Below are 72,089 nucleotides of genomic sequence, written 5' to 3' on the forward strand. Positions count from 1 at the left end.
AATACGAGGGCAGTTCAATAGGTAATGCAACACATTTTTTTTCTGAAACAGGGGTTGTTTTATTCAGCATTGAAATACACCAGGTTATTCCCCAATCTTTTAGCTACACAACACTATTTTTCAACGTAATCTCCATTCAATGCTACGGCCTTACGCCACCTTGAAATGAGGGCCTGTATGCCTGCACGGTACCATTCCACTAGTCGATGTCGGAGCCAACGTCATACTGCATCAATAACTTCTTCATCATCCGCGTAGTGCCTCCCACGGATTGCGTCCTTCATTGGGCCAAACATACGGAAATCCGACGGTGCGAGATCGGGGCTGTAGGGTGCATGAGGAAGAACAGTCCACTGAAGTTTTGTGAGCTCCTCTCGGGTGTGAAGACTTGTGTGAGGTCTTGTGTTGTCATGAAGAAGGAGAAGTTCGTTCAGATTTTTGTGCCTACGAACACGCTGAAGTCGTTTCTTCAATTTCTGAAGAGTAGCACAATACATTTCAGAGTTGATCGTTTGACCATGGGGAAGGACATCGAACAGAATAACCCCTTCAGCGTCCCAGAAGACTGTAACCATGACTTTACCGGCTGAGGGTATGGCTTTAAACTTTTTCTTGGTAGGGGAGTGGGTGTGGCGCCACTCCATTGATTGCCGTTTTGTTTCAGGTTCGAAGTGATGAACCCATGTTTCATCGCCTGTAACAATCTTTGACAAGAAATTGTCACCCTCAGCCACATGACGAGCAAGCAATTCCGCACAGATGGTTCTCCTTTGCTCTTTAATGGTGTTCGGTTAGACAACGAGGGACCCAGCGGGAACAAATCTTTGAATATCCCAACTGGTGAACAATTGTGACAGCACTACCAACAGAGATGTCAAGTTGAGCACTGAGTTGTTTGATGGTGATCCGTCGATCATCTCGAACGAGTGTGTTCGCACGCTCCGCCATTGCAGGAGTCACAGCTGTGCATGGCCGGCCCGCACGCGGGAGATCAGACAGTCTTGCTTGACCTTGCGGCGATGATGACACACGCTTTGCCCAACGACTCACCGTGCTTTTGTCCACTGCCAGATCACCGTAGACATTCTGCAAGTGCCTATGAATATCTGAGATGCCCTGGTTTTCCGCCAAAAGAAACTCGATCACTGCCCGTTGTTTGCAACGCACATCCGTTACAGACGCCATTTTAACAGCTCCGTACAGCGCTGCCAACTGTCGGAAGTCAATGAAACTATACGAGATGAAGCGGGAATGTTTGAAAATATTCCACAAGAAATTTCCGGTTTTTTTAACCAAAATTGGCCGAGAAAAAAAATGTGTTGCATTACTTATTGAACTGCCATCGTATAACAGTAGCCTGCAATTTTTTGTCTAATGAATTAAGCACATTTTCACTGTAAGTGTAGATAGCCTTCTCTATATCAGAACCTTTTAGAAATCCAAACTGTGACTTTGACAGTATGTTATTTGAGATAAGATGGTTATAAAGCCAACTGTACATTACTTTTTCGAAAATTTTTGAGAATGCTGGCAACAGTGAAATTGTACAGAAATTTGATGCTATTTCTTTATGTCCCTTCTTAAACAGTGGCTTACCTTCAGCATATTTCAGCCATTCAGGAAATATTTCACTGATAAACGACTGGTTACACAGATAGCTTAATATGTTACTTAGCTCAGAATCACATTCTTTAATTAACTTTGTTGATATTTCATCATACCCACTAGATGTTTTTGATTTTAAAAATTTTATGATGGACATTATTTCTGTCGGGGTAGTGAGGGTCAAATTCATATTATGGAAGTTACCTGAAATGTCTGGTCTGAGGTATTCCATAGCAGCATCTACCGAACCTGACAACCCCTTTTTTTCAATAACAACTATACATATCTGTCACCAACGTAGCATTTACTCTTAATGCTATTTGTTCCTCTTCATGTCTGGTTCTACCGGTCTCCTCCTTCACTATATCCCATATTGTCTTTATTTTGTTATCTGATATGACTATCTTTCCCTTGTAATATATTTGCTTTGACATCCGTATTACAGTCTTTAATATTTTGCAGTATTTCTTGTAATGTGCTATAGCATCAACAATGGAACTGTTTCGGATTGACAGATACAGTTTTCTTTTTGTTTTACAAGATACCCCTGTTCCTCGAGTAATCCATGGCTTCTTTGTAGACTTTGGTCTAACCTTGGTAAGTTTTGGGGGAAAACAGTGTTCGAATAAGGTAAGCACTTTATTAGCAAAAGTGTTATATTTTTCATTCATGCCATGAGCACTGTAAACATCAGTCCAGTGAATTTCTCAGAGGAGTGTCCTAAAATAACCAATTTTTGGCTTATTGATTACCCTCTTGAGCTCAGATTTAACAGATTTTATATCCTGTTCAGTATTAACATTTAACAGAAGGAACTGCATGTCATGGTCTGAGAGGCCATTGACTATTGGTTTTGTAATATAATTTTGTTCATTGGACTTTTCTATAAAGATATTATCAATGGCTGTTTGTGAGCAAGTGGCTACCCTAGTGGGGAACTTAACAGTGGGAATTAAGTTGAATGATAGTGTTACTAACTCAAATAAGTTCTTATTGGGAGAGTCTTTAAGGTAATCTACATTGAAATCACCAGCAACCAGTATTTCTTTGTTTTTGGTTGTTAAATGGGCCAGTACAGCTTCAAGGTGGTTTACAAACAGATTAAAGTTACCTGCAGGTGCTCGATATACGCTTAATATTATGAAGGATTTTTTGTGAAATTCTAATTCTGTTGCACATGCTTCCATATGCTGTTCTAGGCAAAATTTATGAATGTCTATGTTCTTAAATTTATGACAGTTCCTGATGAATGTGACAACTCGGCAACTCCTCCTTTCTCCATTTCTGATCTACAAAAGTGAGATGCTAACCTAAACCCTGTAAGACTTAAAAGTTCTATACCAGTGGTCACATGATGTTCAGAGAGGCAGATTATGTCAGCTGGGTTTGAAGACTCTAATTCATCTATGCAGACAGTTAATTCATTAATTTTATTTCTCAGTCCTCGAATATTTTGATGCAATAAAGATAGCTGACATTTCACATTGACTAAGTTAAAATTGGGCAGAGTTAAAATATTTTCTGACTGTTGAAAATTCTTAACCAATAGCTGTTTCTGCTGATGTAATAAGCTGGAATTATATTTTTTGATTTCTTTCTCAAACTGAAGGTTTGTCTCAGTTCTAACCTCTCTTAAAATTTGCTTTCTATCTGTCCTCCCTACACTAAAAAAAGGTCTTTTCTGAACCCTATAACCACTGGTATTTTACCACTCATGACAGTGCCTCACCCCTTTAACTTTCCAGCTATTTCTCCAGCCAATTTACCCTTCCCCTTCCTTTTGAGGTGAAGGCCATGCCTAGTATAATCCCACCTACTGAGAGAATCAACAGGAACCACACCAATGTGTGACCCTGCACCCGACATAAGCAGCCGTTCCAGCTCCAAATTAACTCTCTTGACAGAAGAGTTCAAATGAGGTCGGTCATGGTGCCCAAGAACAGATACAAACTCAACACCAGTATGCTTCGATGCTGATGCAATCTTCGCCAGGTCACACTATATACTGTACCCAGGATCTCTGTTGACATGTGATGGTTGATATGGTCCTGCATCCATGTCTAATAGAACTAAAGCACTGTCTCTTATGATATCAGAGTAAATATGTTGTTGAATCATTTGCATTTATAAACAATCTGGACTCTGAAACCCACCATGCACTACGTGCACCAGGGTATATAATGCAGCAATTGTTGCAGTGTTGTGGCTACCACGGGCCACCACCATGTAGCCACAGTGACCACAGTTATCAGCTGGTGCCACATTCTGCCATCACTGCTGGCCTTGACACATTGTTATGACCACTTGGTTAGCAGTCAGGTGTGTTACCAAAATCCACAATGCTCCTGTAACACTGTCGGGGGAGTAATGCAGTGTCTGGTGTACCTTCATGTCAACACACCTGACTCTGGCGGGTACAAGTTGTGGCCATACAACCTGCAAGAGGCATCAAACTGGTGGCTGCTGCATAGCGGGCAACTGTCATGTGGCCCAGAGAAGCATCACTGCTCTACCACCGTCCGCTGGTGCAGCTTTCATCATTTGCCATCCATTGGGGCTGCCCTCCATATGGACCAACATCAGCTCTGATGGGCAAAAAAATCAAACAAGGACCCTTCTAGCCACCGACCTGCTCAGCGTCTACCATTGCTAGGTGCAGCTAGCCAGACATTGGGCCAGGGTTTGCTTCCTGGATGCTACAGGTCTTCTCACCAATAGCTGCTTCATGCAAGTGGCATTTCTGTGCTGGCCTGCAATGTCAGCACCTTACTTAGCTCTACCACTGGTCAGGAATGTGTACCTCACAAGGTAATTCTGATTTTGGGCCATTCTGAGCCAAGCTGGCTGCCAGTGAGGATATTACACGCTGCCACTAAGGACCACGGGTACAACATCCACCCTGTCTGGGAATTAATTGGCTCTCTGATCTCCGCTGTACCTGAGAAATAAACCTGACAGTGACTCAATGTGCTTGGCTCCCACCAAAGAACACACTTGCTTGGGGTGAATGGGTCATAACCGCTGCCCTGACAAGTCTACTCCTGTTCACTATTATGCACCACCGGGATCGATGCTACCCAGCACTGTTGACAGCATTACACAATGTAAGTTTCTGTGTCCTGTTCCAGTCATGGGTGATACATGGGTATAAACCTAACTTCTCTCATTTCAGGATCATGGTCTCATTTTCTGTATAGAAGAAATAAATTTAATAACAATATCAAATAAGGTAAATGCAATCTTAATTCCAATACCTCATTTGACATGGTGGTCAGTACTACACCTTCCTCACAAAAATGACACATCTATTTATACATACAAATTCTGTTTCACCATTAGCCCTTCATTCTGACACAGAACACTTGACACTGGTGAAAGTAGAGGAGTAAACTGAAAGAAATTAAGGGCTACCATAAATAAAGCAATGACCACAATAAATAAAAATAATTTCTTGGTATTCTGAACTTTCATTTTTATCATGTATGGAAAGCAAATAATGAATTGTTAAAGTGACAATAATCACTTTAAAGATAAAGTTGCGTGTTAGTTCAATCTGTAAGATTTCTTGTTACATTTCATGTAAAGCTACAGACATGCAGATATTTAGTAAATATCACATTTTATTTTCAGCTCCTCTTTAATGAAAGAATTGTCAGTCTTGCAATTATCACAGGAAAATTACAAATATTTTGTTTTAATGGTACATTAACATTGACAACACATTTCTGTTAATGTAGAAGTTGAAAAAGAGATACAAGGACAAACAATTTTACCGTTATTTTAATTTCTTCAAAGTAGTACAATAATATAAATATTCGTGTACTGGGTATCTCTATTTTTCTGATATAGGTAGTACTTTGACTTCTACCAAAGAAGTCAATAAAATGAAATGCAACTTTCCAGTCATATAATAACTTCTGTCCATCTCTCAGAGAGGGTTAAAATATGTTTGATAATCACAACTGAAGACACACTAAGGATATGCACCATAAGCACTATATGGCACCTGAAAATAAAATAACTTAATTATAAAGCATGTGTGCCCATAAAGTAAGTACATATAGAGTTATTCAGGTGATTATAATTGTAAAAGGCTCTCAAAAGTATTTTCTAAGTCAATTAAACTAACCAGCATTCTACTGAATTACATTAAAATGCAAAAATATACCTGTTGAAGTGCTATCCAAACCAATGGTTTCCCATACACTCTCTTGACCATGGAGTTTGGCAGATCCAGCACCAGTGGAAGCCACAATTTGGCCTGGTGCAAACCATGTGCATGCAGCCTCCTAAAACATAGTTTTGAAATGAATCTTTCTGAAACTGACCCCAGTAAAATCACTAACAAAATGTGAACATGTCAGATATATGATCAACATCCTTAGGTAATTTCAATTACTTAATTAAACACGAACGAACTCATACTTAAGTTGGAAATTATCATTTCCCTCTCTCTTTTTTGAGAAAATGCCAAATAACTATCTCTTATGTACAGTGCAGGACATCTATTAAAATGTTTTAATTTCTTGGAAATGATGAATCAATGCAAAGACTTACATGTCACAAATGAACAAACATATTTATATAACAATATATTTAATTTAAAAATTAAAAATACCATGGCTAAAATAAGACAAAAAGAGTACATACCATCTCTCTCAGTAGGTGTACGACATTTTGGGCATGGTTTTGTTGACACTTTTATAACAACTTTGCTTGCTTCATCCCACCTTGCCTGTGAACAGCATGCTCATGTTAATGCATTGAAATACTTAAGATAGTTTACAGAAAGCATTTTTAAAAAGAAACTGTTTGGATTGTTATCATTTCAAGTCAACTAGTCCTTGGTCAGTGCATAGCACATTACCTCAGTCCGACTCCACTGAAAAATACCAAGCCCTGGTAACTAACTATAAGAGGCCAGGTAACTAACTATAAGAGACCAGGTAACTAACTATAAGAGACCAGGTAACTAACTATAAGAGGCCACATCAATCAATCGCCCTGACTATTTCACTGCAACTACTTTTTTTAAATGGCTGCTCCCCCGTATTGAGGCACTATATCTTAGTCTGGCCTTTAATATCTTAATCTGGCCTTTAAAAAGATACCCCTCCAATGGGGTTGCATCTATTGTACACAAATCTGTATCATTTATGCATGCAAACATTGCTACCATGGGTATAACCATGGTTCTTCTTACAATACATGTATCTAGTCAGTGACTATATTAAGCACTGTAATTCTTTCTACACTGCATTTCACTGACTCTTTCCATCCACTAGCTCATCTAGCTGAAAGTAAAAGGAAGCTACAGCTTTTACATTTCCTGGAGGCATGCAATTCTACTGTATGGGCATCATTCTGGATAAACTACTCCAGAGGTAAAATAATTCCCTATTCAAATCTCTGAGTGGGTTTTATTCTGAATGATATTGACATCAGAAAAAAACCACATTGGGTGTTCTAAGGGTTGGTAGGATGGAATATTGCTTACATTAATCTTGTAGGTATGTTACATAACTTGAAAATATAAATAAATTGACTGATGTTAGATGATGTGGGAATTAGTGAACGGGACTGGCAGGAAGATTTTTGGTCAGGTGAGTACAGGGGTATCAACACAAAATCCAATAAAGGTAATGCAGAGGCATGTTTAATAATACTCAAGAAAATAGAAACGAGGGAAAGTAATTATGAACAGCATACTGTAAGAAGAAAATAGGGATGAGGGTAATCAATTATGAACAGCATACTGTAAGATGAGTCAAGGCAGGCACAGTAGCACAAGTATATATGCCCTCACTCTGAAAATAAGATACATGATTCAGTGTGTTAACTGAGGTGAAAATTCAGTTGTGACTGGGGACTGGAATTCAATACTAGGACAAGGAAGAGAAGTAAAAATAGCAAGAGAACATGAACAAGGTGAAAGGAATGGGGAAGCTGCATGACAGAATTTTGCACTGTGCAGAATTTAATCATTGCTAACATTTGGTTTAAGAATCATGAAATAATCTTGTACAAATGGAAGACACCTAAAGACATTTGAAGGTTTCAGACAGATTACATTATCACCAGAGAGATATTTAGATGAAGAGTTTGCCAATAATATATTGTTGATGAACTGCATATCAAAGCTGAAGAAATTGCACAGAAGTAGGGGAATGCATAAGTTGATACAACCAGATGTTATTGAGAATTTCAAAGGCAGCATTACGCAATGACTGACTGAATCAAGTGAACGTAAAACATTGACAGACGAATCAGTGAAGGCAGCAGTGGACAATCTAGAAAGAAAGAGACATTAACAGTGAACGTAAATTTCAGAAGTCTTTACTGGAAATTTTTTGTCTGGAGTCTAGAGTTATATGGAAGGAAAACATCTAAGTTAAATCATACAGATAAGAAGTTCATACAAGTTACTAAAATATGGTGCTACAGAAGAATTCTTACAATCAGATGGGTAGATTGGATAGCTAATGAAGATGTTCTGAAAGAAATCACAGATGGTTGGGTTGTTTTGGGAAGGAGAGACCAGACAGTGAGGTCATCAGTCTCATTGGATTAGGGAAGGACAGGGAAGGAAGTCGGCCGTGCCCTTTCAAAGGAACCATCCCGGCATTTGCCTGAAGCAATTTAGGGAAATCATGGAAAACCTAAATCAGGATGGCCAGATGTAGGATTGAACCGTCGTCCTCCCAAATGCGAGTCCCCTCCTCACTCAGTGAGAAATCACAGCGTAAGGAAATTTACGCACAATTTTATTAAGTGTATGCAGGTTCATTAGTTATGGAAATAAGAAAACAACTGCACAGAATAGACTAGCTTGAAGATGATGTTCAGTTTGTGAGTGCTTAACTGCGCGCTCATCAGCGCCCCTAGCTTGAAGAGCTGTATACAACAGTTTTTTTAGAATTAAGCTGACAACAAAAATAACAACAATTTTAAATGTGAATAATTTAGTTCAGGCTTTAGTGTGACTGTTATTGATATTGAATGAAACAACGAGTTTACTGTTACTGGTCACTGTTTAGTTATATCCACAATGCATTTCAATGGTTTAAAACTGTGTCATTAGGTGGATTTATGTGTGTTAGTACGATGTGTGTGTCTGAAACTAACAAAGGAGCATGTGACAATAGCAGGGGAGGGGGGAGGAGAGGGAGGGGGGGGGGGAGAAAGAAAGAAATATCACTCATAAGCAGTGTTCTGCAACACACCATAATACGAGGATGTGTAGAACAGTGGAACCATAATAAGTGATTAAAATGGCATGGAGGTGGTTTGCACATGGGCCCAACAGCACCCTCTTTTGTGTGACTAGACAGGTCAGTGTTATGCAACATACTGTTAGTGCAGAGCTATCATATGAAATGGAAATGTGTAACCAAGTGCAACCATACCTCACTGTCACCAAAGGGTGAAACATTGACATGTGAAAGCATTCAAATGGGGCAGAATGACTGGCCTCCGGTAGGCAGGTCTGTCATTCCATGACACTGGGGATTGTACAGGGAATGCTGCTTCAACTGTGAGACATACATGGAACCATTGCAGAAAGAGGGCTGTACACAGTGCTGACACCACAATGTGACTGCAGTGCGAGATGACTGCCATCGTGTCTGCTTGGCCCTAATGGACAGAACAACTTCATCCCCAGCATTGGCGCGATGCTGGAGCATCGCAATGGGTGTGGAAGTGTCTGTATCAATGGTTTGAAGCTGTCTTCTGCAGGCAGCCCTGGTGGCACACATGCCATTATGTCGGCTTCCATTAACCAAAACCCACTAATGTTACAGAGTGCAATGGGCATGTGAACATGCTGAGTGGCAAGAGGTAGTATTTTCAGATGAATCCCACTTCAACTTGCTCTACAGTGATTGGCGCACATGTGTTTGAAACCGAAATGGTGAATGCCATCAGGCAAACTGTATTGTTGAGCCGCATTGTTGACAAATGCTAAGTGTGATGGTTTGGGGCATCATGCCTGTAACACGTGATCTTGTCTCCTATGTCTTAAGGTAATCTAAACACAGGGTATACATGGACAAAGAAAAAAAAATTCTTAGATTTTCCCCGGTTATAAATACACTTACTCCCGGCTGAAAATACACTTTTTCCTTGTTAAGTGACAGTACACTTTCCTCCGGAATAATCCTTTGAATGGCTGTGGTTTTATACATTGGTGTAGATTTTTCCCGCACTTTAGAAAATGAAATCGGGGGCGGGGGAAAAAAAAGTTTTGGAAAGATCTTTGATGTGCAGCAACAAGTACGCTGCATATTTTTGTATTACGAAAGTATAAATGTGAATTTCACCGAACACCACCTTTTGCTTAACGAAGCATTGAAATCGATTTAGTTTGAGCTATGTTCTTCTTTTGAAATGAGCTCTAAAACACTAAAAATGATAAACTGAAAATTTATTTTTTTAAAAAAGTAGTTACAAGTATTGCAGAGAAACAATTATTGTCTACCACTTGTAAAATAGTTAAAAACATTTTTAGTTGTTTGGATAATTGACTTGTCATGACATTCTTGTCTAAGTGTGTGTGTGTGTGTGTGTGTGTGTGTGTGTGTGTGTGTGTGTGTGTGTGTGTGTGTGTGTGGAGTGGGGGGGGGGGGTTAAGAGGGGTAGCACATCACTTTGAAGAAAGTGATGTGTTATCCCCCTCCCTCTCCAGCATAAGGTAGTTGTGACCTTGAGCAAGCATTTCTATTTTAGTAAGTACGTGTTTGTTTTGGCCTGTATATTGTGCACGAATTTTTGTTTATTTTGTGCATGCCATTAGAGTGAAAGTGGAGGCAGCATATCTGCAAGGCAGAGGCAATGGGCACTTGGATTCCTGCACTTGGAGATACTTGCTCACCGGGACAGTCATTCTATGAAAAAGCCGCCTCATCTCGGAGATTCGCTGTGGACCACAGTACCTCACTGCACAAGATAATGGTCAAGTAGTCAGTTTTCAAGGGAGACTCGGAGAAGACAAACAGAGCTAAATGACAAAGGCATATATGTATTGTGAGCTTTGTTCAAGTCATATGCTATATTAAAATCTAACATGGAATGTATATAAAGGAGGTAAAATACATATGCGATAGAGAAGCAGAACATGAATTTACTTCTTAGTGACTGGTGTTTTGAGATTTTCAGCTGGCATCGACCTGACACCTTTGAGAACAGAGTCTGCCAGCAGCAACCACAAAAATTGTAGCCTACATAGTCCACAATAATACGACACCAAAACAACAGAATGTGCATTAACATTACACTGTCCAAGATAATACTAGGCATGAGATCAAGTGGTTTTTTTCTCATATAATTATAGTTTGTAATTATTACAGGCAGTGAATATGATAATAAACAGTGCTGCAGTAATTTTCTTTCACAACTCCAAAATACAGAATATCATGTACCTGAGCAGCTCTATTTGGATCCACACTATACTGACAATCACCACTGTTGCCTGCATTTCCACTCTCGCCATCTATGACACACTCACCAATATGGTAACCTTGCAGACACTGACGGCAGAAGACAAACTGGAAAAGAGGCATTATGTTAACATCAACAAAATGTCATTGAATCACATAGTGTAATATTATATTTAAACTGTGCAACACACAAATTTGTAACATTTGTAAGAGGGCACTTTAGTGCTTCAAAAGGAGACTAATATCACTGAGTGATAACTGTAATGACTTGATGTTTTAGCTTTTGCATGTGTTCATTCCTTGCTGGTAGGTATTTCTGAAACATGTGAAGTCTTATCAATTTGAAACACATATCTGAGAGCTTTAATTATATAATGTTGATATTTCAACTTTAAAATGTATTAATTCTTTACTAGGAGGTATTTCAGGAAAATATGAAGTTTGTTCAAAAGTGCAAAACTACATTCATTCACTAAGAAGACGGAAACTCATGTCTTTCAAAACATGTTCTTTGTTAACATACACACAGTTTTCCCAGAAATTTCAATACTGTTTTAAACACTTTTGGAAAAATTTTCATTTGGGCCATCATATTCTGCATGGGATACAAAACAGGACATAATTCCACATGTGCGAAGGTATTCTATAACTGCATATGTGATTTCAAGCTGCAGTCTCTCACATTCCAACCTGGTAAGGTTGTATCAACAGTACTGTAACCCTACAGTTTACCAAGATACAACATCATCCAGTGTTAGGCGCTGTGTACAGCATGAACACAAAGTGCTTAGCATATATTTATTTTATATGCTCTTATTTTAGTTTTGTTACCTTTCTACACATATCACACATCTGCCAATTTATGTCTTAAGTCTTAAATGAACATGTAATACTTTGAGAGAACTCTACGTCTCATGCATATATCGCATATATTGAACACTTTGTAATATTTTGAACAGTCCCACAATACATTTCTTCTATGGTTAAACTGTCAGCAATCAATGTCACTTCAACAGTAGCAATAAAAAATATGACAACGGGAAGAAAATGATCACCTCTATCTTTTACCAAATCTGACTTTGGGCTATGAAAGACGTGAAGGACAAACCTATATAAATCAATGATAATCTAGTCCGAAATATAAACTGCCTGGCAGACAGGTGTTTTTTTTTGCCAGAACCTCAACTCTAGTCACAAATCCACTTCGTTTGGGTCTCCTCAGTTCAATGAGCTACTATCCTGGATGTTGATTTTTAACTTCTGGAATTTCACAAAATCCTCTGTTGATATGAAACAGTCCCTCAAATTTGTTAACTGGCACACACTCCATGCCAAATGTCCCTACCTTGGAATAGTGGTACCCAGGTGGGATAGGAAACAGAAATTACCTCAATATGCTAACAACATTTCTGTGGTCTTTACAGATGGACAGTATCTCCTCAAACCAGTCCAAAAAGAGTTTTCCCATGCTATTTCTTCCAGTGACACTAACAAACCCGTGACACTGCAAAGCAACATCTTTTCAAATCAGTAACTTACACTGATCAACCACAACATTATGATCACTGCCTACCAAGACGTTGGATGCTGCCTGGCGGCATTGCGGGCACATGAGGTAACAAAAGTATGTACACAGAACAGACACAGATGGGGGATCACCTAGCAAAGATATGGGCTGCAAATGTGGAAATCCATTGATATAAGTGACTTTGACAAAATGCAAATTATTATTACCAGAGCCTGTGAATGAATATCTCAAAAATGGTGAAGCCGGTCGCATGTTCATGTGCTACTGTCATGACCATCTACGGAAAAAGGTAGAAGGACAGTGAAACTACCACTAGGCACTAAATGGTTGGCATCCACAACTGCTGGCAGAATGTGAGGTTCAAATGTTTGTCTGCTCTGTAAAGGAGGATAGATGGTGATCGGTGGCATCTCTACCAAAAGAGCACAATGCCGGTGCACGCACGAGTGCTTCGAAGCACACCATTCACCGTACATTGCTGAACATGGAGCTCTGCAGCAGACCACCCCTCCGTGTTCACATGTTGACCCAAGGACATCATAAATTATGGATGGATGGAGATGTTTGTATGGGTGAAAGACAGGAAGGTCTTCAGCATCCATGTGAAAACTGATTGAGACAAGTGTCAGTAAAATACACAAAACAGGAAGACAAAACAGCATGTAAAACACAGGTAACAAAAGTTGGAAAACTATGTGTGTACCCGCACAGAAGCAAGGACCGAAGTATAGCGTTAGCATCAAAACATTAGACAGAAAGAAACTGGTATAAGGAGCTAAAATAATATGGCAGATGGATGTGGCTGGCTGACTTCAAGATTAAGAAAGGAGGAGCCAGCCACTCTGCAACACACTAAAACCTTCAGCCTAAAGGTTTAGGCCAGAGTCCAGACACATAAAAAAACTTTAAGGCCGTAGTCACACTTGTCTCGCCATCAGCTAAAACAGAGGGCAGATCCCCACCAATAGTTGCTTCTGCCCCTGCATCACGGTATAAAATGCACTCTGTTAAAATACGGCGGATAGAGATGTGCGTGCCACAAGCATCACAAAACGGGGGATCTCTTGCCAGAGTAAAAAGCTGTGTGTGAAAGGGCAGTGCCCAATTCTAAGACAAATGAGGGTCACTTCATCCCGCCCGAGCAAATGGCAGGTGTTGACCTCACCAACCGCAGCTTATTGGCCATCACTGCCAGCCATTCCTCATCCCACAACTGCATACACTTCTTGTGTAGTGCAGAAATGACAGCCTGCAATGAAATAGGACACTGTGCCACATTCTGTCTTCTGTAGGCCTCCTTTGCAGTCCAATTAGACTGTTCATTTCCCTGTATCCCTACTTGACCTGTCACCTGCTTACTACGCTGTTGCAGCAAGTATAGTTGGTCATATAACAGCTGGACCAACTCCTCAGCAGGGTACAGGTTGCGTAAGGATTGTAAGGCACTAAGGGAACAGGAGCAGATGAGAAACCGGTTGCCCCGAATATGACGCATCAGCTCCAATGCCTTCAGGATTGTGTGGAGCTCCATTGTGAAAATGGTATACTCTTCAGGAAGGCAAAACTTGTGACATGGTCAGGGAACCCTGCACAGCAGCCAGGGGAATTCTCTTGTTTGGAGCCATCAGTTTTAAACTACTGTGAAATTTTGATGCTTATCTAAAACATCAAACAACAGAGATTGGTATGTAAAATCCAGCATACTATCTTTCTTAAAATTAGTAAAATCTAAAATAAGTCTGTGTTTCTGGAGGAGCCAAGGTGGAAATCTGTTCCAACCTCGATATAAAACATTAAGACGAGCCACACCCATTTCTAAAAGGCAATCCTGTGCGCGAATCCCATAGCGCCTCATTGCTCGTTGCCAGTTATGAAAAAGCCCTGCCAGTAGAAGCCGAGAATAGGAATGGTATGCAGGTGTGTATGGTATGGACAGTGTTTTATATACTTGGCACGAGTAGCCGTCACCTGACTTGAAGTAGTGGTTCACCAGCCTTTGCACAGATACTTGATATGGGGCTTGTTCTGAATGCCCCAGTGGCCAACCGAATCCCTTCATGGTGCACCATGCCATCGCAGACCAATACACCATGCACCCATAATCAAGCTGAGATTGCACAAATGCCCTGTAAAACTGGAGCAGACAAGTCCTATCGGCTCCACATGTATTGTGGCTAAGACATTTTAAAATACAGAGAGCCTTAAGTGACTGTTTCTTTAGGCCAACCATGTTTACAGTCAAATATGAGACCCAGAAACCTCACTGTGTCTTTAAAATTAAGAACAGTGTCCTTCATCCACAACTCAGAAAAGTTTAGAATGGAATGAGAACAGTTAAAAAGAACGCACACAGACTTCTTGGTCGAAAACTTAAATCCAGTCTTCTGCACCCCTCCATCCAAACATTGAAGAGTTGGTTGCAACTTACGTGTTGTCCTTGCAAGGCTGGAAGAAGAGCAAAACAGAGAGAAGTCATCCACAAACAACGAACAATGAACAGGACTTTGCACTACTAACGTAATACTATTAATAGCTATGGCAAAGACATTCACACTTAAAACACTACCATGAGGGACACCATTATCCTACTCACAGCGATCAGACAGGACATCATCGACTCGGTATCAAACATACCACAGCAAGATAAAGGACCAAATAAAAATGGGAAGATAACCCCAAAAACCTCATTCATAAAGTTGCTCTAGGACAAAATGCTGTAATATTGTAGGCCTTCTTGATGTCAAAAAATATACCTAGGTGATGCTGGTGCAGGAAAGCCTGTAGTATAGCCACCTCCAGGAGGGCCAGGTTTTCAAAAGTGGAGCGACACCTCCTAAACCCACAGGGTGAAAGTGTCTACGGAGTTGCCTGGATTCTAAGATCCAGACAAGGTGGCGGTTGACCATCTGCTCCAAGGCCTTTCCCTTGCAGCTAGTGAGAGCAACACTACGATAATTACTCGGACATGTTTGGTCTTTCCCAGGTTTTAAAAGAGGAATCAAAATGGCCTCACACCACGAGTCGGGAAAGTGACTTGATGCCCAAATGGCATTGAAAAGTAAGAGCAGGATATCTTTGTGTCATCTGGTGAGGTGCTGCACCATACTGTAATGGATTCTGTCATGACCAGGGGATGTGTCACGAGCTGCAGACAATGCAGAATCCAGCTCCCACACAGAAAATGTGCAGTTGTAATCTTCATCAGAGGTGGACGAGAAATCCAAATGGTTCCTCTCAGCAACCACTCTATGGTGCTGAAAACCTGGATCCTGACTGGTGGTTGCAGCAACTGTAGCAAAATAGGCCACCACCGTCTGGGCAATGTCTCGTGGATTGGTTTGGAAAGTGCCATTCCCCACAACAGCAGCCAAGGAGCACCTACCTCCTCTCCTAGAAATTCTCCTGATGGTCTCCCATACAACTGAACTCTTTGTGGGATGATTCATAGTGTTCAGGAACCATTGCCATGACCTCTTTGTGCGCTCTTGAATAATCTGGCACCAGTTTGCCCTCACCACCTAAATGGCCCCAATATTCTCTACAGTTGGCTGACACTTGAACTTATGCAGAGCTGCACACCTAGTCTGATTGCCGAGCGGCATTTGTCACTACACCAAGGGACAGGTTGCCTCTTCTGTTGTCCCATGAACTGTGGAATGGATGCTGCAGCAGCATGGTGGATCATTTTGGTAAAATGTTCCACCTATGCTTCGACTTTGGCAGAATGTTAGAACTGGGCTAGATGCCTGTAAAGTGTCCGTAAAAGATCCAAATTTACCCATATGTTGATGTTAATGAAACATGTTAGAAATGATAGCAGGTGGTTATAATTAAAGTGCAGCTACTAACAGAGGTTCAGTATGGGCTGTAATTATCATACAGCAGCAAAACTTGATACATACTTTAATGCATTAATGTGGAAGCTATTTATGCTTCTGGAAAAAACTTAGTTCAAATTTTGGCCACCAGGTGCAAATCTGGGGCTGTGAATGCAACAAAGATGTATACACTGATCAGCCCGAACATTATGACTACCTACCTAAAATCGGTATGTCCATGTTTGCAAAGATAACAGCAGCAATGCATTGTAGCATGGAAGCAATGAGGCCTTGGTAGGTTGGAGGGTATTGGCACCACATCTGCACACACGAGTCACCTAATCCCCGTAAATTCCAGGGAGGGGGCGATGAGCTCTGACGCCATGTCCAATAACATCCCAGATGTGACAGATCAGGTTCAGATCTGGCAAGTTGAGGGGACCAGCACATTGGAACTCGCCACTGTTTTCCTTGAACCACTCTATCACAATCTTGGTCTTATGACACAGCACATTATTTTGCTGAAAAATGCCACTGCCATCGGAAAACATGATTGTCAAGAAGGGGTATACGTAATCTGCAAGCACCAGAGTACGATAGTCCTTGGCCATCAAGGTGCCTCGCACGAACTCCACTGCACCCATGGATGCCCATGTGAATGTTCCCCAGAACATAATCGACCCACCGCCAGCTTGCTGTCTCACAGTACAGGTGTCAAGGAGCTTTCCCTGTAATACGACAGATTCGCACCCTGCCATTGGAATGATAATGAAGGTATCAAGGTTCATCAGACCATGTAACGTTCTGCCACTGCGTCAATGTCCAATGCCGATGGTCCCGTGCCAATTTCAGTCGTAGTTGCAGATCTCGTGGTATTAACATTGGCACATGCACAGTCGTCAGTTGTGGAGGCCTACCATTATGAGTGTTCCGTGCAGTGTTTGTGTTCAGACACATTTGTACGCTGTCCAGGAGTAAAGTCTGATGTTAGCGTCTTGACAGTTCACCACCTGTCCCGTTTTACCTGTCTGCCCAGCCTACGACATCCAACATCTGTAACAAGGGGTAGCTGCCCAACCCACAACATCTAGATATTGCTGCTAACACAGTTAGTTCAATATGAGCACCAGAGGTGTCGACAAGAATCTCTACAGTGCCAGATTTGCATCCGGTGGTCAAAATTTGAACTAATTTTCTTCCAGTGTAAATTGGTTTCACATTAAACTGTTAGCATATCTACTAAGCTTAACTGCCATATGATAATTACAGCCCACACTGGATCTTCCTGAGTCACCACACTGTAATTACAACCACCTGGAACATGTCATATATTCTGTATCACAATATTTATCATAAATAAGATGCAAGGAACCAATAAACAATTCTCCAATCCACAATGCATTAACAGCACGACTGATTAGGAAGGAATTTGAATTTTGCAGTATCAATTACCTGCAACAATAAATCCATGTTCCAAATCTTTAGCAAGTTCCCAAAGTGGTATCAAATTGAGTTTTGGATTGGGTGGGTAACTACATCCCTTTTATTTATTTGACAAGTTTTTAGATGCATATTTCTGGGATACATTTCATTTTCACTCATGATTTAGTTATTGTTATCAATTATGAAGGTCCCAATTCTTGTAGTTCAAATTCTTAAAATGTTTTACAATATTTATCATGTCTGTCCTGCTTCTATGTCTTCATGGAGTACACCGAGTTCCCTCTCTGTTTCTGCTTTCAGAAAACTATATTTTTTGTTTATTTTATCTTGTCATTATAGCTCATTCCCTGGTTTTGTATAGAAAGAAATGGACAGAGTGACGATAAAAATATTGTATAAAATTAAGGAACACACCCCACAACCACCGGTGCATGTTATACGTCTGCAGTCAGGATCAGCCAATATGCCCATACCACAACCTGGCTGGGGGCACAAGATACCGCCTGCTTGCAGCACATACTCTTCAGCAGCAAAGCGCTGATACTGTGCATACTGAAAAAAACATAAGTACACAGGAATTTAGAACACAGAACTGATTACCTACATATTCAGGTTCCTGAAGCACATTAATCAGAAAACGAAAAATTAAAATTCGCTAAATTTACTGAGCAGCCCTACTTTGTGTTATGCATATTTGATTGCACAAGATCACTGCTGTGAAGTTCAAAAAAGCTGCAACACGAACTTATAATTACGGTTAAGTGATGACAAAATTTTGTATTGTCAGTGTTGGCACTACAGAGCTATTTATCCATTACTAAATATTTGTTATTTGTTACTTTCATTACTAATCACATCTGACAAAAGACACGTCATTACCACTGTGCTGAGATAAGCTAATGTAGTACAAATTGTATACATGGCATACTTCATATCAATATTCTGAAGGTGAGATGCTGTTTTTGGTGATTTTTGTATTATAAACTGTGTACAACAAAAATTATGTTTGTGGCCTCAATGAATTAAAGTTCTACCACAATAAAATGGCAGTATATTAACTGCTCTTTTCTGGAATCTCAAAGAATGGACTGTGAGTACAGTTGACTCCCAGTATGCGGTATACTTCAGAATTTATGATATGAATACAATAGGGAAACATTCCACGCGGGAAAAATATATTTAAAAACAACGATGATGTGACTTACCATACGAAAGCACTGGCAGGTCGAAAGAAACACAAACAAACACATACATACACGCAAAATTCTAGCTTTCGCAACCAATGGTTTCTTCGTCAGGAAAGAGGGAAGGAGAGGGAAAGACGAAAGGATGTGGGTTTTAAGGGAGAGGGTAAGGAGTCATTCCAATCCCGGGAGCGGAAAGACTTACCTTAGGAGGAAAAGGACAGGTATACACTCGCACACACACACATATCCATCCGCACATACACAGATACCACCGTATGATGTCTGTGTATGTGCAGATGGATATGTGTGTTTGTGTGCGAGTGTATACCTGTCCTTTTCCCCCTAAGGTAAGTCTTTCCGCTCCCGGGATTGGAATGACTCCTTACCCTCTCCCTTAAAAACCACATCCTTTCGTCTTTTCCTCTCCTTCCCTCTTTCCTGACGAAGCAACCATTGGTTGCGAAAGCTAGAATTTTGTGTGTTTGTTTGTGTTTCTTTCGACCTGCCAGCACTTTCGTATGGTAAGTCACATCATCTTTGTTTTTAAATATACTTCAGAATTTGATATACCAGTACAATTATTACTGTAGTTATTATTTCATATAAGGTGTCTAGTATGATCTCACTATCGAGAGAAGCTGCAAGGGAAAATTAGTTCCAAAAACATATGAGATACTGTCAGTTCCCAATAAAAAGTGAAATTTTTGCAGGAGTAGGTTTGTGAGTCTGAACTCATATGCAGTGCTGTTACCGTAGGCATAATTCAGAGCTTGATTTCTACTGCTGCTAACTTGCTGGGAGAAGTGTAGACAGTGCAAAACAAGTAACTGAGATAATGTGCAAGAATCTGAGAATAATTTTCAATATGGTAATAAAGATATAAAAGTGGTTTTAAAAACCGTTCAATTCCGGAGAAATTTTTTCAGTTGCAGATGGGTGTAACATTCTTTCTGTCTAGTCCAAGGAGCTTCCTTGGTGTTGTGTGAAGTAACATCTGTAGCCACAGGCAGAATTGACATATTCTTGATGATGTGTGGCACGTGAGGCAAATTATATGTGACATATTGCTCCATAGACTTCCTTAAAAACATTTCACCCAAATTAATTCTGTGCATTTTTACACATATAACAAAGTTAAAATCGTTACTCCTACTTAGCTAGACAATGCAGCTTAGCAATCCAGCTACTTTGAAAAGGTTCTCAGACCTAACCACTGAATTGGAAAACAAGCACCGCAAACCCTCTTTACTCCATCTTCAACCACTTTCTAGCATCTCCTCCGTAAAACAACACAGGATGACACCCTACAGTCAAAAAGGAAAAAAACAAAAGAATGTACAACTGAAGTTCCCAATGGAACAAAAGCATTTACTATAATCTATTGGACCTCGTCAAGTTCGCCTCGTTGTCACAGAAGACTACATGCCGCTACTGATGTCTCCATATTCTGATATGAGACTTCTGTCCACTAAGCAAGTGTTCATTCATTAAACACAAAAACAAAAAACAGTGAACTTGTCACATCCACACATAGGAACCGCACTTGCCAACTCTTTCAGTTGTCCATAACAGTATAACATCTTTACTAACCACTGAAAGATCCAACTTAATACATGGAACACTTTTAAAATCACAGTACCACCTGCCATGGCCTAAGATCCTGTCCTGCCCTTGCATGGGCTGCTGACTGAATCCCTATTTCGTAAGTGCAAAACTGTTACACAAAATAATTTTGACAGTAGATCTTTTGGCCAATAAGCCTCCTCAGCAGAATGTATAAAATCCAAATGGTCACCTCCTGCCAACGCTAATAACACTTGCTGTGAGTTGCTTCTTCCTGCCAACTGATATGTTAACACTTCTTAGCACTAAAGACTGTACCTACCATTGCCAGGAAGTGGCTCCTGTTTTAAGTGCCTGTGCTAATTATTTGCTACATATATCAAGCACAGTCACAGTTCCCTAATCACAGTCCAGGTTATGCACGAGACAAGTCACAGGAAAGTTTCATCCCAGATTTCTCTCATCATCTGTATATGCTCTGTATATTATGTGCTGAAGTAAACAGATAAATTAAGGCCCCTAATTAAATGAAAATACACCACAATTATTATAACAACACTGTTTCTGTAGGTCTACCAGGCTCTCTCGGTGAGGCTTTGTCAACTTGGAAAATCGGGTTTTCTGCCAGTAATCTGCATTTTACTTGCATGATATTTCGATCGTGTAACTTGCAGTCTTCATAAGGTGTTCCCTGAGACCGAATCCAGTGTGTAACGGATTCAATATTTATGCCTATGTGGGGCTAGGCACTCTGTCATTGGTCTGCACCACACCAACTGCTCTGTATGAGGTACGTGTGGTCAGTAGCAGCAACCTTCTAGACGTAGCTGTTATGACTGCTGTGTGCGTACTTTTTGGCTGCTGCTGGTTCGTAATTTTGTAATCTGTCATTCTGTTCCCTCTCAAGTTAGGACTGGATGTATAGTCTTCTGATTGCCATCATTTAGACTTTCCAGTTGACTGCTGTTCTATTACTGTAGCCGGCCATGTCAGGTGATTATTCCGAGGTCTGTGCTCACTAGGTGTAGCTGTCACATTATTTTCTGGCACTGGTGTCAAACTGCCGTTCGTTCTTGAAATGACTGTCCTGCTGTATTTGGTTTGCTGTCTGAAGGATCACCAGCTGTGCACCATGTTTTGGTTGTGCTGGGTTATTTGCTCTGTCACCATTTCCTAAGTTATTTCCTCCAGAGTTTGGCTGTTGCCTCCAATCAAATCTTTAGGAGATTGAGTGTTGCATTCCAGGGACAGCTAAGATGATATCCCATGTCATGACTGATAAGATTCTGTGTGACCTTTATTTAAATGGATCTTTAATAACACAACCCAGTATCTAGGTGTCTGTATCTTCACATCATCTTAATACATAAAATGATTTAGTTCCAAACAATGTTTGGCTATAGCTGACTTGGAAGCCTGTTTGAGTCTGGCATAGTGTGTCAATGATCCTGTTGGTCTGATCGATATATGTAATACCACATTGATATTCACAATGCACTGCACCCTGCTTCTCTGCCAGATGGTCAGAAGTACACGAAGAAGCAAAGAAGGTTGCTTTTTTGCCACATGCTGGACTGGTATCTGATAAAATCAGCAGAATTCTTCTCAAATATAATGTCTCAGTATTTTCTGCTCATCAACCAAGATTAAGGCTCTGTTAGGGAGTGTAATGGAGGATCTGTGCCAACAGAAACTGGGCATTTATCACATACCACGTCAATGTGGTATGTCATATATTGGCCACACTATTGGGACCATTGCATTGACATCAGGTGTAAGATGCACTAACAGTATACCAGACCCAAATAGGCTTCCAAGTCAGTTATAACCGTACATTGCTTGGAACTAAATCATTCAATGAATTATGATGGTCAAGATTAAGACACAGACACCCAGCTACTGGGACAGTGTTATTAAAGAATCCATTAAAATAAAAGCCACACCGAATCAGAACCAGAGGTTGTAGAGAGCTTCAGGAAAAGCATTAGGGAACAATTGACAAGAATGGGAGAAAGAAATACAGTAGAAGACGAATGGGTAGCTTTGAGAGACAAAACAGTGAAGGTAGAAGAGGATCAAGTAGGTAAAAAGACGAGGGCTAATAGAAATCCTTGGGTAACACAAGAGATACTGAATTTAACTGATGAAAGGAGAAAATATAAAAACGCAGTAAATGAAGCAGGCAAAACGGAATACAAATGTCTCAAAAATGAGATCGACATGAAGTGCAAAATCGCTAAGCAGGGATGGCTTGAGGAAAAATGTAAGGATGTAGATGCGCATGTCACTAGGGGTAAGATAGATACTGCCTACAGGAAAATTAAGAGACCTTTGGAGGAAAGAGAACCACTTGCATGAATATCAAGAGCTCAGATGAAAACCCAGTTCTAAGCAAAGAAGGGAAAGCAGAAAGGTTGAAGGAGTATATAGATGGTCTATACAAGGGCAATGTTCTTGAGGACAATATTATGAAATGGAAGAGGATGTAGATGACGCCAAAATGGGAGATATGATACTGCGCGAAGAGTTTGACAGAGCACTGAAAGACCTGAGTCAAAACAAGGCCCCAGGAGTAGACAACATTCCATTAGAACTACTGACAGCCTTGGGAAAGCCAGTCCTGACAAAACTCTACCATCTGGTGAGCAAGATGTATGAGACAGGTGAAATACCCTCAGACTTCAAGAAGAATATAATAATTCCAATCCCAAAGAAGGCAAGTGTTGACAGATCTGAAAATTATCGAACTATCAGTTTAATAAGCCACGGCTGCAAAATACTAACACAAATTCTTTACAGATGAATGGAAAAACTGGTAGAAGCCGACCTCGGGGAAGATCAGTTTGGATTCCGTAGAAATGTTGGAACACATGAAGCAATACTGACCCTACGACTTATCTTAGAAAATAGATTAAGGAAAGGCAAACCTACATTTCTAGCATTTGTAGACTTAGAGAAATCTCCTGACAATGTTGACTGGAATACTCTCTTTCAAATTCTGAAGGTGGCAGGGGTAAAATACAGAGAGCGAAAGGCTATTTACAATTTGTACAGAAACCAGATGGCAGTTATAAGAGTCAAGGGGCATGAAAGGGAAGCAGTGGTTGGGAAGGGAGTGAGACAGGGTTGTAGCCTATCCCTGATGTTATTCAATCTCTATATTGAGCAAGCAGTAGAGGAAACAAAAGAAAAGTTTGGAGTAGGTATTAAAATCCAGGGAGAAGAAATAAAAACTTTGAGGTTCGCCGATGACATTGTAATTCTGTCAGAGACAGCAAAGGACCTAGAAGAGCAGCTGAATGGAATGGATAGTGTCTTGAAAGGAATATATAAGATGAACATCAACAAAAGCAAAACAAGGACAATGGAATGTAGTTGAATTAAATCAGGTGATGCTGCAGGAATTAGATTAGGCAATGATACACTTAAAGTAGTAAATGAGTTTTGCTACTTGGGGAGCAAAATAACTGATGATGGTCAAAGTAGAGAGGATATAAAATGCAGACTGGCAATGGCAAGGAAAGCATTTCTGAAGAAGAGAAATTTGTTAACATCAAGTATAGATTTAAGTGTCAGGAAATCGTTTCTGAAAGTATTTGTATGGAGTGTAGCCGTGTATGGAAGTGAAACGTGGACGATAAATAGTTTAGACAAAAAGAGAATAGAAGCTTTCGAAAAGTGGTGCAACACAAGAATGCTGAAGATTAGATGGGTAGATCGCATAACTAATGAGGAAGTATTGAATAGAATTGGAGAGAAGAGAAATTTGTGGCACAACTTGACTAGAAGAAGGGATCGGTTGGGAGGGCGGTTGGTAGGGCATGTTCTGAGGCATCAAGGGGTCACCAATTTAGTATTGGAGGGCAGCATGGAGGGTGAAAATCGTAGATGGAGACCAAAACATAAATACGCTAAACAGATTCAGAAGGATGAAGGTTGCAGTAGGAACTGGGAATTGAAGAACCTTGCACAGGATAGAGTAGCATGGAGAGCTGCATCAAACCAGTATCTGGACTGCAGACCACAACAACAACAACAGAATCTTATCAACCATGACATGGAAATAAGCTTTGCTCTGCCTGGAATTCAGCACTCAATTTCCTAAAGACACTAAGGAAGCAACATTCAAACTCTGGAGGAAATAACTTTGGAAACGATGACAGAGCAAATAACCCACCACAACACGTGGTGCACATATGGTGATACTTCAGACAGCAAATCAAGTACTGAAGGACAGTCATTTCGAGAATGAATGGCAATTTGAACACCAATGTCCACAAAATAATCTGACAACCGCCCCTACTGGGTGCAGACCTCAGACGGAGGACCTGAGGTGGCTGGCTACAGTAATAGAATAGCACAGTGTGCAGGAAAGCTTAAATGATGGCAATCAAAAGAGTGAGCACATAGTACAACTTGGAGGTGGAACAGAATGTCACATGACAAAATTAGTAACTGGTAACATCCAAAAAGTACATGCACAGCAGTCAGAACTGCTACAGCTAGCAAATACAATGGTTGCTGCTACTGACAGGCATGTATCTCAGACGGAGTACCTGGCATGGAGTGGACCGATGAGGGAACACTTAACTCCGCACAGGCATAAATACTGGACCCATTTCACACTGGATTCAGAGAGAGGGAGCACCGGATACAGATTGCTAGTTACGTGATCAAGATGTCGTGCAAGCAGAATGTGAATTACCAAGAGAAAACCCAATTTTTTCCAGAACATCCTGAGCAGCAAAGATTATTATATAAGTAAATGTGTTTACTTTCCATTAAGAATGTAGAAACATTTATGTCAATGTTGCTAAATGTTAGTGAGTTGTTTCAGTTGTTTCCTAACCTTGAAATGAGTTAGTTTTCTGTTTTGTTCATTGAAAGAACATAATAACAACAGTGTATTTAAGTGAAACCACATAGTAACAAGAATTTACCTGTGGTATGACATTAATAAAAGCAGATTATTTGACACATTTATACAGTTTCTGTTAACATTATTACCATCATTTTTCCAAAATTAAATTCTCTACAACTTCTGTTGAAAACTTTGTGCAGTTGTTTGGAATTTAAAAAACAAATTGGACGAAGTACTTAATAAAATAAAATTTTTACAGAATTACGTCTTTGCTTCTGTGGATGTTCTGGAAACTACTACAGATACATATCTGGGACATGTTTTATTAGATTCACCAGATCAAGAATAACAAAATAAATGGAAATCATGCTTTGCTTTAACCTCATACAGTTTTTCGATTGATTAATATTAGCGAAGTTGCTAAATTTCAGGCAAAATCTTTTATTAGCCGTAACTCCATAACTAAACATTTGCGGACCTATGTTTATGTGAACTTTTTTGTTTAGTTTTACTTGTGGAATAACATATTAAAATATTTTCAAATCTTCGCGAATCACCCTGTATATGCTGCAGAATATATGATGCAGCAACGCCCTCAAACAGAAACTTTTTGATCGCCTCTTACAGAACTACCTTCCTCCAACATGAAATTGGCTTTCTGCAGGAGGACTTGGTTTAAAGGTAGTATCTGAACTTAACATAAAACTATTTTCAGTCTGTACCACAAAACACTATGATTTAACAGACAAAGCCCAACTGGAGGAAGTTATGTCCTTGCCTCCCTCTGACCTGACCACTTCATTAATAATGGAGTGCAGTGGGGGGATTTTTAGTTTTTTTGAGCCATAATACATCCCAAGAAAAAGAAGAATATTGCAAGCACTGCACAGTAACTCTCCTTGATTAATGCTTTCACAAAATACTTCCAGGAAACCTTACATCTGCCTAACAAGTATGGTATTTCTGTTACGAAGATATTATTTTACTCCATGCAGCAGCTTTCGAAATGGTATTGCAATTTTAATTACACATGTACATCAAAGTAGGAGGAAATTGATAACCAAATCCTCATTATCAATAGACAGTATCAGCATACACATAAAGTAGCTCCACAAAGTATGATGTGGATGTTTTGCTCAGAGAATGGGAACAAATGAATTTTGACAGAGTTGTGAATATACAGACTTAACAGAATACTAAATACTCAATACTAAACATATTCTCCTCCCAGGATTTGATTATACTGAGAGTGAAACCTTGCTATTTTTCTACAGGTAGCTTCAGGATGGCAGTCTTGAAAACTTAAAATGTAGCTCATCAGTACGAACATTACGCTAAATGCTGCTGTTGACCAAAGCACGATCAGTTGTTTGAAGTAATGTTGCTTGAATAACATACGACGTAATGTAAACAAATGCATCTGACAGTTTCTGAAAAATTAGTGGTATATCAGAAGAAATGAAGGGGCATCTATTGATCAATTAAGTGATTACAAAAGTGGTATGACCGCTTCTTAGGAAACTGTATCAACTAAGAGTAAATAAGACAATCTGAAAAATATTTCACCTCCACACAAAATGCATGAGAAAGTTACTCACATGCTTATAAGTTTCCTCAAAATTACACTGTCTGGTCAAAACTGGCACATGGCTAAAAGTATGCAAAAAGTAAAAACTTAATGTCACACCACCACCATGTAATTAGGATATTAAGGAAACCTGATTATGGGGATTTACCCTTCCACAGTCATTTTCAAATATTTCTATCTAATTCAAAGCATATTTATTCCACGTAGCACAAAATAGCATGTTGAACCTATCACTGCTTTGAAAAAGTGATGCTCCATCAGGTCTGTTACATGCAGAAAAATAACCTTTTTTATTGTGACAATGTATAAAACATGTGACACTAGGTTTTATATATATATTTTTTTATAAAGGCAGAAACTCTTTTTTTTTTTTTTACTTGCCTGCTGGGTTGTAAGTAAGTGGAAGTGATGAACTTCAGTGATAAGGGAATTTGGACAACCAGCTGGGCAAGGTAGAGTGTATCCATACTCAGGATGTGACCAAAACTGACGATCACGCAGTCGAGATGCACAATATGTTTGGAAACATTCCAGACAAGTCACATGACTTGCATCACAAGGGAACACAAGAACTGGGTCCCTGGAATTCAGACACATCGTAAACTATCAAAGCAATGTTCAGCATTCAAATATATTGTACTTTCATATAGGTTATGAACAAAATGACTTATAATAATTATAAACAAACTAAATGAAAAGTAGTAGCCATTTCAAAGACTGTCGATAGTGGTGCTATTGAAAGACATTGAGAAAAACCAGAAAAATTCCCCCGTTTTGAACAGTGATGTAAACTACAGTATAGCACTTAAACTATTTGTTTCTTGAAATAGCCATTAGGTTGGGCCAAATATTAATTTCATCAATGCACTAAGGCATTAATGCTTGAACTGGAAAATCTGACCCAAGCCTCAACAGATATATCATGTCAGCGTGCTACTATGGTTTGAAGAGATCGTAAACAGTTGGTAAAAGGCAGACAAGAGGTGGACTAATGAAGTATGGGGTACAGGAACTGCATGTTCTTGTTAACCATATTTTAGCAATTCTCTGGATGACTTAGGGAAACAGATACGATACGCAAGTTGGGGAGGCAATCATTAAAACAAAGGTGTTTTTCATTGTGGTGAGATCTTTTGATGCCATTTCAATCATCCAACTTTCTCCTCTGAATGGGAAAATATTTTGTTGACAGCCACCTACATTGGGAGAAGTGATCAATGAAATAAAAGTAATCATGGTTCGTACGGAAAAGCTTAAGGTGTTTTTCTCACATGCTGTTTGAGAGTGGAACACTATAGAAACAGAGTGAAAGTGGCTTAATGAACCCTCTGCCAGGCACTTAAGTGTGAATTTCAGAGTAGTCATGCAGATGTAGATGATTTCATAACAAACATAGCACATACTAAGATAAGACAAGATGGAGAGGAAAGTCATTTATGGAAATTGCAAAAGATCTAAGTCTGGATGGCCTGACAGGGACTGAACCTACTTTTCCCGAATGGGGATCCAATGACTTAACCACCATCTCACCTCGCTTGGTAAAATCGAGATGCCCAGGTGGAGATTTGAATTCTGAGCTGTTGGGACAATACTGTTACAGCACTTTGGATGGGAGGCACTGTATCATCCTCTTTACAGCTCCCAATCTCGTGCAAAGTGAATGATAAATGTCGAATATTGCATAGGAATGACAACAGTGAATGGAATCTGAAGACTGCAAGGGTTCACAGCACACTAGCCTAACTAATGCTGCAGTTCATCAAATGTCTACCTTTTCATTACACAACCTTTCTACCCAATAAATTCATACTTCATCTGTAAAAATGAATCAATATTGTGATTGGCAGTTTTGTAGTGAATGCTATTAAGTCCTATATGTTGTTCCACAGTAAAAGAGAAGTAGATATGGATAATGTGAAAGGAAAAATATATATTTATTATCAAAAACAGTCTTGATCACAATTTATCTATTACGGTGACCGGTTTCGACCACTACTGTGGTCATCTTCAGACCAATAGTAAGAACCTCCTTCTGCTGGAGAATCACTACTAAAGAAATCATGACCGTACAGAAAAGCTTAAGGTGTTTTTCTCACATGCTGTTTGATAGTGGAACACTATAGAAACAGAGTGAAAGTGGCTTGATGAACCCTCTGCCAGGCACTTAAGTGTGAATTTCAGAGTAGTCATGCAGATGTAGATGACTTCATAGCAAACACAGCACATACTAAGACAAGAAGGAGATTCTCCAGCAGAAAGAGGTTCTTACTCATTGGTCTAAAGATGACCACAGTAGTGGTCGAAACCGGTCACTGTAATAAATAAATTGTGACCAAGACTGTTTTTGATAATAAATATATATTTTTCCTTTCACATTATTTGATAATAAATATTTGTAACACATTGATCACTGTTACTCCCATAATATATTCAAAAGTGAAAAATATATAGTAAGGATCAATAAATCATCAGGGATCAACGAGATTCCTTTGGAGTGAGATGTATAGCAGAACACTGTGTGGTCTGGAATTGAGAATCTATGACCAACAGATCTGGAATCAAATTTCTGGCATAGAACTGTCGTTGCATGGAAGGCAAGCCAAATGGAACTAAAAGCGAAACTGAAACATTTTATCAAACAATAAAGAAATAGTGCAGGGTGAGACATATTACAACAGTATGAAGTTTTATGTGCTCATGTACTTGTAGCATGCAAAGTAAAAATACACGTGAAACTAAAAGAGACTCAAAAACTGAAATCTGAAATATAGATGATAAGAATGAATTTATGAGCATATGTTGAAAAGTAATGGCTCCAAATTTTTTATGCAAAAACACTCAAAATAAAATGAACTTTATTAAGATTCTACATCTTTATTCTTCATGTCTAAATAGTTACTTCTCAACATAATTTGTTGAAACTGTCACTGTAGAATGTTTGACTTTGTTGATGGAGCCACAACCTTAATTCTGTTCAAAGTGCTTAATCAATGTCAAAGTGATGTCATCAAAGGCATTTTTTAACTTTTGAAACAGACGAAAATTTGATGGGACCAAGTCAAGACTGTAAGGAGAATGATCAATGACATTCTCTGATGAGTTCATCAACACCGTTACAATGAGTCTTGTTGGCTGCCATAAGCAGTTGTCCATTCTGAGTTGTATCATGCACATTGAGGTTAGTACCACCGTTTCCTTCATTATCAGCATGAATAACTCAATGTCGTACAGTACTGATGTCGAAACAATCATCATCGTAAAAAGCCTTCATACTTCTACGGGTTTCAATTGGAGGCAAGTTTTTACAAGTTAAAAACTCAATTATAGCATGCTGTTTCTCACACACCAAAATAATTACATCAAACACTGCCATGTTACATGCTACAATTTGGAGCCTTATAGCAGCCGAGGGTTGCAACTTGGGTCATTGAACGGGGAATACTGACCAAGTAGCAGACATATAATAATGACATGCAATACCTCACCTAGTATGGAGAACAGCATAAAAAATTCAGAGGCATTGCTTTTCAGCAGCCCTAGTATTTATGAACACGATGAATAAGGGTACACCATATTAAATCACAAAACTAGTTTACCATATTAAAAAATGAAGGTTGTATCAACACAAATATAAGAAGAGAGAAGGGAGGGAAGAGAAGGAAAGTAAAAAATTGACTAAATGCGAGAAGGACTTGCACACCGAGGGTTTCATACAAACTTAATTATGTATACTGACAGTTCATCCATTCTGGGAATTGACAATCTCGAGCATTTTAACCGGTTATCAACACTGATACTGGCAAGGCACTGGTTCTGGGGATTCCAAGCTTCTAGAGAATGTTTGAATTTCAATAATATAAATGTCATATTAAAGTCATGCAGGAGGCAGCTGACCACTATTATTGTAGTCAGCAGTTATCCATTGTGGCTGACAGGGTCACAAAGGCAAAAGTTAAACATCAGGCAAGTAATGATTTTATTGCTCATATTACATGTTTTGGAATTAATCCATCATCAAATATCCAGGAGCGAATACTGCACATAGATATGGCGTTTCAAGTTGTCTGTGAAACATCAAGTTGTCTGTGAAACAAACATTTGAAGACTATTCTGTGTCATATTTATGTGCAGTAACAGCTCCTGGCTACATGATGGTGGATAAATTCCGAAATGTGTCATACACACAATTAAGTCATTTCTCACCTGAAATTTGATTTTTACCATTGCGACAAAATCAGCCTGAGTGCAGAACTACTGATTGTTTTAATTTCAAGTTTGACGTCATGTAACAAATGAAAAAAGAAATACTTTTTCGTGGGATATAATTACAAATTAACAATTTTCAGATTTCTTTCCTTTACTTGTACAGTGAAATCTTGCTTCTTGCCAAGTTTCATCAAAGTGATAAACTAAAGTATCATATAGGTTTTGATGAGTTATCAAAACATGTGTCATAAATAGCCTTATCTTTTGACTGCATTGATTTGGATCTAATGTTTATTATACCATCAAAGGAATATAGACCTCAGTATGTGACATAAATTTCAACTTAATACGCCTACCTGTTTCGGAGAACAATGATTTTTAACGATCAGACAGACACACAGACAGACTGACAAGAAAGTGATCCTATAAGGGTTCCATTTTTAACAACTGAGGCACAGAACTCTAAAAAGTAAACATAATAAAAAAAATAATGAAATCTGATAATAAATTAAAAAAAAAAAACATTATGAAAGAGAAAAGGGGGGGGGGGGGGGGAATGAGTTAATGGAGGTTAAGTCCAGGAGGGTATGTTGGATGTCAAGTTCACACCTCTGGAGTTCAGGGAAACTAGTATCAGGTGTGAGATTATAAATAGCCTGTTTGGCACAGAATGCATTCACGTCCTTTGGGTCATGCTACAGTGTGTGTTCAGCAACTGGATAATGGGTGTCTCAAGGCAGACAGTTCTTCTACACCCATTCATGTACTTTGACAGCTAAATTATGATCATTATTTGATAAAACACATATATGATTTTTGAAGTTGCTCTGACTTTGATACTGTAGGATTTACCAATTTTGGGGCTGGAGTAGATGACAGTGAGTGGGTGCGTAAGGCAGGTATACAGAGTATGCATGATTTTGGAATAGGAACCTAAAGGTAGAAATATGGTTTGACAAGAATGTTGCAGAGGTTAGGAGGACAACTGCAGGTGGCAGCGGATGGTGTGTGTGTGTGTGTGTGTGTGTGTGTGTGTGTGTGTGTAGGATATCAGGGAATGAGGATCTGATTTCAAGGCTTCAATTTTGAAAGTCATAGCCTTGCTGGAGAAATATACAGTGGCAGTCCAGGCCTTGGAGGTACATCACACCTCATCAGTTAAGAGGGCATAGCAACCAACAACAGAGAAAACTGCAGAAGTATGATTGTACAAGTCAAGAAATAAATAACGCAAAAGGAACTTGCTAAAATGTTTACAGAATGTCTATGCAGATAGACAATTCCCCAACACTGGAATAATATTCTAATTACTATACCTCAGAATAAAGGAAGCAGACAAGAAATATGCAACTACAGAACTATCAGTCTTTTCTCTTTAATATACAAGATATCCCCCCCCCCCCCCATGAACCATGGACCTTGCCGTTGGTGGGGAGGCTTGCGTGCCTCAGCGATACAGATAGCCGTACCGTAGGTGCAACCACAACGGAGGGGTATCTGTTGAAAGGCCAGACAAACGTGTGGTTCCTGAAGAGGGGCAGCAGCCTTTTCAGTAGTTGCAAGGGCAACAGTCTGGATGATTGACTGATCTGGCCTTGTAACAATAACCAAAACGGCCTTGCTGTGATGGTACTGCGAACGGCTGAAAGCAAGGGGAAACTACAGCCGTAATTTTTCCCGAGGGCATGCAGCTTTACTGTATGATTAAATGATGATGGCGTCCTCTTGGGTAAAATATTCCGGAGGTAAAATAGTCCCCCATTCGGATCTCCGGGCGGGGACTACTCAAGAGGATGTCGTTATCAGGAGAAAGAAAACTGGCATTCTATGGATCGGAGCGTGGAATGTCAGATCCCTTAATCGGGCAGGTAGGTTAGAAAATTTAAAAAGGGAAATGGATAGGTTAAAGTTAGATATAGTGGGAATTAGTGAAGTTCGGTGGCAGGAGGAACAAGACTTCTGGTCAGATGAGTACAGGGTTATAAACACAAAATCAAATAGGGGTAATGCAGGAGTAGGTTTAATAATGAATAGGAAAATAGGAATGCGGGTAAGCTACTACAAACAGCATAGTGAACGCATTATTGTGGCCAAGATAGATATGAAGCCCACACCTACTACAGTAGTACAAGTTTATATGCCAACTAGCTCTGCAGATGACGAAGAAATTGAAGAAATGTATGATGAAATAAAAGAAATTATTCAGATTGTGAAGGGAGACGAAAATTTAATAGTCATGGATGACTGGAATTCGAGTGTAGGAAAAGGGAGAGAAGGAAACATAGTAGGTGAATATGGATTGGGGCTAAGAAATGAAAGAGGAAGCCGCCTGGTAGAATTTTGCATGGAGCACAACATAATCATAACTAACACTTGGTTTAAGAATCATGAAAGAAGGTTGTATACATGGAAGAACCCTGGAGATACTAAAAGGTATCAGATAGATTATATAATGGTAAGACAGAGATTTAGGAACCAGGTTCTAAATTGTAAGACATTTCCAGGGGCAGATGTGGACTCTGACCACAATCTATTGGTTATGACCTGTAGATTAAAACTGAAGAAACTGCAAAAAGGTGGGAATTTAAGGAGATGGGACCTGGATAAACTGAAAGAACCAGAGGTTGTACAGAGTTTCAGGGAGAGCATAAGGGAACAATTGACAGGAATGGGGGAAAGTAATACAGTAGAAGAATAATGGGTAGCTTTGAGGGATGAAGTAGCGAAGGCAGCAGAGGATCAAGTAGGTAAAAAGACGAGGGCTAGTAGAAATCCTTGGGTAACAGAAGAAATATTGAATTTAATTGATGAAAGGAGAAAATATAAAAATGCAGTAAATGAAGCAGGCAAAAAGGAATACAAAGGTCTAAAAAATGAGATCGACAGGAAGTGCAAAATGGCTAAGCACGGATGGCTAGAGGAGAAATGTAAGGATGTAGAGGCCTATCTCACTAGGAGTAAGATAGATACTGCCTACAGGAAAATTAAAGAGACCTTTGGAGATAAGAGAACAACTTGTATGAATATCAAGAGCTCAGATGGAAACCCAGTTCTAAGCAAAGAAGGGAAAGCAGAAAGGTGGAAGGAGTATATAGAGGGTCTATACAAGGGCGATGTACTTGAGAACAATATTATGGAAATGGAAGAGGATGTAGATGAAGATGAAATGGGAGATGTGATACTGCATGAAGAGTTTGACAGAGCACTGAAAGACCTGAGTCGAAACAAGGCCCCCGGAGTAGACAACATTACATTGGAACTACTGACGGCCTTGGGAGAGCCAGTCCTGACAAAACTCTACCATCTGGTGAGCAAGATGTATGAAACAGGCGAAATACCCTCAGACTTCAAGAAGAATATAATAATTCCAATCCCTAAGAAAGCAGGTGTTGACAGATGTGAAAATTACCGAACTATCAGTTTAATAAGTCACAGCTGCAAAATACTAACACGAATTCTTTACAGACGAATGGAAAAACTAGTAGAAGCCAACCTTGGGGAAGATCAGTTTGGATTCCGTAGAAACACTGGAACACGTGAGGCAATACTGACCTTACGACTTATCTTAGAAGAAAGATTAAGGAAAGGCAAACCTACGTTTCTAGCATTTGTAGACTTAGAGAAACCTTTTGACAATGTTGACTGGAATACTCTCTTTCAAATTCTAAAGGTGGCAGGGGTAAAATACAGGGAGCGAAAGGCTATTTACAATTTGTACAGAAACCAGATGGCAGTTATAAGAGTCGAGGGACATGAAAGGGAAGCAGTGGTTGGGAAGGGAGTAAGACAGGGTTGTAGCCTCTCCTCGATGTTGTTCAATCTGTATATTGAGCAAGCAGTAAAGGAAACAAAAGAAAAATTCAGAGTAGGTATTAAAATTCATGGAGAAGAAATAAAAACGTTGAGGTTCGCCGATGACATTGTAATTCTGTCAGAGACAGCAAAGGACTTGGAAGAGCAGTTGAATGGAATGGACAGTGTCTTGAAAGGAGGATATAAGATGAACATCAACAAAAGCAAAACAAGGATAATGGAATGTAGTCTAATTAAGTCGGGTGACGCTGAGGGAATTAGATTAGGAAATGAGGCACTTAAAGTGGTAAAGGAGTTTTGCTATTTGGGGAGCAAAATAACTGATGATGGTCGAAGTAGAGAGGATATAAAATGTAGGCTGGCAATAGCAAGGAAAGCGTTTCTGAAGAAGAGAAATTTGTTAACATCCAGTATTGATTTAAGTGTCAGGAAGTCATTTCTGAAAGTATTCGTATGGAGTGTAGCCATGTATGGAAGTGAAACATGGACGATAAATAGTTTAGACAAGAAGAGAATAGAAGCTTTCGAAATGTGGTGCTACAGAAGAATGCTGAAGATTAGATGGGTAGATCACATAACTAATAAGGAAGTACTGAATAGGATTGGGGAGAAGAGAAGTTTGTGGCACAACTTGACCAGAAGAAGGGATCGGTTGGTAGGACATGTTCTGAGGCATCAAGGGATCACCAATTTAGTATTGGAGGGCAGCGTGGAGGGTAAAAATCGTAGAGGGAGACCAAGAGATGAATACACTAAGCAGATTCAGAAGGATGTAGGTTGCAGTAGGTACTGGGAGATGAAAAAGCTTGCACAGGATAGAGTAGCATGGAGAGCTGCATCAAACCAGTCTCAGGACTGAAGACAACAACAACAACATACAAAATATGCACAAAAATTACCACCGACTCTACAGAAGAAACATTGAATTTTAATTCAGTAAGGAAAAAGGTGACTTTTGAAGCACATATTCCACACCTGACCGTTTACTAGATCTCAAAGAAATTACAGAACAGGCTAATGAATATGATTTTACCACTTTGTTTGCAGTGAAGGAATGTGTGTCAATGAGATGCCATTGTTTTTCTGCTGCTGATGATGATGTAATTTTTGCCTCAGGTATATAAAACTTCAACAGCAAACGAAGAAGAAATTAACAATGACGTCACGGCATAAGGTAATGTGTTTCTGTACTTATGGTGATTGAAGACAATGATTAGATAGACAGTAGAAGAAATAAAAAGTAGCAATAATATAATAATAATAATAATAATCTTCATACTAACAACGAAATACTCTCATATTCGTATTTTTTTGGAGATTATAATGTTAACAATGTTTCCACACATTTGAAAATAATACTGTTTACAATTACCTTTACATCAACACATGTAATAATGTTGTACATGGGATGAATACGAGCAAAATGAAGAATAAAAATCATGAACTAAGCATAAAACCAAACAGCGCATTTGCTACGTGATAGTAATGAAAGAAAGAAAAAAAATGCATCATCTGTATAACAACATGGTAGTTAAGAAAAGTGTTAAATTCCCTGGAGAAATACATACTTAACATCGGTGCAAGCTAGGCATGGAACGTCATGTATGTTTGATTTGATAAGATACAAAGGAACAGCCTCATCATCTTCACCTTGAGATGGATGTTCAGCACACTTGAAATAGAACTGTGCAAATGTGAGCCCTTCATCACCACCTGTCTGAAAAATAAATATACATTAGCAACTGGGTTATCTATGAAGATCAAAATTTATCATTATAGCTATTTCTTCCACATTCATGTGATATTCCCTCCTTCAATTAACTACTCACACAGCCATCAGTTTCACAAATGCCTGTTATCCTATTTTTATCCAGTACATCCTGCCAGCACTGAGGATCTCTGTCCACAGTGAAAGCTCCACCTTTACATGATGCACAGCGCACCCGCAATTTCCCGGGTTTCATCATTTTACAAGGAGATGAACAATACACATAGAAATGTGCTCGTCTCTTTTCATGATCTATAAACAGAAACATATATAAATAATTGAATGGATAAAAAAGTAGTATTAGCATTGATTTTATCTATAAATGACTGTTACAATTGTAGATTAGACACAAATCTACATAAATCACAGGAACAGTTAGTAACACGATCCTCATTTTTTTCCCTCTTCTTTTTGCCTTCCTTTTCTTTGGTATTTCACATCCTGTTGACATCAACATTAACAGGAATGGAGGTGTTATAACTATAAAAGAAACTATCTAGGTGATAATTAGATGGAACGTTTTGTGGAAAGGAGGGGGAATCTCCATTTGAGGGTTTCATGCAATAATGTGCTGTAATATCAGATGAAGCATAATCTGGTTTTTGATTTTTTAGTATACTCATCACCTGGTTGCACTGAGTAAGTTTCTTCATTCCTCCTGCACATTAAAAACTCTAAGTTGATTAGCAACCTTAAGTTTTGGGTCAGTGAACTAGTTACAATCAAGAAGCTGCTAAAGGAAGATAAGATGCCAGGAGGGGGAAAAGAATAGTGGTCCTTTAAATTAAGCTTAAGCTTTCTCTCTCTCTCTCTCTCTCTCTCTCTCTCTCTCGTTACACATACGAGCGCGCACGCCCCCCCCCCCCCCCCCACACACACGAGAAACAATTAAATATGATTCATGAAGCAGAGCCATTTTTACAAATACAGAGAATTAGAAATAAAGAAAGATAAAAATACTGTACTGGTCATTTTTTAAATATTGTACATCACAAACTGAAAAAAGAGATTTCCTGAGGTGGAAAAGTATTTGTTCACTTTCTGTCCTTTGGAACTACCGTGATCTATTTTCCAACAAGATAATTTTTAATACTACAACTCTACATTATTCATGTAGCTCAAACTGAACGAAAATAATCTATCTAGGAAGTATAGAAATCACCTGGGTGAAGGATAAATATTAATTTTATTATTATTACTATTATTATTATTATTATTATTATTATTGATACCTTCTTCAGACACCATTTCTTGGCGGTCTTTGCCACTAAGTTGAAGATCCACTAAAGTTTCGTTTAGCGGCTTAGCTGCCAAGCTGTGCGACCTTCCTTTGCTACCATCAGCTCTGGGAGATGGCTGTATTTTCACAGCATGCAAGATGCTTTGTTCTCCCAAATCACATTCCTTCAAGAAATGAAAGACCATATTACATACGTTATTTACAACAGGAGGATGAATGCAGGATGTTTCAGGCAATATCATGTATGCTAAGGTGTTGAGGGCAAATCAGGTTTTCCACAAATAGCTACAAAAACTCCTAGAAATGTAGAGATACGTGGGTAAGTCTATAAATAAGTTGCACACATCAGTTCCTCTATTAGAATGTTTAAATTCCACATGCATATTCTGCCAGCAGATAGCAGCAAATGTATGTCCGTAGTAGAGTCTGCAGGACATCACATGGCAGCCAGTGTGAGATGGCAGTTGTGCTCAATGAGTGTACCCAAGTAGAACAGTATGTGATTGTGTGGTTTTTGTGGGCCAAAGGACTCTCTGCACAAGAAGTGTGTCAAGAAATGTGCCCCATGTATGGTGACACCTGTTTATCATTGAAAGCTGTATCCAACTGGATCCAGGAGTTAACAAGGAAAGGCATACATCAGAGATCAAGAACATCCTTTTTGTCTTGTGGCAGTGCGAAAGTCTGTGCATGGTGAATGCCCTGCATGTTGACCGATGAACATAAAATGAAGAGAATGAGTCTGTCTTTCCGGAACCTCATTTGGTTCTCTGAAGAAGGAAAGGATTTCATGGCATGAATTGTTACCAGGGATGAGTCTTGGTTTCAATATTTTCAAATAGAAACCAATACTTTCAAATAGAAACCAAACGACTGTCCACAGGATGGAAACATTCCATGTCCCCAACAATGAAAAGGTCCAAGACCATTCCACCCACAAGGTTCTTCTCATCATGATTTGTGTCATGCAAGGGGACATAGTAACGAAATTCCAGCCTCACACTGAGATAGTGAATGCCTCTCATTGTACTGCACCACTCTGCAGGAACTTTAACAGACCATTCACCACAAATGATGTGACCTCTTGACAAAGGGAGTGGTCTTTCAGTCAACAATGCCCGTCCTTACACACAAAACAAACAAGGTGTTTTTATGAATATTTCATTGAGAATGCTTGGAACACCTGTCCTTACAGTCTTGACTTAGCCTCCAGTGACTTTCATCTGTTTGGGCCTGTAAAATCTCATTTTTCATGACCAAAGACGTTACATGTTGACTGCAACACACATCTGAATGTACAAGTGAATATGTAAAAAAGTGAAATAAATTTTGGGAACTTATGTTTATTACTACTGCCTCTATGCCATTTTATGACTTATTTATTGACTTACACTCATAATTTTCACTGAAATATATTAATTTACAAGGGAATGTTAAAAGTCAGAAATTCATGGTTACAGAATACATCAAAACATATAAATCATGTTTAATACTGTGAAAAAATAGTACTTTCAGAGTGACCTGTATGGTGAATGAATCGAGAATTCCCATCTAAGTTTTGCACTCTTGCCAGTAGTTTGCAGCAGTTTTGGTGGGTGAAGATGAGCTTTAAGTTTCTTCAGGATGCTGGCATACTGCACGAAACTGACTCTTCTTCTTCTTTTTTTGTTAATATTCGAGGGGATCACATCCAAATGATCCCAAAATATACTTGCAATCACATTTCCTGCATATTGCTTGTTTTTAAGATTTTTTTCTTTTCAATTCAGGTTCAAAGAAGTGAACCTATATTTCAAAATGTTTACCTTTTCTATTTTTTTAATTCTGTGCAGTGGTTGGTGGCTATTGTTTACCATATGTTTCTACTATGGTCAATCTGTTCTTACAGTATCCACGTTACAACAGCTTTTACATAAACCATTTAATAACAATAGTAACCCCCACTGTCTTAAGGACTGAAATGCTCGCAATAACTTTGTCAACTTTCCCTCTACAGTCAGCAAAGACAGTGTAACTGTAACTATCAACAACAAAGCAAGCATCTAAACTGTGCTAATATTTACTGTAGCATCCCTGAAACCAATATTCAGCCTTTCATAAGTGTCACCTCAGCACTCGGGAATTATGCCATGGCCTATTGTCTAATAAGCATGTCAAAGTTGGTTAATTTCTCAAACACTACATTTGCCACCAGCCAATAAAACACACAGTAATTTCCAAAGAGTAAAGAGGAAGCTTAGAAATTGGTATGAAAGTCAATTTCTTTACAAAATTTATCAGCAAGCAGAAAGCACTGACTGTAATTTATGAACTGCTCAAAAATAAGTGCTGCATTGACTGCTAAGCTGAAGTTGTGCGTGGATTTAAGAGGAGGAGGAGGAGGAACTGAATGAATACATCTTAAAAGTACTTTATCTGTTCTAATAATAAAACTGTAAAACTGTTGTCTGCCTTTGAACACCGTAATTGCCAAAACTATTGGACAGATTTCTTTGGGATTCTCACTGCTAACTTCAGCACTTCATAAAAAGAGGATCACAGAAAAAAAGATATCGTAATTTAAAGTTGTACTCAAATTTTCTTGTCTGTCTGTCTGAAAATGATAATCTACAAAACTACTGGCCAAACTTTCTTGGGGATTTCGCAGATAATTTGAGTACAGCTTCTTGGCACTGTACAAACCTTATTTCATCAAAATCAGATCGTGAAAAAAGTGTCCTTACATATAATAAAAATGTATCTATGTATAGTCTGCATTTCCTCCAGAACCACTGCACTGATTTCAAGCAACCTTGGTACACATATCACTCACTGTCTGAAAGGAATTGCTGTGGGGTTGGAGGGTTGGAAAGAATTGCTGTCAAAGGGTTTGGGTACAAGTAAAAAGGCATGTAGGCCACAACACCTGAATACCCAGATTTTATTCATCCAGTATTCGAGAATGCGAGCACTTAATGACATACAACATACTTTACATATAATTTCAAACATTAACAAAACCATTTCTCACTGACACCCAACACAAATGACAAAAGGAAAAAATGAAAAAAGTTTTCTGCATACTACATTTTTGCTGTTCATTTTCACATCAGGCATGACTTTTTAATTTATGACTTCTTTATTACTGACTGTATTTGTGACTCATTTTGCAGACAGTGTTCCCTTATACCACTAAATGTACCTGCAACAATATATATCAATGTACAACACACAGTTAAGTGTACATAACATCGTAAGTATTGAGATGCATGAAAAACTGCTACAACAGGTACAATATTTAAACTGATTTTTGGCCAACTACAGCTTATCTCTGTCTGCTACAGAGATCCAACGAAGCAGTCAGGCAATAACATTTTGTTTCTTTAAGCTCACACACGAATCCACTGAAAAATCTAAGTCAGTACAAAGAATACCCATAAAAATCAAAGAATAATGCAGCCTGTCTGTGCACTCGTTGCCACAAAATAATCCTGTGCTTTACTGTGCATTCACAGACATCCTTCTGGTGACTCCCACAGTTTATTACTAACTCTCTGAACCAAATTCAATGGAATTTGATAATGACACGGCTTCAATAAGAACACAGGCTACTTTAGAAAGTATGTCGTACAAGATATTTATTGATGTGGAGAATATTATGAAAATCAGGGAAAATATTTACTCTTTGAAACAGCTGTTTACTCTTTGGCTTTTGAACTTATCATATTTGTGTAAATGCTTTTATTGGTTGATATTTGGTACTTCATATGATTCAAAATAATGAATACAATTCTTATACAATTTTCAATGTGTTTAATCCATATTTCCAAATTATTTGCTCTATAATGTGCACAACGCATAATGTGTAGCTACTATGTGCGCTATCCAGTATCTGAGATTGGGAGCACTTCGTGACATACAACAAACTTTACACGACTTCAAACTTTCACAAAATATTTTCTCACTTACAACCCCCCCCCCCCCCCCAAAAAAAAGTTATTGCCTACTACATTTTCACTACTTATGCAGTAAAACTGTCACATTATGCATGATTGTCACGATGTTTAAATTTTTTACTTCTTTGCTATTAGCTCTACTGGCAACACATATAACAGATAGTACCCACATATACCGGTGAATGTACTTATAAAATTATATCAATGTATGACACAGAGAGAGGGGGAGGAAGAGATGAACAGAGAAAGGGAATAGGAGGAGATGGATCGGAAGGGGACTGGAGATGGACGGAGAAAGGAAAGAGGAGATGGACAGAGAGAGTGATAGGAGGAGAGAGAAGAGAGGAGGAGGAAACAGCAGATGGACAGAGAGGGATAGGAGGAGATGGACAGAGTGTGGAGGGTGGGGGGTGGAAGAGGTTGACAGAGAGAAGGAGGAGAAGAAGATGGGCAGAGAGGAGGAAGGAGGAGATGGACAACTAAAATTGAAATAAATACATACCTGGGCAATGCTGGGTACTCAGCTAGCTGTGAAACAAAAATGAAACAATAACTCAAACAATGGCAGTCTATTCGAAGGTGCACTTATGTGAAATAAAAATCTGCTGTTGAGTAATATTCAATACTGTGTTGCTCCATCTCATGCGTAAATTGCACACAGCAGTCATTAACTGCTGCACCTACTCAGTGGGCAGCTTCCCATGCAGACAATCCTTCGAGCCATGATGTGACAATGCTTATACGGTCTAAGCTTGAAATGATCCTTCAAGGCATGTTGACAAAGTCAACAGTATACCAAAGCTGCACCATCCCATATACAGTGCACTCTACTCATCTGTACCAAGCATGCATGTTCATTTCTAACTCTGTTACCCAGGTTGCAAAATTAATGTCCTTTAAGTGCCTTGTAGAATACCTTCTCTACTTCAGTGTACAAACAGAGAATGGCAGTGACTTTCAAAGAACAAGGAAGCACTGGAAATATTTAAATTGCAGTCAATTTACATTCATTTCCCTACACATATACTCATGATGCTTAGTTTGCATTTCTCAAGATCCACTGCTTATTCAAAATAAGGTCTTTAGTTTACATACACTCCACTGAATCTACTCTACTTATACAAGTGGTAGTATTAACACTGGCTTTCTTAACAATATGTGCATTTCTACTACAGTTTGTAAACCAGCATGAACAGAAGCATTTCATATGAGTTCACTGCCATTTTCATGTCTATGGCGTCTTGCTCTGGGTAAACGTTTGAGAATGGTTATGTAACTAACAAGAGCTCCAACATATATTCAGCCTACGTGGGGAAATGTTGCCTTCATTCAACAAACTAATGGCTGTGGTGCTCAGTTTGTTAACAATATGTTCATTAGCACTTCTACTATAGTTTGTAAACCAATACGAACAGAAGGATTTCATGTGGGATCGCTGACGTTTGTCTACGACACCTTGCTCTCGGTAAACGCTTGAGAATGGTTGTGTAACTAAGAAGAGCTTCAACAAATATTCAGCCTATGAGGGAAAACATTGCCTTCATTCAAAAAACTAATGGCTGTGGTTCCCACTATTAACAATATGAAGAGGAAGTGGAGACTAACTCTGACAGTAACTTACCAGTAATTCTGAACACGAATCAATGAATCTCATCAAAGATCTAGCTTGACTGTGACATAGTGCTGACTAACTGTAAATGTTTCATACCAAATGATTATTGCCTTCTGGTGACTTACTCTGACTGTGGCTTAACAGCGACTGACTCTGGCCTTACCCAAAGTACCTATCTAAAGACTCGCTTAGGAAAGTTCTTGTAAAACATTACAACATACATAAATCACACATTGAATAATGACATAAAATACTGGAATTGCAATAATACTTACACACACTGGTAAATTAAGTTATTTTGATTAACTGTAGGGTGTGCATTCTTTAAATGGCTTTGACATTGAGTTCTAATTTTATGATCAGATTTTTAGGACAACTGATCTCCCTCATGTTCCATTAAAGCCCACTAAGATTACTGTAGAAACAAAAATCCTGTGTGTCAAATAGTTCATCAAATAACTTATTTTCTCAGTAATAGAATACGTTGTTAGACAGTGAAAAAGCAGGGACACAACGTGGTATATTGGATTTTTGAAAGGTCTACCACACACTTATTAACAGAGTTGCAGTTTTAGATTTGCAAATTTTGATTATTTATGTAACTGATATGTTTTTATTCACAATATTTATAACCTGTCCTCAGTCACACTTCAGTTCACTTGAAATAACAAGGATTAAAAATATGCATACTGTATAAGAATTTTCATGTTCGATGTACAGGGTGATAATTAAAGTTAAACTCACAAAACGCTGTAGAAATAACACCACTTGTCAGAATGACGTCAAATTGCAATGGAATATTATCAGAAGATGAGGAAAACGTATGGCAGAAGAAAAATAAAAAAGTGTGAAAATTGATCAATAGATGGCGCTGTATCTGTCAGAATACGTAAATGAAAACACCTGTCATGCCCACAACCCACTGAAGTAAGTATAAACACGCCAGGTATACAGCTTTTCTTCCTTTCACATCTGCGACGTTCGCCATGAGTGTCTCAATGCAGGACTGCGCTCTGCTTGTAAAGCAGTATTACAAGAATGATGACTGTGCACATGTTGCTCTGCAGAAGTTCTGGACACTGAAGGGTTTGAAAAAAGGCATTGATATGATGACTGCTGTGGGTCTGGAGAAAATTATTCGGAAATTCGAAAAGACAGGTTCTTTTGGTGTGCAACCTGGTAGAGGGAGGAAACAAATTGATTAAATATCAGTGGAAGCAGTGGCCACAGCAGGGTGGGAGGAGATGAGTGGTGGTGTGCAGATGCATAGTGCATGGAGAATTGCCCGAACATCCTACAAAACATCCTTCTTTGATATCCATTCAAAATTACCCATGTGCACCAGTTGCTTCCTGTTGACCTGCCAGCAAGAGAGACCTTTGCTTTAGAATTTCTTGCCCACATGGAAGTACAATGATTGGCCATGGAAGATTTTGTGGACAAAGCCCACTTCCATCTGACAGGACAGATCAATGCACAGAATTGTCGAACATGGACAACGGAAAATCCACACACTATTCAACTGATACCACTTTATCCTTAAAAGATGACTGTGTGATGCAGGTTTACAGCATCATTTATCATAGGGCCATACTTTTTCAAAGAGACAGGTGCTTCCAGTCCTGTTACCTGTACCATCACTGGTAAGCGCTATGATTGTCTTTTGAGCAACCATGTCATTTCAGCTCACAACAGTGTGGATGGAATCATTTTTATGCAAGATGGTGCACCTCTGCATATTGCAAATCCAGTTAAGCAGCTGCTGAAGTGCCATTTCGAAAATGCTAGAATTATCAGCCACCATTTCCCTACAGCCTCGCCGTCCTGATCACCTGATCGTAATCCATGTGGCTTCTGGCTGTGGGACTATGTGAAAGATGTCGTGTTCAGTATTCCGATTGCAAACTTAGCTGCATTGAAGGCATGCATTGCGCAACACATTCTGAACACGACCCTTGAAACACTTCAATCAATTGTGGAACATGATGTTTCTCGATTTCAAGTTGTTGCAGAAAATGGTGGGCAGCATAATGAACATGTTTTGCACCAGTTACATGGAAATTAATAATCCGATTTGATTTTGATTGGTGCTTTTTATGCGGTTTCTGGCCTCAGGAAAATTAAAAACTGATTTTTCCCATTGAATGTAATATGACTTTGGCTTGGTGAATGGGCTTACGTAACTAACAGTATCACACTTGTACACCCATGCACACTGAGTTGTAGAGTTTGTTTAATGTCAAACGTACGCTTTAGACAATATTGTTTGATTCTTTTGAATGCATTATGGGAACAGCAGTGATCAATGTCTTATAAATAATTACTATTAAAAACAGTCCTGATCACGATTTATTTAACAAGGTGACCGGTTTCGACCACTACTGTGGTCATCTTCAGACCATTGAGTAGGAACCTCTTTCTGTTGGAGAATCACTACTAAGTAGTGAATCTCCAACAGAAAGAGGTTCCTACTCAATGGTCTGAAGACGAGCACAGTAGTGGTCGAAACCGGTCACCTTGTTAAATAAATCGTGATCAAGACTGTTTTTAATAGTAATTAGTTGTTTGATTCATTTGTCATTTGTTGCAGACCACTATTACATTATGATGCATACAGTGCCATCTATTGCTACATTTTGTAACTATATTTCTTCTGCCTTGTTTTCCCCCTTCTCCAACAATATCCCATTGCAATTTGATGTCATTCTGACCAGTGGTGGTATTTCTACTTCTACAGTGGTTTGAAAGATTAACTTTAATTATAATCACCCTGTATATACTGTATATAGTTTAGGTAAGAGAAGGAAGAAAGTAGTATTTTTATTAGGCGCGATGACAGAGCAAATAGTTATTCCTTTCACGGTAGTGATTTCCTGTGGTCAGAATAATACTGCGAAAGCAATAAAATAAATAAATAAATAAAAAATGCATGCCATGATGGTACTCTCCAGTGTTCTGTGAGTGCGAATTTGGAAATCTCAAATCAGTTTGGCTTCTTCGGTGTTGTCTATTTTTTCTGGCTTATGATCCCACCAGATCTTTGCCAATGACAGATAGTATTTCTGGCATTAGTTCTAATGTATCATTTGAAGTCTATCACTGTCTCTGCTTGTAATTTGCAATTGCATTCTTTATAAAACAGCTCCAGACATGTTGCTTACAAAGTCCATACCCGAGATCTTCTGCTGATTTCTCTGGCTTTGATAGCAGTTGATGTCATGGCTAATTCCTGTGCTTCTCATTCCTGTTTCATCATTCTATTAAGTTTGTGTAGCTGTTTTCTGATACTGATGCTTAGTTGTATTTTCAACAGCTTTTGGGTGCTGACTTCCATCAGAGAGGTTACTCACTTTCTTTAATAGTCTGCTAATGTGTGTTTTTCCTTCTTCATCTGCCTGCCAAAAGTTCTCTCTGACCATGTTTTCTGGGCAAATGCAACATATCTACATCAATGATAAATAAAAATGAGTTTTCATGTTCTCCTACACAAGCTCTGCTTATGTCAAGCTTCTCAATTTTAACAGTCTATCTGACCTAAGGTATAGCCAAGGTATTCATGGTCTAGATGATGCTGTCGTCTTTCACAATGCCTTTAAAACTCAATCCAACTCTGTGGATGGCGTCAAACTGGAGTTTCTACTGGTGTATAAAATGTTCAAACAACTTACAAGAATGTGGAGATTAGTTCAAATGGCTCTGAGAACTATGGGACTGAACTTCTGAGGTCATCAGTCCCCTGTGGAGATTAGTGTTTAATGTCCCATCAACAGTGAGGTCATTAGAGACAGAGCACAAACTCGGATTAGGGAAGGATGGGGAAAGGAAATTGGCTATGTCCTTTCAAAGGTATAGTATCTGTCTGAAGCGATTTAGAGAAATCATGGAAAACCTATATCAGGAGGGCTGGATGCGAGTTTGAACCATCGTCATCACGAAGGCAAGTCCTGCAAGTCCAGTATGCTAACCACTGCACCTCCTCACTCCATTGCGAGAATGTAGCTGGGTGACATCTCGGACAACCACCAACATTTCATAAGGTGAACACCTCGCCATTTTCAAGGCACAAATGCAACAAGAGAGTGGTGCGTGAGGAAATTTAAACTCTTGGTTTGGAGGAGTGGGTAGGGAGAGGGCTACACTGATAAAGAACTATAATATAGCATATTCAGAAAAAACACACAAACACCATATACACTAATGCCACCAAACAATGAAAGATGATCAATGTGAGAAGCTATCAATAGTGCTTATTAATTACCAGAGTGTAAGTAAGTAGCATTAACTCTGTCTCTCTGCTGTTTAACCAAGGAAGAAGTAGAATTCCACACAGAATTTAAGCTGTAACCTTAAGTGGTTGCCGAAAAACATACTTCACACAGTGTTTCTGCAGAATGTGACCAATCCTGTTGGAAATACTATCTGTTGATGTCAAAAAGGCCGCTGACGTAGGTACCACCAAGTTATTTTCATCATTCACCAAGTTCACAGTTAGCTGACAGCACAACACACTTCTCATCTGTTTTTCACCATAATCATTCTGGCAAAGGTGATTTTGGGTAGGTTAACTCAGCTGACAAACTTTCAATGTCTGAGGTGACATAGGCACTATGAACTAAAGTTTACAGTACCCCTTTATGCTGAGCCAGATGGTGGCAACTCTCAGACAATGAGGAATATTTGATGGTAATCATTGGCTCTGAACAGTGATGTCACAGCAGCCATTAACATTACATCACTGGTCAAAGCGAACAAATAGTATCAAATATTCCTCTTGAGCCGTCCAAACATACCATCAACCTGCCTTCTAACAAATACATCGAAGAAGGGAAGATAGCCATCCTTTTTCACCTCTATAAGGATGCGAATATTTGGGTGGAATGAATTCAGGTGTTCTAAAATGCTACATAAATTTTCACTGCCATGAGGCCAAACAACAGTACCGTCCACATATCTGATAAAGCAGGCAGGTTTAAATGCCACCAATTCCAGGGAACATTCAACAGAATCTTCCATAAACAGATTGACAGTAATAGGTGACAAAGGGTTCCCCATCACAATTCCATGTATCTGCCCATACAGCTAATCTCTTAATAAAAAATAAATGGAAGTCAACATGTGTCAAAACAGATTAGTTAATTCAACACCGAAGCTAATCTAAATTAACCAAAACAAATCCGACAGATGAAAGCGAGTGAAGAGAGAGATCAGATCAAAACTTACTAAAACATCAGAGTCATTCAAATCGAATAATTCTAAATGATGTAAGAAATTCACAGAGTTTCTAATGTGATATACACACTGATCTACTAGTGGGTTCAACAGAGTACCGGTAACTGGGTATTTTGCAACACGATATGCCAAAATGTTACTGACCACAAGCCTTGTGGATCTATGGAATGCCACACAACTAGAAGGGACAGCACGTCAAGTGTTAAGGATCTCGATATTCTCCTGCAATGCAGCATTTTTCTTGAGGAGGTAGTTAGTTTTCTCTCAACCCCTTTTTGCTGGATCAGCAACGAGTGTGCGATATGGTGGATCAGACAGTAAACACAGATTCTTTTGAATTTAATTCTGCTTGTCCACACAATCATTACATTGCTCATGTCCCCATAACATAACATTATCAGTATCCTGCCTGGGTGAAAGTACAGCAGCTATTTCAGCTGTGTTCAGTGTTCTGATTGTAAACTTAGCTGCATTGAAAGCTCACATTGCACAACACATTCTGAACATTATGCCGGAAACACTTCGATCAGTTGTGGAACATGCTGTTTCTCAATTTTAACTTGTTGCAGTGATTGATGCTTTTTATGCAGATTTGACCTCAAGACAATTAAAAACTGATTTTTCCCATCCAATGGGATATGACCTTGCCATAGTGAATGGGCTTACGTAAGTAACAGTATGACACCTGTACACCCATGCACACTGAGTTGTACAGTTTGTTTAACATCTAACATACACCTTAGGCATTGTTGTATGATTCTTTTCTCGTTTGTAATCGAGCACTATTAATAATGATGCTTACAGTGCCATCTATTGCTACATTTTGTAACTATATATTTTTCTTCTGCCATACATTTTCCCTCTTCTCTGATAATATTCTGTTGCAATTTATCATCATTCTGACCAGTGGTGTTATTTCTACAGTATTTTGAAAGTTTAATTATAATCACCCTGTATTACTCTTGGGCAAATCTGCACAAGTCAACACACGTTTCTCCCTTAGCCCCCTTGGCGGTATGTGGAGATAGTTCTGTCAACAAAACTGTTTTTAACATGCATTAGTTTTTGTACACTTTGAAGTCATCCATATATAGTGGAATTTCTGCAAGTTCCTGAATATCTGATAGCCCAATAACAGCAATACTATTATTATTATTAATCCATTTACATATTCAATGAATTGACTTATTATCCATTTAATATTGGGACTTGTTCAATGATCATGCAGCAGCATTGCAGTGAATGTTAACTAAAATACAAATAACACTTTATCAAGCCCATATATCAGCATGAATCATGATCCACTCATGATAAAGAATGTAACTAAGTTCAGTGTAGGAACTATGAAGAGACAACATACAAAGAAAGTACTACATAAACATATTTCATGCCATGATCAACAAAAGCTCTTGAATAAGATGTTCATCTGAAGAAGAATGGGACATATTACAATAAATCGGATGGTTGTAAAGGGGTGGGGCAAATAAAGTTATACTAAATAAATGGAAAAAAGAATACAAGGATGAACAAAAAACAACAAAAAGAGAAAATTATAAAGACTACATAAAAATGAAATCAACCTAAAACCCTTGCATTTGACAGATTACTGATTGACGTACACTTCAACAAGGCAATAAGATCTATCCTGTTTATGATGTGGCTTTTACAGACAGACCACAATCTTGGATTTCACAAGAATACAAAGGAAGTCAGCTATGGCCTGATATATGTAATTATTCCAGCATTCACCTCTAGTAGTTCAAGGAAAGCAAGTAAAGTATAAATCAACAAGCTATATCTGTGATTTCAATCCTAGTACCCACTATAGTAATTTACAGTTTAAAAACATTAACTTTGCTAAATACAGTAATGGAAGATGCAGTGTCCATTAACCAGCCTTAACAATGATACAGGCGGAAAAAAAGAACTGCGGGGCTATAAAAATTTTTGATAATTTGCCGAATGATGTGAAGAGTCTAAGGGGCAACAAATCAACATATGACTCCTTAAACATCAAAATCTATCACATATATTACTGCATATAAGAGTCTCTGTCTCTGGTTCCCTCCCACTCCATTTTGCACTGTTAAGCCAATAACTAAGGGCTTTTATATTAATCATACAGCAAAAAGCTTTTAAGACATCTATATAAAAGAGCACTATGTAACCACAGAAATGCGTAAAAGAAGTAGCTTACATATTAACTCAGCATGTTCTGCATCATGTTGAGATAACATGCATATTTTCCACTGAACGAGGAAAAAACTAAAATAAGAAGATATATTTAGGGTCACTGTAATTGTTGAAGGATTCAGGATAGATCAACTGAACTTGATGTCCATTTATAACATATGTGCAAACTGAACTACTAGAAATTAATTTTTCTAATATTGCCAAAGACAGAGTGAGCAGATAAACTGTTTTACATTATCAAGTTGATACCACACTCAAAAACAGTGATGGCAATAGATTAGGGTTTCATGTGTTGTTGACAAGGTCATTCATGGTGTAATACGAACTCTGATCGGACAAAGACAGCAACTGCATTTTTTTCTAAAGGAACCATCCCAACATTAACCTTAATCAATTTACAAAAATGTCATTAAACCTATTTCTGGATGGCAGGATGGGATTTGAACTTGACACTTTGTAAATGCGGGACCAGTTCGCCACCCTCTTTTGTTTAAAATGTTGGGTAAACAACACAAGACAGGAAAAATAAAAATCTACTGTATTAGGCAACAAAATTATTTGGAATGCCACAAGCAACTATGGGAGGACATTGGGAATGTAAGGTCACTAGAGAAAAATAGGTACAACAAAGTGAATGAAGAAAAACAGGATTTTCTTGTCTTTATGGATTTAGTTTCAAGCTGAAGATGTAATGAAGGAAGTGAAATTAGAATTCAGAACAGGAGTAATAATGCAAGAAAAAAGTACAGCTGTATACAGGTATAAGCGTTTTCGAGTTTTGAACCCTTGGGATTATCTGTCTGTGTTTTACAACTTGAATGCATAAGCTTTTTTCACATTCCTTCTGATAACAAACCTAATCAATATTATCATTATTTGTAGCAAATAGTAGAACATGTTCACAAAGTCTCAAATGGGCAGATCCCACTATGTTTATCAGCTCTCAACACCGTTACTTAGTTACTTCATAATGTAATGGCTGTGGAGATTGAATTTTTTTAGTGCCAACTAATATTTTTTAAAAATTCTTTATAAGTTCATGAGGTTGCAGAAAACTTATTCACATGAGCTTTTCTATGGTGCAGGTAGTTTCAGTTTGGCATAAGTGTCACTGTCAAATGATTAAATCTGAAGAAGGAGACTGCTGAACAACTTCCCTGGAGTGCATGTTTTTTCCCACTGCATCACAAGAATGCTAAATATATAAATAACTAAATACATAAATGATTACATAACGATCATAGTTATTGTACCCAGATTTAAAAAAATTAACGAGATAAAGTAACTGATCAAACCTACATTCAGGTCAAACCTCTCCAAAACAGAGCTAAACTTAGTGCACTGTCACTGGTAAGCAATAAAGCTTGTTCTGAGCATGAAACTGGACAGAGAGGGCATTATTCTTCTGGCTGACTATTTGTTCTTAGAAACACTTGCACTTGCTGTCCTCTGTTGTGAAGCCTCTTGACTTAAGCAATGACTTAGCTCTGCCAACATTAGTTCTCATTCAGTTAAGGCCGTAGTCCACAGCGTAGTCCACACTGTAGCGTATGGTAGATGTTCACATGGATCCATGCACTTTGGTGCTTAGATTTATATAATGAAAGTCTTGCCTTATCCAGGGGTGCTTCCAAAGGCTTTGGTGCCTGGAGGAAAGTTTTCCTCGATTTCAATCTAGATTGAGACTATCGATGGCCAAGCTGTGGACGATCTTCAGTGTTTCCAAATTTCAGTCATTCTGTATCACCAGTAACTTCTTGAAGAGTAATTGGAGGTGCATAGCCAGCAAGGCAGGACACATTATCAACATGTGCGGGTTTTAGGCATCCAGTGATTAACATGCAAGCTTCATTCACATTTTTACCATTGGTTGATCTATTCTACACATAAGACGCATATTCTGCGGCAGAGTAGTACAGGGTCAATGTAGTGTTTCAAAGAACGTGTGGTTTTGCAACCCAATTTGTACCTCTTTACCTTCCTCAGGTTAGACACTTTGTGATGGAAAAATGTTCCAAGAGGGTTCCATTCCAGAAATTATGTTAAAATAAGCCACTGCATAGGATCCCTAAAGTACACTTTTTAATGCTGATGGTGTTAGGACAGCAACCAGCCACAAATTTTTAATGATTAAAAGTTTCCCTGCTTCAGCTACAAACTCTCTTCTATCAACACTGGGCAGAAATTGAGAGGAAAGAGGTTACTAACTATGGGTGATTCAATCTTTAAGAATGCAGTAAACCCTGTTATGTAAACAGACAGGAAGGACTGAACATGCACTTTGAATGTATTCTGAGAGAAACTGTCTGCCAGGTGGAGGGCACCATCCCAGGAGCAATCGAAAGCAAAGCTCATAATCAGTTGCAAATCATTACTCAGAATGACATTGACAATATCTATCACCTGGGATCCAAGACACTTCTCACATGCTTCCAGGGAATGTCAGAAGTGATTAAGACCACTAGGCTCATTTGTAGAATCGCAACTCAGATGGTAATTTCTAGAATGTTCTGGGAACTCGCTGGGGCTTTTTGGTCTGAAGTAGAGGGTGTAAATTAGTGGCTACACAAGAGGAACATCTGGAACTAAGCTGCAGATCATGATCTACATCAACAGAACTGAATGGTTGCTGTCCACAAAAGCAGTTAACATTCCTCTCCCATTACTAGCTTGCTTGAACCCTGAGATGGGAATTTGCTCTCCAACGTATTCCATTACCTTGTTACCCTCCTGGAAATACAGTCTGTTAACAATCATCCTCTACTTTCCTCTCTTTGGTACATGGTAGAATTTAATTATTTATTTACATTCCTCTTTAGCTTTTCTCCTATTTCTTAATTTCATTATTCTCTGCATTTCCCATTTCTCTTTCTTTGAACCATATACCTTGCACTGTTTTACTCTTGATCATTTGTGACCTGAAGCTGATAAAGTGTTTACAAGTGTAATACTTTTAACTTTTTACTGTCTCTGCAATCTTCTCTTTCATGTGATCTTCCCTTTTTTCTTTACAACTGTGGCCACTCTAAGTCGAAGGCCTGAATCCCTTTCCAACATTCCCCATCAATTCTCTCTTTCCTCTCTGAGGGACAACTACTGAATTTCAAAGTTAGGATTACTATTTCCTACTATAACTGTTTCCATTGACATTACTAATTATATGGAGCAAATATTTCAGTGAGATAATGTATTTGGCCTGTAAGTAAGTTTAGTTTCTGTAATTTCACTCAGTGTACCTATGTCATAACTTTATTTTTAACTGTCTGTTATACTTGGCATGGTATTTAACGTAAACAAATACTGAAAGAAATAAAGGTAAGAATTCACTATGTCTTTCTCCCTCCCTTGTGCTGTTTTTAACACTTCCAGAAAAACACAAACAGACCAACTTACAATTTCGTAACATACGTTAAACACATCAAATAGGCTGCTCTGTCAAACCGTAAGTCATGTCATTATAGTATTAATCTTGAATTTACCACAAAATCAAAGTCTCTGCTGTTTCTTTTATCTATATGTAAAAGGGGGGAAGACTTCTGCGAAATTTGGAAGAGCTGAAGATGGACCAGTGACAAGCTTCACAGGAAAGAATGTAAGTTAGAATGTAATGTCATGTTACAAGGTGTTCTTAAGATACTGAACACTAACTACGATTAGACAAGTATGTGGGAGGCTGTACTCTTGAATAAAGATTGGTTACCAACAATAGGTATTTTACAAATTAAATTTACTAATCTTAAACTATACATCCATCATAGTTTATACTTGTTATACTATAAGAGCCAGTAAGATGCTTTCTACAGAATTTTGTTACTTGTTAATGATGACAACAAACCAACACAACTGACAGCTAAGCATTACTGTTGCCTATCACAACAATGATCACAAAGAGATGCAATTCTTTAACAAGTACTGAAATCTGCGTCCAAAGTAAGAAATTTGCATTTGTAAATATTCCATCATTCCACAACTCAGTCACATCAGTACCGAAACACCAAGAAAAATCACACTGATACTGAGGGTGATAACAGGGATTGCACTATATGAGTCACTTGTATATAAAAAACACGGCACTCAAATGACAGACTGCCTTATCACATTTACTGACAATGCCCTCTGATGACACACAAACAATAATATTATATGAATTAAAGGTCTCTTACATCATCAATAATAATCAACGGTTCTTTTGAAAATATATTATCGGAAACATACCTCTATTACAATAGAATCATCCAGTTCCTTCCCAGCAAATATTATCTTTACTTCTTCTGGTGTCAGTCCTAACTCGGTTGCAACAATTTCTTTCACGTTCTTTATTTCCCATTTCGGGTCCAAATCGATTGACAGCGTGTTTCCAGTATTTGTTTTAATATATATATTTAGCGTGTTTGTTACTGCACGCTTGCCAAAAGTCAGAAGCTGTATCATGCTTTGCAAAATACGTTTTAAAAAAGCAAATATAAAACTCATAGTAAAGAGAAAAACAATAACACGGCAAAGATATTGTTATTGCTGTTGGCGTCGGGATACAAAGATCGCGCATACAACCTCACATCACACGTCTTTCAAAAAAATTTAAATGATAAACCGGGGAAAAACTCTTTGGTTGCAGCTATATCACATGAACACATAGTAATTACGGAAAATGAGTACTTAACACACAGCAGAAATGTACAAATGTTGTAATTGTGTTTCTAAAACTGCGAAGGAATCTACGGAAAAAGCACCGTTTTACACGATTGCGATGCATCATGATGTCACAGAGATGTTTATGCAGATTAAGATAACACTTGTGTCTAGCTCGTGTGTGTGCAACTACGGCTCAAGAAGCGATAGAACTTGCCCGGGAAATACGAATCTTTGAGTGGCGGCCAACATGCAGGATTTTTATACTCGACTACTACACTGCATTATCATTAGAAGAATATATAAACGCAGTAAAATTAAACGCATTTAAAAAAAAGGGACTCTCCTATTACGTATAATACATTAAATACTTGTTCCCTGCTAGTGAGAAAGCTTATTTCAAAATTGAGTAACACGAATTCTCTTTTTATTGCATATTACTGGCTCTCGAAATACCAAAGATCTTTTTTACTGAGGTTAGCAGAAAAAAGATTTTTTTTAAAAGAGAAAAAACCCAGCTCTGCGCCACATAGAGCAAAGAATAAATTCAAGTTCTACAAAAGAAATAGCTTGTACCTCTTGCATCGCACCACTCACTACCCTATACACTTGAGCTTTCCTCCGATTTAATTTTCGTACATATATTATTTCTCTCTTTCTCTCTCTGCCTTGTCTTTGTGCGATGAACAATACAATGTCCTACCTGGTTCTTCCATCTGTTAAAACCAAGCATCGAAAAATGTTTCAGCTAAATCTGACATACACACCAGGGGTCTCATTTTATCTACTTCAGGGCTTATTTTTCACCTTGAGAAAAAAGAAATGGAAATGAGCGTATGGCATCGTTGGCCAGGATGCCCTTTCCGGGGAAGTTCGGCCGCCAAGTGCAAGTCTTATTTCAGTCGACACTACATTGGGTGACTTGCGCGCCATTGCCGGTGATGAGGATGAAATGGTGATGAGGACAACACTGCACCCAGCCTCGAGCGGAGAAAATCTCCAACCCGGCCGGGAATCGAATCCGGGCCCACTTGCATGGGAAGCGAGCGGACGGACTTCACATTGAGCAATACTCATTTGAATGGGAACAAATTCTATTTTCTCAGGAGTGAATTCCGTAGATTGCTCACATTTTGTGACTTACATGGGTTGTTGACAGTGTTGATCTCGTAAAACCACGCTTCTACACTGGAAGTATCGTCTATGTCTCGTGACACAAATTATACTACTGCTCAATGTTATTTAATTTTTTTTCACTAGATCAATTCGCTCTACCTTGGAAGTAGATGGAATGTCTCTTATTTTGACCTGTATTATATGACACGGAATTTCGTTGGCGACTTCTATAGGTAGCACGTTTCTTTCTGTTTGGGTCAAGCCTAAATAAACGTTCTGCAGACTCACGTGAGTAGTCACCCCCAATCTACGTTAGCTGAATAGTGCCAGGACAGACACGTCGTACTTTTTTAGTAGAGCTTTGCATTTTCATGTGGCGTACATCTTTACTCTCAAATACACGATGTCCTGAACGATGGCACACAAAGAAACTCATGTGATATTATTTGAAGATGATCCACCCTTTTTTACGTTAAGTGACAAGAAGTTTTCCTTGAAGCTACCCGCCGCTGAATTTCTAGAATAATCGAAATGCAGTCTCTTCTGACGAGATCGAAGCATCATCTTTCAATGCCAAGTGATTAAAACAGCGTTTCTTAGAAACGACAAAAATTGGTATGTGAACATTTTATTTTCTCAGCACCACCATTGTTCGAACGTACTCCTTTTTGTTGCGGCACATTCTATTACGACCCTAGTTAAAGTGTTTGTCATGTAAACTGCACAAATGTTTCTAAAATTTTTGCACGCTTAATTGTGGAGCGATACAATTAACTTTCCTGGATATGCCTAAAACATATTTTTCTCATGTCCTTGTAATTGCAGCTTTTTCCATGTTCTGAGCATGTGTGTTTCTTTTCGTTTATTCATCATGTTCGTGATGGTACAGTCCTAATCACGGAACATAAACGAAAACTACACACTCGATATGTGAAAGACACAGCACTTATTTTACAAGGGGTCAAACGTTAAGCAAGTGTTTTCCGTCTGCTGACACAGCTTTAGTCCCTCTAGTATGAGACAGAGTTCGTGGAGTTGGGGTTGTTTGGGGGAGGAGACCAAACTACGACGTCATCGGTCTCATCGGATTGGGGAAGGACGGGGAAGGAAGTCAGCCTTGCCCTTTCAAAGGAGCCATCCCGGCTTTTACCTGGAGCGATTTAGGGAAATCACGGAAAACCTAATTCAGGATGGCCGGACGCGGGATTGAAGCGTCGTCCTCCCGAATGCGAGTCCAGTGTATTAACCACTGCGCCACCTCGCTCGCTAGAGTTCGTGGAACCGAAGTTCCACGTTAGGGGCTAAGCACAAGTAAATTAACTTCAAGCTTGCAGAAAAAATGTCGAAAAACTGGACGTCACGGAACGGGTCGTCGAAACATTCCATAATGTTTGTTTGCCCCATTAGTCATCTACCGATTTCGGTTATTAACCATCACCCAGTATGTATGGCACAACAGATTAGTTAAAAGCATCCCATATTCCTCTGAAGCTGCACCATGTCGAAAGTATACAGTGAAATTGTACAAACACCAGACATAATTTGTCTTAGAATACGTGAGCTGTATGGGATCCTTAGCAGATAGATTCGAAGAAGATGGCTTGTTGTGAGAGTGGCACGAATATGATTCACCGATGGCTGCAAACAGTAAAAGATGTCTCCATAGGGTATAAAGCAAGTATGTGATTGAATGGATAGAACTGATTCCAAGTCGCAGACAGCATTTCTTCCAGAAAGCGTAACACAATCAGCGACTCTTGTGTGTGTCTGTAGAGCTAATACCACTTTTTATGCAGGGTGACAGTAACATAGTCGTCGTCATTGTGTTTTTAATAGCGCGTTCCTTCTGCGAAATGTATGTTGTCGGTGGTAGAATCCTTCTGCGGTCAGCTCCAAATGTCGATTCTCAATCGTGTTCATCGAAAAGAATATTGTCTCCCCTCCAGGGATTTCCATTTGACCTACCCGGTGAGTGCAATCCGACTGCTGAAAAAAAAATTACATTATTAAAGCAAAGACGTTTCTCGTGCGGCGGGACATTCTCACCAAATTTCAGTTACCAGTTTTCTCCTCCGAATGCGAAAATATTTTGTTGATGGCGGCCTACATAGGAAGACACGATAATCATAATAAAATAAGGGAAATGAGAGCTCGCACTGAAAGATTGAATGTTCCTTTTCCCGCTCGCTGTTCGAGAGTGGAATAACAGAGAATTATTGTGAAGGTGTTTCGATGAGACTTCTGCCAGACACTGAAGTGTGATTTGCGGAATAGCCATGTAGATGCAGATGTAGATGAGCTATTTATTACGTTTCAGTTCTCATGGATAACGATGATATGGCAAGTACTTCATCAGACACGTCGAAACAAATTTATAAAGGACTATTAATTTTTGTTAATGCAGTAAGTTCAAGTGACTCTAAGCACTATGGGACTTAACATCTGAGGTCATCAGTCCCCTAGACTTAGAACTACTTAAACACAACTAACCTGAGGACATCTGAAAAACCCCATGCCCGAGGCAGGATTCGAACCTGTGACCGTAGCAGCAGCGCGATTCCGGACTGAAGCACCTAGAACCGCTCGGTCAACGCGGCCGGCAACGCAGTAAGTAACTTCCAGTTTCACCAGGTAATAAAAAACCTAAAAAGTGATGATGGTGTTGGTGGGCATGATGGCTCTTTAATCGAAATGAAATACCTTGAGATGGTGGTCATGGTCAGTTTTTCCTTGTTTCCGAGTACAGGATTCTGTATTATTTACTTATCCTCTTCAAAACTGCGGCATTTCTTTTTTTATGTCTTTGAACAGCGCTGGGACAAGTTGACGATGACGTACACTAAATTCCTCAAGTTCCTTGCAAAAGGTATCGGGGCACTATGAGTCGCTTCCATAACATGTGTTTGTTTGGTCTTTGTGACATCTCATAGGGGCTCTACAATATTTTGAACTGAGGCACAGTTCATTACAAAGTAGTCAGTGAGTATCATTTATACGAGAATAGATATTTCGCAGCCACCTATAATGGACCAGCGCTGTTGTTTGCGATCTTTTTGGATCTTGGCGACATAGCCCTCCCACTTGATCTCCACAATGAGCCTAGTTTGTGCTTGTTTGTGCTTTTTGTTGTATGAGCAAAGAGGGCTCTAGCTTCACTGAGGGAGGTAGCTGTCTTACAGCAGCTGTCTCACACCTCATACCTTTCTGGTGCGAAGTGTGTCAGATCTTTATTTCTGAAGGCCCGACGCGCCATTTTTACAGCTACACAAAGCCTCTTCTCCAGCTACGGTACATACATGCTGTGGTTTGATAAGATACTATCTAGGTACATAAAGTCTCTTTTTGCTTCAGTAGTATATCTGAAATGTAGCTGCAATTTGGAATAACCATCCTTGATGCAGATACTTTTCGTATTTTCATTATACGGACGTTAACGCTGTCGCAAATCGCTTATATAGATTATTGTAATAGCCTCTTCTTGTACAGTCACTTGCAGCTCCTCTGGTGGGAAATCACATGCCTCAGATCTTAAGAAATCTAAAGATCTAAAAAGAAAAAGAAAGCAGCATCATGACTAAATTAACATGACAGATTTTCCTAATATTTGTAAAGCAAAGATATATAACATTTACCACAAGCGGAATTCTGAGTATTTATTACTTCATTTTACACAATACGTATTCTAAATTCGTCGTTGCATCAGATCTTCTACCTAAATTACTGTGTAGAAGATTTCAACTTTTTCTCGGTTGGCTGCCTCATTCATTTATTAAGCAAATGATTAACGTCCCATATTTTCTTAACTTGATGTTAAGATCTTTTGTTGTGTGTTCGAAGGAGATAGAATTTCAAAGAAGGGCGGCTCGTTTCGTACCAGCCCCCACAACCGCACGAGTGGTCGACTGTGAAGAGCGGACAAATTGAATAGCTGGGCGGCGGCCATTAGAGTGGTAAACTGACGCGCGGAGTTCGAATGTTTATACATCGCTTTTGGTTATAAAATGCCTTCCCTTGAGTTAGGTCGCAAACATAATGCCTCATTTAAATGCTTTACTACAATATACTTTTCAATTTATCAACAAACAGCAACTAGTCACTGTTTATGAATTTATCTTACGTACTACATGGAATCAGCCGTAGCTAAAAGTTATGTACTGGACCCCTAGCATTTTTCATAGTTCATTTACGATAGATGTACGCAAAATGCATCAAAATACTCAAAGATTTGCCCACTATATTAATAGATATTTTCTGACGCTACCTTGCTTAAGATTTTATGACGAGAAGACGAGAAGTGCGTTACATATGGCATAGTGCTTTGGCAACACACGACCAAATTATCAAGTTTCAACCTAACCTAGACCATGAAAACACTACCGATCAGCCAACTTTCTTCAAAATGATCAGAACATATAAAATGGTATTCTGTCGGTCGGAAATCTTGCCTCCTGACAGCGTGTAACCATTTTTGTAACAGCTGTGGTTTTGAGAAATGAAACCTGCAAATAGATGCACAGACATTATGCTAATACCGTGTTACAAAAACATTTATTAAGCAAGTGCACTGACATACGAAACAACTTAAAATATTCACATACCTATGAAATGTATTATTCGTTCCTTTCTCGAATTTATTTGTACAATTAATCGCTGCGTAACTCTTCACCATTGTACTTCTTTTGATTGGGATGTACAGACAGTAGAATTACGAGTAACAAATACTGTATGTACGCCCCAACAAATATACAACGTTGAATCAGGATCTTCATAAACAACAATACTACACAACACAACAGACTACAACCACTATAATGGCGTCCAGCCGATGGTTCAAATTGTCCCGCGACTGCAGCGCCATCAGTGAGTCTAGTTATTTTTTACAAGGTCTTTGTTTCGTACTGTCGCGAAACAGGGGAGACAGTGCCACAGACATGATACGTGAATTGGAGTGGCAATCATTAAAACAAAGGCGTTTTTCGTTGCGACGGGATCTTCTCATGAAATTTCAATGACCAGTTTTCTCCTCAGATTGCGAAAACTTTCTGTTGGCACCAACCTACATAGGGAGAAATGATCATCACGATAAAATAAAAGAAATCAGGGCTCGCACAGAAAAATTTAAGTGCTCGTTTTTCCCGCGCGCCGTTCGAGAGTGGAACGGTACAGAGACAGCTTGAAGGTGGTTCATTGAACCCTCTGCCAGGCACTTAATTGTGACTAGCAGGGTAATCACGTAGATGTAGATGTAAAGGCCGAAAGAGAAAGAGTGAGCTTTAAACTGAAAGTGTGCTGCCAGTTTTCGCGTGAGAGATCACATTCGTCTTGGGATGTCTGGAAAAAAGTTATGAATAAAAAAAAAAAAAAAACGATCTGTTGAGCACAATAATTAATCAGCCAATCAATTTCTCATGTTACGTCTGTTAAAAAAGGAGACACAAGGTGACTCCACGAATTATCAAATAGCTGATCGTAATTCAATTAATGTTTTACAAGATTTTATGCGTACTCCGTTTTCAGATTAAAAAAATGTACAGAATATTTGCAATATTGCTAACAATTCATACACGAAGAAAGACACTGGTAGGAAGAGAAATTCATTGCGGAAACATATACATTCATTTTTTTCTATCTTTCCTCTACTTTTCAGGCGTTAGTATGCTGCAAAAACTTTGATGTCTAGGAAGGCTGACTTGCTGATACATCATATGTATAGCTCTAGATAATCACACTGTCGTGGAGGGAATATAGCGACAATGGAATTCAGTGGGATGTACATCAGCTATATCACCAGCATTGTCCCCAAAAATGCTGTCACAGATGTTCAAATCAGGACAATAATGTGGAGACATTACAGAGCCCCTTATACATAACGATACATAACGATAAATTTTTCCCTCACGCACTAGTTTGAAATTTCAATTACAGTGCTGGATTTACTGTCCATTGTCAAAGTGAATTACTGTAAGTGTTACACACGAGTTTCGAGATAAACGTATCTTCATTCAAGCAGTAACATCTATTTTTAGATAACAAAATGAAACTTTGCGACAGATTTGGGGAACTGAAAACCTCAATTTCTTTGAGCAACACATTATAACTTTCTCTGTGCAGCTTTAAAAATTTAACGTGCATTGTATCTCATTGCCGAGAGACAAGTTCATTACAGGATACATCTCTGTACATGTTCGAAACTGGTTCATTTTGTAGTTCTAGAGTGATAGTGTGGACTTCCATTATCACGACGTTTTCAACAATGTGTTTGTGAATTACGAGGCCTAGCTGAAAACTCTTAAATTTTTTAAATAAAACAAATGTTATTAACATTCTATTTATCTTCATGTTTACGTATGTGTCTGTCAACTTAGTCACCCTGGATACGAATATATTTCTCCCAACGAGACACCAGTTTGTTGGTACCGTCGCTATAGAAGGTTTGATTTTATTGACGGAGCCACAACCTCACCTCTGCTTGTACCACATCATCATTATCAAAACAAAGTCCTCGATGGTGTTCTTTAAGTTTTGGAAGCAGATGAAAATCGGATGGCACCAAATTGGAACTGTATGGAGGATGATCGATAACAGTAAACCCAAGGTGTTGGATTGTATTGGATATATCCGACGTCACAGTCCTCGTTTGTGGTCTGGCCTTGTCATGCTGAAGCAGAGGGTGCTCCAAGTGTGGACGAACCCTTTGACTTTGCCATTGATTCTGTTCGCAATTCGATTCTTTCGATGCTGTTTCTCACCCACCAACATAGCTAAGTTACACACCACCATGATACATGCTACAGATCGAGGCCCTTTAGCGGCAGAGGGTTGCAAATATGTAGACATGAAGAATAAAGATATAGAATGTTAATAACGTTTGTTTTATTTTAAAAGCTTTAAGATTTTTCACTTAAAAATTATAGGTATTAGCTTTCAGTGCGCCCTCGTAGGTAGAGAAATTACAGTGGTGATTTTGAACACGGGCTGCTGTCATGGTTTCTGTTCACTTGTAAATTGTTAATAGTGTTTGTTGGAGGAAATGGGGGTGGGTGGAGTGTATTGAAAACTATAACTTTGTACTCGTATCTCTGTTATGACAGATCTATCAGAATTGTGGACCCAAATCTTCAGGGCTTTTTATCACGTTTATGAAAATGTGGCGTGTTGTTAAATGGAAGGTATGGCACTAAAGGTTTGAAACTCCTGGCGACGTGCAGCGCACAAGACAATTTACGCGCCTTACTGCCCCATGGCTGTAATTTGAAACGTTTATAGAGGGACCCATATTAATTGTCTGCACTGCTAAGTCAGTGTAAATAAGTGTTGCCAGCTTTTCAGCCTCGCTTTGACAAGCGAGACAGAGTCAAACTTTACAAGTCAATAATTAAAAGGCCTGTAACTTTCTATCTGCCTTTGGGGAAGATGCCAAGATATTACCTCTGGCATGACACACTATCAATTCAGTAAACCGCCTGCTGCTGGCTACTAGCAGTTGCAGCTAATTATCATCATAACAACGAAACATGAACATTGTGCAAAGTCGATAGGCGAACAGGTCATTAAAAAAAAAAAACAAAAAAAAACGCTTAGATATGCATGGAAGCAAATGCAATTTATTTGGATCAGTTAGCTGTAGCCAAGTCCGTCACTTTTACCCAACAACATCTCAAGGTAGCTAATGTGTCCATTCTCTGCTCCGAGTCCTTCTTATACCGAACAAATCCATGTTCATTAATCCGCAATCGCAGAGGAAAATAGGAAAGAGGCTAAGCGATATTGAGTGATTGCACTCTGGAACGCATTTCGATGACCTCATTCTTCTGTGCTGCACTAAGCATCTTGCTCACAATGGGTCTGCTACTTCCTGCTTCAGTAATACGCAACGAAAACATTCCAGAGGCCACACTATTTCTATGCCCCATGAGGACTCTCAGCCAGCTCCTCGCATTTGCAAGCTCCAAACTGCTCCACGAAATTCTCTAAGATATAGACCTTTCAGCCAGTCGGAACTATGAGCAGAATGTAGACATTCTCAATGGCCATTTCGTGCTGCTGCTAACGACGCTTCTGTAGGGAACTGCATCCTGGAAAGCCTTTAAGAACTTTCACTGTAACTGCTCTCAGGGGGAAATTACTCTTCTCGTAAGTCAGCCATGTAGGCTCCGGTAGCAACCCATTTAGGAGGTTTAGTGTATAACTTGGTCCATTAACTCAAGGCTGAAGAAAGCCTCGCCCTCTCCCCCTTGAAACCCAACCCTGTTGTAGATTATGGCAAAAGCCAGGGCACACATGAGTAGAGGAGAATTGGACATACCGTCCCAGTGGCAAGATACATAGGCAACCCTCACGACCTACTTTCTTCTATGAGATCTTACAACATTGCCAGGTTTCCGGAAACCCACCCCACCCTCCTTCCCAGTACCACTCATACAATCTGTTTGTCTTCCCCTACAGATTTTACCCCCTACAGCTCCTTCTAGTACCACTGAAGTTATTCCCTGATGTCTTAACACATGCCTATCATCCTGTCCCATTTTCTTGTCAGTGTTTTCCATACGTTCCTTTCTTCACTGATTCTATGGAGGACCTTCTCATTCCTCATCTTACCATTCCAGCTAATTTTCAACATTCTTCTACAGCGCTACATTTTAAAAGCTTCGCTCTTCTTCTGGTCCACCTTTCCCACTGTCCATGATTCACTACTTAACAATGTATTGCTCGAAATGTACAATCTGAGAAATTTCTTCCTCAAATTAAGGTCTTTGTTTGATAGCAGTAGACATCTCTTGGCCAGGATCGCCCTCTTTGCCTGTGCTAGTCTTCTTTTTATGTCTTCCTAGCTTCGTCTGACATGGATTACTCTGCTTTCAAGGCAGCAGAATTCCTCTACTTCGTCTACTTTGAGGTCACCTCTTTTCATGTTAAATTTCTCGCTCCTCTCATTTCTGCTGCTTCTCATTACTTTCGTCTTTTTCCAATTTACTCTCAATCAATATTCTATTCTCATTAGACTGTTCTTCCTATTCAACAGATCCTGTAATTGTTCCTCATTTTCACTGAGGATGACGATGTCATCAGCGTACCTTATCATTGATTTTCTTTCACCCTGAATTTTAATCCCAACCCTGGAACTGATCTTCTATTTCCGTGACTGCTTCTTCGACGTTTAAATTCAAGAGTAGAGGCGAAATGCTACATCCATATCTTGCAGCCTTTCTGATCCGAGCACTTCGTTCTTGGTCATCCAGTTTCATTGTTCCTTCTTTATTCTTGTACATGCTGTATATTACCCGTCTTCCCCTACAGCTTACTCCTTTTTTCTCAGAATTTCGAACATCTTGCCCCATTTTACACTGCCGAACTTGTTTTCTAGGTCGACAAATCCCATGAGTGTGTCTTGGTTGTTCTGCCGCTTGCACAAAGCCAGAACCGCCTCTCTGATGCCTTTACCTTTTCTAAAACCAAACTTATCGTCATCTAACAGATGCTTAATTTTCTTTTCCATTCATCTGTATATTATACTTGTTAGCGGTATGGATGCATGAATTATTGAGCTGATGGTGCGATAGTTTTCGCACTTATTGGCCCTCGCTTCCTTCGGAATTGTCTGGATAATATTTTTGCGAAAGTCTAATGATACATCGCCAATCTCATATATTCCACACACCAATGTGAATAGTCGTATGATTGCTACTTTATCCAATGATTTTAGAAATTCCGCTGTAATGTTATCTATCCCTTCTACCTTATTTTATCTCAAGTCTTCCAGAAGTCGTTTAAATTCTGACTCTAATATTGGAACTTCAATTTCTTCTTCCATTACGTCATCATAAAGGTCCGTCCTTTCATAGATGCCTTCAGTGTATTGTTTCCGCCATTTCACTCACTCCTCTGCGTTTAACAGTGGGTGTCCCACTTCAGTCTTACTGTTACCACACTTGCTTTTAATTTTACCGAACGTTGTTTCGACTTTGCTGTACGCTGAATCAGTCCATCCGGTGATCATTCCTTTTTCGATGCCTTCACATTTTTCCTGCAGCCATTTAGCCTTGACTTCCCTGCAATCCCTATTAATTTCATTCCTAACTCATTTACATTGCTGTTTTCCTGTCTTTCCATGAGCATTTTTGTACCCTTTCTTTCGTCAATCAGTTGAAATATTTCTTCTGTTACTCAAAGTTCCTTCACAGTTACCTTCCTTGTAGCTGTGTTTGTCTGTCCAACTTCTGTAATTGCCCTTTTTATAGATGTACACTCCCCTTCAACGGTACTGCCTACTATGGTATTTCGTATTGCTGTAGCCATATCCTTAGCGAAGTTCTAATAGGCCTACGTCTCACCATTCCTCAGCAATTTTCTATTCCACTTCCGCGTACATGGATTTTTCGGATGATTCCCTTCAATCTCCTCTTCAACACAACTGAATTGTGATCTGAATCTATATGTGTTCCAGGGTACGCGTTACAATCCAATAGCTGATTTCGAAATCTCTCTTTGACCATTATGTAACCCAGCTGGGATCTTCCCGTGTCTCCGGACTTCTCGAAGCACGCCTCCTCCTTTTGCAATTCTTAAACAGAGTATTCGCTATTGCAGAATTAAGTTAGTTTTCCACCTCTTTCTTTCCTACTGCCAAGCCCAAATTATCTTGTGACACTTTCTTTATTCCTACCCCCATGACCGCGCTACAGTCCCCCATGATTGTTAGATTTTCATCTCCCTTTACATACTGAATTACCCGTCATATATCCCCCCCATGAACCATGGACCTTGCCGTTGGTGGGGAGGCTTGCGTGCCTCAGCGATACAGATAGCCGTACCGTAGGTACAACCACAACGGAGGGTTATCTGTTGAGAGGCCAGACAAACGTGTGGTTCCTGAAGAGGGGCAGCAGCCTTTTCAGTAGTTGCAAGGGCAACAGTCTGGATGATTGACTGATCTGGCCTTGTAACAATAACCAAAACGGCCTTGCTGTGCTGGTACTGCGAACGGCTGAAAGCAAGGGGAAACTACGGCCGTAATTTTTCCCGAGGGCATGCAGCTTTACTGTATGATTAAATGATGATGGCGTCCTCTTGGGTAAAATATTCCGGAGGTAAAATAGTCCCCCATTCGGATCTCCGGGCGGGGACTACTCAAGAGGATGTCATTATCAGGAGAAAGAAAACTGGCGTTCTACGGATCGGAGCGTGGAATGTCAGATCCCTTAATCGGGCAGGTAGGTTAGAAAATTTAAAAAGGGAAATGGATAGGTTAAAGTTAGATATAGTCGGAATTAGTGAAGTTCGGTGGCAGGAGGAACAAGACTTCTGGTCAGGTGACTACAGGGTTATAAACACAAAGTCAAATAGGGGTAATGCAGGAGTAGGTTTAATAATGAATAGGAAAATAGGAATGCGGGTAAGCTACTACAAACAGCATAGTGAACGCATTATTGTGGCCAAGATAGATACGAAGCCCACACCTACTACAGTAGTAAAAGTTTATATGCCAACTAGCTCTGCAGATGACGAAGAAATTGAAGAAATGAATGATGAAATAAAAGAAATTATTCAGATAGTGAAGGGAGACGAAAATTTAATAGTCATGGGTGACTGGAATTCGAGTGTAGGAAAAGGGAGAGAAGAAAACGTAGTAGGTGAATATGGATTAGGGCTAAGAAATGAAAGAGGAAGCCGCCTGATAGAATTTTGCACAGAGCACAACTTAATCATAGCTAACACTTGGTTTAAGAATCATGATAGAAGGTTGTATACATGGAAGAACCCTGGAGATACTAAAAGGTATCAGATAGATTATATAATGGTAAGACAGAGATTTAGGAACCAGGTTTTAAATTGTAAGACATTTCCAGGGGCAGATGTGGATTCTGACCACAATCTATTGGTTAAGACCTGTAGGTTAAAACTGAAGAAACTGCAAAAAGGTGGGAATTTAAGGAGATGGGACCTGGATAAACTGAAAGAACCAGAGGTTGTACAGAGTTTCAGGGAGAGCATAAGGGAACAATTGAAAGGAATGGGGGAAAGAAATACAGTAGAAGAAGAATGGGTAGCTCTGAGGGATGAAGTAGTGAAGGCAGCAGACGATCAAGTAGGTAAAAAGAAGAGGGTTAGTAGAAATCCTTGGGTAACAGAAGAAATATTGAATTTAATTGATGAAAGGAGAAAATATAAAAATGCAGTAAATGAAGCAGGCAAAAAGGAATACAAACGTCTCAAAAATGAGATAGACAGGAAGTGCAAAATGGCTAAGCAGGGATGGCTAGAGGACAAATGTAAGGATGTAGAAGTTTATCTCACTAGGAGTAAGATATATACTGCCTACAGGAGAATTAAAGAGACCTTTGGAGATAAGAGAACCACATGTATGAACATCAAGAGCTCAGATGGAAACCCAGTTCTAAGCAAAGAAGGGAAAGCAGAAAGGTGGAAGGAGTATATAGAGGGTCTATACAAGGGCGATGCACTTGAGGACAATATTATGGAAATGGAAGAGGATGTAGATGAAGATGAAATGGGAGATACGATACTGCGTGAAGAGTTTGACAGAGCACTGAAGGACCTGAGTCGAAACAAGGTCCCCGGAGTAGACAACATTCCATTGGAACTACTGACGGCCTTGGGAGAGCCAGTCCTGACAAAACTCTACCATCTGGTGAGCAAGATGTATGAAACAGGCGAAATACCCTCAGACTTCAAGAAGAATATAATAATTCCAATCCCAAAGAAAGCAGGTGTTGACAGATGTGACAATTACCGAACAATCAGTTTAATAAGCCACAGCTGCAAAGTACTAACACGAATTCTTTACAGACGAATGGAAAAACTAGTAGAAGCCGACCTCGGGGGAGATCAGTTTGGATTCCGTAGAAATACTGGAACACGTGAGGCAATACTGACCCTACGACTTATCTTAGAAGAAAGATTAAGGAAAGGCAAACCTACTTTTCTAGCATTTGTAGACTTAGAGAAAGCTTTTCACAATGTTGACTGGAATACTCTCTTTCAAATTCTAAAGGTGGCAGGGGTAAAATACAGGGAGGGAAAGGCTATTTACAACTTGTACAGAAACCAGATGGCAGTTATAAGAGTTGAGGGACATGAAAGGGAAGCAGTGGTTGGGAAGGGAGTAAGACAGGGTTGTAGCCTCTCCCCGATGTTATTCAATCTCTATATTGAGCAAGCAGTAAAGGAAACAAAAGAAAAATTTGGAGTAGGTATTAAAATCCATGGAGAAGAAATAAAAACTTTGAGGTTCGCCGATGACATTGTAATTCTGTCAGAGACAGCAAAGGACTTGGAAGAGCAGTTGAACGGAATGGATGGTGTCTTGAAGGGAGGATATAAGATGAACATCAACAAAAGCAAAACGAGGATAATGGAATGTAGTCGAATTAAGTCGGGTGATGCTGAGGGAATTAGATTAGGAAATGAGACACTTAAAGTAGTAAAGGAGTTTTGCTATTTGGGGAGCAAAATAACTGATGATGGACGAAGTAGGGAGGATATAAAATGTAGACTGGCAATGGCAAGGAAAGCGTTTCTAAAGAAGAGAAATTTGTTAACATCGAGTATTGATTTGAGTGTCAGGAAGTCGTTTCTGAAAGCATTTGTATGGAGTGTAGCCATGTATGGAAGTGAAACATGGACGATAAATAGTTTGGACAAGAAGAGAATAGAAGCATTCGAAATGTGGTGCTACAGAAGAATGCTGAAGATTAGATGGGTAGATCACATAACTAATGAGGAGGTATTGAATAGGATTGGGGAGAAGAGAAGTTTGTGGCACAACTTGACCAGAAGAAGGGATCGGTTGGTAGGACATGTTCTGAGGCATCAAGGGATCACCAATTTAGTATTGGAGGGCAGCGTGGAGGGTAAAAATCATAGGGGGAGACCAAGAGATGAATACACTAAGCAGATTCAGAAGGATGTAGGTTGCAGTAGGTACTGGGAGATGAAGAAGCTTGCACAGGATAGAGTAGCATGGAGAGCTGCATCAAACCAGTCTCAGGACTGAAGACCACAACAACAACAACAACATATCCTCATATACTTTTTCTATCTTTTCACCATCGGCATGCGACGTCGACATGTATTAGAGCAACCCTATCACTGAACTGTCCACAGTAGTTGCCTGTCTGCCCTACTTTCCTACTCATGTGTCTCATGTGTTAAAAACCAAGGCTGTAACAAAACAAGGACGTATCAGGATTGTATAAACAACAGAGCAGCAAATTATTTGCTGTAGATCGAGCCCATTTAAAATTTGGATTGGCTATCAAGTTTCTTCCACCACAGTGCCAATCCCACGAACTGACCAAACAAATATCATTACGGTTTTAACATTCTGCTTTGTTTTTCAGAAAATTTCCCTGTTCATTAACTCGTAAATATCTTTGGCAAAGGAACACGTCGGAGAAGCGCTCTTTCCGTTGTTTTTTTAAATCAATGTGTGCCTTCAGCCAGGGGTGCTGACTGAATGCAATAATGCCAGTGACTCTACTCAGATGCAGCCCCAACTTGAGATACAGCTGGAGGTTTCGATAACGTACAATGTACCTCGTTCCCACCCCAGCGTTGTCAGCTTAAGGAGAGAACCATTTCATGGAACTCGGTGCTCTGGACTTAGCGACAAATCATTGCGCGCGTCTTCTATTACATACGTCAAATCTACTCCAAAATATATCCTTCATCATAATCAACTGCCACAGTTGTGAAATTACGTAGTATGACGGTTTCATCGCTAGACAGCCGTCGAAACACCCCCAGTAAATAGAGATTACTCCATGAGAAGAAAATTATAAATTTTTAACACCCAAGTATGGGATATAATTTGAATCACCAGATGTTTTATTGATTATTTCAGCTATTTGTGGATTATTAGATTCAGCGCACCTAAGGTCACATTGGTAAAATCCACAACAAATCCTGCATTTAAAAACAGCAGCGCATCGACATCGGTTAAGACTGCAATTTCGAAACCAGTGTGTTTGAGCGTCGAGCCCAACAAATGACCTCGCAAGGTGTAGTTCACAGGTTTTGGTGAAAATTTATATTCTCCACGACAGATGGCAGAATTATTCTTTGACTAACACAGATTTTTGCTGTAGGTGGGCTTTGGTGCGAATGAAATTTAACAGTAATTATATCAGGGGAAAGTTCTAATTGGGCAGTATGGGTAGCACAAGTGAAGACCTGCTTAACACCGTGTTTTCCAGCTTTTGTGCCCAATACCACGTCGATTATATTTTACTTGGATTGGACAAATCCTTGATAGGTTTTCTGACATACGTGGCGTAAAATGTTTATGAAACTCACACT

At 39.2% G+C, this 72,089-nt stretch overlaps 1 protein-coding gene across 1 annotated transcript; it reads right to left on the reverse strand.

Annotated features, from left to right (window-relative positions):
* Window positions 1-5,367: 5,367 nt before the first annotated feature.
* On the reverse strand, window positions 5,368-55,536 carry LOC126474079 (E3 ubiquitin-protein ligase parkin). The gene is made up of 10 exons (XM_050101488.1): window positions 55,242-55,536; window positions 38,050-38,221; window positions 36,879-37,069; window positions 36,618-36,766; window positions 27,412-27,610; window positions 18,246-18,383; window positions 11,025-11,150; window positions 6,256-6,340; window positions 5,774-5,894; window positions 5,368-5,611 (listed from the first exon to the last, which is right to left on the reverse strand). Exons 1-9 carry the CDS (start codon window positions 55,497-55,499, stop codon window positions 5,785-5,787), a joined length of 1,428 nt encoding a protein of 475 aa, XP_049957445.1. The 5' UTR covers window positions 55,500-55,536; the 3' UTR covers window positions 5,368-5,611; window positions 5,774-5,784.
* Window positions 55,537-72,089: the final 16,553 nt, after the last annotated feature.

This window comes from Schistocerca serialis, chromosome 4 (genome assembly GCF_023864345.2).
Source record: "Schistocerca serialis cubense isolate TAMUIC-IGC-003099 chromosome 4, iqSchSeri2.2, whole genome shotgun sequence".
In the NCBI taxonomy this organism is placed as follows: Eukaryota; Metazoa; Arthropoda; class Insecta; order Orthoptera; family Acrididae; genus Schistocerca; species Schistocerca serialis.

Excerpts from the sequence above, each read along its gene's own strand:
- LOC126474079 (XM_050101488.1), bottom strand. The coding sequence starts at position 55,499 with ATGAGTTTTATATTTGCTTTTTTAAAACGTATTTTGCAAAGCATGATA. Across the intron at positions 6,341-11,024 it reads ATCCAAATAGAGCTGCTCAG|GCAAGGTGGGATGAAGCAAG; the intron begins GTACATGATATT and ends TGCTGTTCACAG. Across the intron at positions 5,895-6,255 it reads TACACCTACTGAGAGAGATG|GAGGCTGCATGCACATGGTT; the intron begins GTATGTACTCTT and ends ACTATGTTTTAG.